Here is a 67,682-nt window from a genome sequence, read left to right as displayed (position 1 = left end):
GTGATTTTCACAAAATTGCATTAGTGAATATTAATGAGAGTCTATATATTGGGTCTGTGATTCCGTTATTATTTTCATCTTATTACTGCCATTTGTTACTTCGACTCATTAGTATGCATTTTGTTACACTCATATTACTTCCCAGTACTACATTACTTCGACTCTTGGTGGTTGTAGCATGTATTACACCTTCAAAATGCCCAAAATGTGTTGAAGATATAGGTACACGTAGATCTGTAGAACTTTATGTAGGAACTAATCAATTGTTTATCTCTGATGTACATTCCTGATTTTCTATTCCTGACATATGATTTACCCAAAGCTATAAACATTCCTGGACTATAAAGACCTGGCACTGTCATCCATGAGAATGGTGCAGCTGATGATACTAGCCTAACCTCCAACTGATTCTAAAAAAAAGTTTCGGAGTACATGAGAGGTGGCTAGGTGGCACTGGACAGTGGACACGTCTGGATATATAATTTTTAAGCCTATCCTCATAAGTGGTATTCATGTCATTTTACAAAAAGTATTCTACGGATTTAGGAGAGAGAGAGAGTGGGAGAGAGAGAGGCGAGAGACTTCCATTGTTTCAGTTGGTGTTCCGAATAAGAAGAAGAAAGCAAAGGCAACAATCAGGTAAGATCGGAGCTCTCTTTCTACCTCCTTGACTTCTCCTTGATTTTTAGCATTTAACAGTTTAAAGGATCTAAAACCTACTAAAAATTTGTAGTGTGTTTTCTTTTACTTTTTTGTCAAGAATAATAAGTGCAAAATACATTAGAGGTTTTCATTCTTTTCACTTATCCTGCTCATTAGAGTCCGAACCCTCATGACTTTTGTATCTTAATCGGGGAGTAGTAATTGTTGAATATTCTTCTTAGTTCAACCTTTGTGTTTTTGGTCATCCCATTACGTGTAGGTTGTTGCATTGATGTTTAGGGATATCTTTTCTAATAAATCTGAGTTTGCATTCTTTTCTTTGGACATGTGAGAAATATTTTAGTTCACGGACTCCACAGAGTTCTAAACTCCACAAAGTTCTAGACTCCATAGAGTTCTTCAATCCGCACTAAAAAGGAACCCATCATCTCTCACGCCCGCCTATTCTCATGGCTTCCGCTTGGGTAATGGCATAGCACACTCAAAGAGTCTTGATCACCTAAGTCTTACAAACAACTAGGTACATTGTTTTCTCTTATCTATTTTTTATGAGTATTACAACCTTTTGAATTACGAATATAGGACTTTGATTTCATGTTATTTGATCTAATTCCACGTCTCTGATTGTTAGAAATTTTTTGGAGGTGAAAATATTGAAAACTAGAATATATCAAATTATGAAAAATTGTTTTGTGGTAGTAATAGTATATGTAAATGAGGAAGAAAAGAAAGAGCAATCACTTTATACTGACGGTGAGCTTACTTTTTATATATATATATATATATATATATAACTTCTTTGTTATTTTCTGTCTGTTTTGTTGTGGAATGTTCAATCACGAGCTTACTTTATATAGAAACAATGTGTATTGGCAGAATTCCATGTGGGGGGAAACCTAGAAACCACACACTATGTTTGTGTATTTTTTTCATCTCAAAGTTAGACAAACAATGTTTTTAACCTGCAGGTCGATTGTCGTACTATTTTCTTTTTATCATCTATTCATTGCCATTTCTTTTCTTTATTTGTAGGCTCAAAATGGTTTATTCTTGCTGTAGTCAGGCTGTTGATGATCCTGCTATTATACATTTGCGAAAGTGGGACTCAACCAAACTTGACCTTTCTAAATTCTGTGAAGCTTTTATTTCTCCAACAAGGGAACTGCTGTTGTTGCTTTCACATCAGTGTGAAGTGTCATTGCTCCATCTCACTGGTGCGACTTCTTACCTTTCGCTTGCTTCTTTTTTCTTGAACTTTAACCCTCTGCTTCATTGCCAATTTATCTTTTCAATCTGCAGCCACAGATGACCTTGGTAGGTGTTTTGATTCAAACTCTTTTTCCTCATCAAAATAGACAACCCTTAGATGGCTAAGCTCATTAGACAATATCCCGAGTACTTCCGGATCAGTAGAAGATGTTCCTTCACTTGAAAGTACCTCTCCGAGATATGAGGATTGTTCACTTATTTTTGATGTTAAATCGTTGGCATGGGGCCATTATGGGGATGCATACGATCAGCACAAGGATGTTTCTTTTAGAGAATTTCTATTTGTTTCTGGAGACCGTGGCATCACAGTCCATGCCTTTTGTCATATAGATGGAACTCATAAACGTCATCAGAATGTTAAGTCTTTGCCTGAGGACGAGGTTGGACAAGGGAGATGGGTAGAGTGGGGTACTTAAACACTTCACAAGACACATGCAAATAGAAGGGCCAACCTTTATGGAAATGATTATGAGAATTTCTTGAAAGGGAAAACAATTCCTAAAAGTGAGGGAAGGTCTCATGACGTTGGCAGAGGGCAGAACGGTGAATTATCTATGATGGATTATACATTAAAGAAGTGGTTGAAGACATTTTATACCGAAGTTGAAATTGTAGAATTAGAGGGAGACTTTTGCACTAGGTTCCCTGTGAAGCCATCATATCCTTCATCTGTAGAGATTGTATCATTTAGCATGTTTGAAAACACTTCAATATTGGTGGACTTTCTTACTCGGTCTAATGTATAACATATAGCGAAAAGTTGTAATGCAGGTGCATGACATGTTTCTTCTTGAAGGAGTCACCTTGGGAATTTACGTTAAGGCTAAATTAATTATTTACTTAAAACTTCGGTTTATAAACAATCTGTCTAGGTCCAATATTGAGTATAGTTATGTAATTGGTTCCAACCGAAGGAGGAAAAGTAATAACAACAAAGAACAACAAAATCAATCAATAGCTAAGTCTACCCAGAACATCATTTGCCTATATATCAACAAAAGTCATAGATATCTCTGCATTTTTCTGTTTTTCACCATAAAAAATATTTTAATGAGAAATATATATATAAAAGCTCGCGCACATTCTCTCTCCTCACCATATCGCTCCATTTTGCACTTCCAACAATATGATTGGCTCCTAAAAAATCGGATGGAATAATAATTAGTGACACCTCCCCAGATTTGTTTAAATCTCCCTAATCTATGCTTAATTTTCTATAGACTCCTCAAATTGATAAAAAAAAAAATAATAATAAATAAACCTTATCCAAATTCTATCGAAATCCTAACTTTTCTCCTCAAAATTAGGATTGTCTATTTATCTTTTTCCTTTTCCCTACCAACTAAACACTAATGAATGAGAAAAAAAAAAAAAAAAAAAAAAAGAAGCCTTCCGATGATGAAGTAAAGGCTTCTATTGCGATAAAAATCACCGAGAGAATCGGTCATGAAGTATGTTTACACTCTTCCAGATGTTTAATATTGGCATGGAATGCATCGCCTATTGCTTTAAATTAAACTCCTATTGCCATTTCTGTATGTGTCATCAATAGACATTAGTTTAATTTCTTTAATTCTGTATTCTTGGCCTCTTTGCAGATCGATCTCATGATCTCTGGAAACGAACCAGTTAAAGCGATTGCTTACATTTGTGAGTTGCAGTTAATTTGGGTTGTATTTAGTCTTCCATGTCTTCCTCATGAATCTGGGTCTCCAAATTTTGAAGACAGGTTTTTCTTTCCTCGCGTCGTGAGACAACCTCTATAGTAGTACAGAAAGAATAATCTCCTGCTGGCAAACAATTTCAGATTTCTGAATTCCTGGAAAAGCTCAATTTAAAGGTAAAGGAATGATGAGAGTCATCCAAACCAAAATATTTAGGATAAGATTACATAGTTGCTGATGTCTACACTTTAGAAGTCCTCTATATATGTTTTATTTTCATAACAGAGTAGTATGCTTTGATCAATGAAATCCCAACTTTATTAGTTCCAGTTCATTGTTAAGCATGACCTGAAAATTTGTTAGCATTGAGCATACTTTCCTGGTGCTGTGAGTGATGCTCAATTTCATGGAGTATGAATTGCGCTCAATTTCATGGAGTATGAATTGCATCTTCGTAAGAATTGATTCAGTAAAATAGATCTAATTTTTGTAATGAGTAGTATCTATCTATAAACCATATCGAAAAAGATGCCCATTGGTTTTTGTATTGTGTTGTTTAGTAAACTTCAATCTCATATTTCCTCTGTTTTCTAGCATGAACTGAAATGTATGTTGGCATTGAGCATGCTAACATGAAGTTGTGAGTTGTGGTCGATGTCATTGTCTTAACATAATGTTTATAGAATAGATACAGGATATTAAAAGATGATACTGACATGGTGTAGTGAAAAGAATGTGATGCCACTATTAGTACTACTAAATATCTATGGTACTTAGAACTACTAAAACTTAGAACATATATTTCTTCTGTAGTACTTCGGATTCGTCTTCGGAAGATAAACTTGGTTATTCATTTACTAATATCTATGGTGTATGTGTATCCGTCACTATTTTCAGGAAAAAAACTGCAACGTAAGTTCTGCTCTATTTATATACTCTTTGTATATGTACTTGGCAGTTGGTAATTTTTAGTTCTTGGGTTCTCAGTTATACTTGAAATGTATTAACAGGGATCTTTCTGAATATGCTAAACCTGAAGGCATAATTCAGCAACGCAAAAGGGAAAAAACTGCAACATAAGTTATGCTCAGGCAGTGAACAGCCAAGACGGTCTGTGAAAATAGTAGCCACTGAACAACCTGAAACTAAGGGAAAGAAGTTTGGGTTTGGATCAAGAAAGGCATGCAATCCTGCATTTGCCGGGCCGTCCGATCAAAATTTGAATAGCCGAGTTCATTTGCCACCTCGTAGGTCGAAACAATTCTTCTCAAATTGTGGGAGTAGAATCAAAGTTAGACAGTGTTTCATCTACCGCAGATTCGGAACATGGAAAAAGAGATTAGCCCAAAGGGAAAATTTAGTTTCTCATGAACCAAGATTCCATATTGGGGGTTCATTATTGGGCACTCTCTATCACTTCCACACTTATTCACCGGATAGATCTAAAATGGTGTGGTATGGGCCTGAAACTATAGTTGCAGAAAACTTTGGTTCTAAACCACATAAAACAACTGATAATCGTATCGTGGATTCTTTTTTTATAGTAGTGATTGATTGATTGAGCCAAGACTGCATCTCTTAGTCGATTTCATGAGAGCTTATTATTTAATAGCAGTCCCATTAAATTAACATGCGACCTTTTTCCCGCTTATTGTCTATTCGGTGATCGGGTTCATAGGATTGCAAGGCAACCGGCTAAATCCCCTTTATTGTAAGTTGCGATGGTGATAGTATTAAGAAAACCTGGCATTAAAAGGTTGATGTTATTTCGAGATTGGTGTGAGGATCTTAGGAAGACCAATTTCCCTAAAGGAAGAATTTTCTTATCCAAATTGATGCTTTCACAACTCTGCTTGACTCTTTCGAGATCCCTTGAAACGTTACGCTTTTGTTCCTACCATTGTTTGTTTCTTCACCGATTTGAGGAACTCAATTAGCTTGGAGCGATCCTATTCTACTAAGTTTAAGAAGTCCGAGAAGAAAACAAAGGGTGGTGAAAGAAGTCTTAAAACTGAAAAACCATCCAACGCCAAGGTCACTCAACCGAGACGGATGACTATGTTGTTGGGAATGACTATTATTGGACTGACCGGACGTAATCCAAAGTAGTCCTGAAGAACAGCTTATCACACAAGAGCCGGAAGAGAAAAGTGAATACCGCTCGCCAAGGATTGATGATGCCGAGGGAAGTAGAGGTGACATTCAGGATTCGAGTCGGAACAAATATGGTTGGGAACTGTGGTTCCTCATTTTGGAAAGATTGTCAACCTATGTACAACTCACTTGAAATGGCGGTGAATCAATCAGTCGGAATCAAGAATTTGGATTCTGATTATAAAAGTGATGAAGGGTCTGAAGAAAATAACTCTTTGGATGACATGAATGGTAGGTTAGAATTGGGAGATTGTGAGAAAGATGGTGATGATGTACAAAGTAGTCCGGCTGATGTGCCTGTTGAGGACATGTTGTTTGATGATTATTATGAGCAAGATGGTGATGGCCAGAGTGATTCTTTTCATCACAGAGAAATTAATTAGCCTATCACTTCCAATTCGAAGAAGCTATCGAGGCCAGTTTCATTTAAAAAGAATGTTCTGAAGAAATCAAAGAGTGGAAATGCTGATGGTGATTATTATGACAACGATGAGGAAGACGGTACATTTTTTTTGGAAGTTATTTTCCTTTTTAATAGGTTAACATATTTATATGCACACATGTTATAATAGAAAGTGCTGAATGTGGAGCTATTCACGCCATTTATGCTGGCACCATTTCTTTTTACTAAGTTACAATCATCACCATTCATTATATTATGTAGAACTCAACTACTGATATATCAACCCACTTTATATTTTTATATTCTTTGATTTTTTTAACGAGAACGAAGAATTACCATGATTGTGTGAACTATTATCATTTTGTTTTTCTATCTAGGATTCGGTGGATGAAACCATCACAGGAAAAGGGGAGGGGGGAAGTGTGGATCGAGTGCAATATTTTAAAATGCAGACTCACCCACACACATTGAGATATATTTTCTACACGTACACACACAGTTACACACAAACTAAGAGTTGTATATGTACACACACAATACAATAACTTCTAGCTAATTGGAAAAAAAAAAAAAAAAAAAAAAAAAAATCTAATTTAAGATATATACAAATCACGTAGTAATTGAGTCTCCTACAAAATCATGCTTTATCTCCTATATATATACAAATCAAGTAGTAATTGAAGCAACTCCTAAAAAAAAAGAATGCTAAATAATTATAAATATGTAAAATACATACATATTTAGAAGACTTTGTCCTTTTGATGTTTAGTAAAAAAATTTGGCTGGATACACTATTCATACATACAAAATACACTCTAACGCTTTGTTCAAACAATGTCACAACATATTCAAACAACATTATGGAAAGTTGCATAGATGTTTGTAATATTTTAACTATAAATTCCACATACGTTGATAAATAGTAGCAGATAAATAATAGTTTGGTTAATACGAATTTTATCGTTCCAATTATTTGATTCTTCTTCCATCAAAACTTAACAATTCAGTAAGTGCAAGTTTATACATAAACAAAAATGTCTTAATAAATAAACCAATAACACATTTTCATTAAAAAATTAAACTCAATCACAATTAAATGGGTTAATAGACTTTATTATGGGCTATGTCTAAGATGCACTATAGCCCTAACAAGTGCACTATGGGCCTAAGCGATAAAATTGGATTGTATGCGTCAATTTAGTTCGTATTACAGATTACCAAATGGGTTTATCATTTAACTCTACATTTGTATGCAACCCACATTTTAAATATAGTTTGGAAGTAATATTTTTTATATATAAAAATCATATAAAAATGGGCCCCGTTCGTTGAACGGGTCCAAAAATCTAGTTCTTATCAAGAAAAGTAAACAAGTTACACACATAACCACAAGTTAAACACCTGTAAACTTCAACGCAATTGAACGAGGCCTACACTTCGCTTCCAAGGGTTGAAACTTGGGCAAGGTAAGTCCAGGCCCTTCGCTCATGTCAACCATTTCTTCTCCAACTGTCTCCCAATCAAAACATTGAATTAAGGCCCCCAAAGTCAATCCAACCACACGCATGGCTAATCCCTCACCAGGACAACCTCTTCGCCCTGACCCAAATGGCATAAGTTTAAAGCCATCTCTTGTCCCTTCGAGACCATCAAACCGCTCTGGTATAAACTTTCTGGGCTCAACCCACAAGTTAGGATCATTTTGAATGGCCCATAAGTTTACTAATAGTCTTGTGCCTCGTGGAACAGTGTGACCTGCTACAATGCACTCTTCAGATGATTCGTGAGGAATTAGTAGTGGAGCAGGTGGGTACATTCGAAGTGTTTCACTGATGATGCTTTGGAGGTATGGGAGTTTGTTGACATCGGATTCATCCATAAGTACACCTTGTTTCAACTTGACGTCAATCTCTGCTTGGGCCTTCTTGAGTACTTGTGGATTGTTAAGCAAAAGTGCCATTGCCCATTCCATGGTGCCTGCTGAAGTGTCTGGTCCCGCTGCAAACAATGTCTACACGAAAATATAGCACTCAGTCAATACTCAATAGTGAAAAAAAAAAAAAAAAACTCGCTGTGGGCACGGGCGCACAGCCCATTTTGTGTTGGGTGGACCCAAAAAAAAAAAATTATTTTATAAATTTACTATTGACAAAAAAAAAAGGGTGCTGTATTGGGCGCCACTCAAATTAGATCGGGCAGCCTCCAGCCCAAGCCCAAACAACAAAGCCCAATACACCCCCCCCCCCCACCAAATCGAAACCGGAAAAACCTACCTTACCGGTCATCTCTTTCGCCCAAACCCTAACAAAAAAACTCCAAATTGAATTCGTGTGCAAACCTTCGAGTGCCCGATTGAATTACCACAAATCTCCAACAATTCAAGTTTCTCACCGTTAAAAAACCCCAAATTGAAAGTTGAAAGTTGCCATTGAAAACTAGATTCGATTCACATACAGGATCGGTTTTCAATCTAACCAAATTAGATCGGTTTTTAATCTAATCAATCTAATCGAAAAATTGGGTAGACACATCACAGGACACATACAAGCCCAGATGCCATTGAAAAATTGGGTAGACACATATTGAAAATTGGGTAGACGAATTGGTCATCAATGGAGTATTGAATTTCTGAGCATCTACAACATTGGCGATTGTCGGGGCTTGTTTTGACTTGGTTCCCCTAACTCTCCGCTATTGTTAGCCCTCGAGGTAGCCTTTTTGAATTTTGATCACAATATTTTAGTGGTTTTGAATTTCTGAGCATCTACAACAGACTTCGAAATCATGTTTGTTTTTGTGTTTTGTATGTTTCTTTTTTAGATTAGTATGTTTGGAACTATAAAAAAATCTTGAGTTCTTAGTCTGTTAAGTTCTTGGTATATATTTTGAGTTGTTCATGTTCATGTTCTTAGTTGAAAATGCACTTGTGAGTATGTATTATGAAGTTGTGGGTGTGTATGCAAGTTCTTGAAGTCTTGAGTATGTATTATGAGTGCATGAATACATATCGTTTGAGTGTATTGCGAGTTGCGAGTATGTATGCAGGTTGTGGGTGTGTTTGGGATCTGCCGCGTTTTTTCGATTTTTACATTCAAACGAAATCAAACATTCTGTCCGAGAATAATAGTCACATTTGCATTGGGCAGCCTCACCTTGCTTTTCACCGAAACGGTAGAAAATAGGAAAAATAGAACTAACGTGGAGGTGAATAAGAGTGGCTTGCATTGAGAATGCTTTTATGTATTTTGATAAGTTATTATTTAGCATAAATCTAAGTAGGGTTAACTAGTATTAATATTACCCCCTCTAGATGAGCCAATTAGAATTTCCCTCTTACTAGATGGGGAAATTAGGGTCTTCCCCCTAAATACACACAAAAAAAAAGTCAATTTGGATTGACCGTATTTATTTTGTGTGTATTTGGGGGAGGAGACCCTAATTTTCCATCTATTAGGGGAAATCCTAATTGGTTCATCTAGTTGGGGGTAATATTTGTTAACACATCAAAGTATTCTATAAATTCATCTATTACAACCGCTGAACCGTAAGACAATTAGACAAAGACATGCTATCATCAAAATATGTGATGATAGTAAACTAATCTGCATGATTAATGCAGAAGTACCAAAATAGCTGCTTTTAACATTAAGTACTGACTTGGGTCTATTTGTTAAGTAGCTTTATCAGAGTCTATTCAGGAGACCCTATTCAGCTGATGGATCGAGCCTTCTACATTTTGCTATGCCAAAAACGCAATGCCATTCAAAACGGAGCCATAATATTTTTCTTGGTTAGACGTGGCCTACACATTGCAACCAAGGGCTTGGCCCTAGGTAAGTTAAGTCCAGCCCCTTCACTCATGTCCACCAGTTCGTCTCCAAACCTTTCCCATTCAAAACATTGAATCAAGGATCCCAAAGTCAATCCAACCATACGCATTGCCAAAGCCTCACCAGGACATCTCCTCCTTCCGAAACCAAATGGGATCAATTTGAATCCTTCTTTTTCACCTTCAACTCCTTGAAACCTCTCTGGATTAAACTTCATGGGCTCTTTCCATACATTTGGATCCCTATGAACGGCCCAAAAGTTCATTAGGAGTATCGTGCCACTAGGCACATGGAAACCTCCCACATTGCAATCTTCAGAGGACTCATGGATCACTACTGGACCTGTGGGATATAGTCGAAGTGTTTCGTTGATGATGTTTTGAAGATACGGAAGATTAGGAAGATCCGATTCTTCTAATAGACGTTCCATCCCAACTTGTTGGTCGATTTCGTCCCTCGCCTTCTGTAAGAACTCAGGATTGTTGAGTAAAAGCGACATTGCCCATTCCATGGTCCCAGACGATGTTTCCGTACCTGCTGTTAGCATAACCTGCACACAACATTTATGTAAAAGTACAAATCAAATTTTGCTAACCCAAATCCATTGGACCATTTGACAGTTTGACTGTCTGTCTGTTGTCTACTTGTATCAGCGAAATCACACTTGGTCGGTTAGCCCAAGTCCACTATGATTAGATGATACATAAGACCCAACCATTTAAGAACAAGTCCACTTTAATTGATGTCAATTAACAAAGTAAATTTGGTTACTTCATGCAACCAAAAGCCACATAAGAATGTTTTCCTAGATTTTCAGATTTTGAAAGGAGACATACCGGACATTTTTTGTCACTGAGATTTGTGGTTGAGACTTGAGACCTTTAAAATTTTAGTCCATTAATGATTTTGCACGATAGTTGAAAGTACGTTTAATCATAAAATGTTTGAAATCTTATGTAGTTTATGAAAATAACATATAAGAGAACTAGCCATGCAGCCCGACCTGTGGCCGGGCCTGTTATTTTTAAACCCATCATGTCTGGGCCTATATTTAAGGGAAGCCCATCATGTCTGAGCCTATATTTAAGGGAAGCACTTGGAAATTTAACTAATCGATTGTTTTTTAAATTTTTTTTTTTTTTATCCCATGCGTACATTTGAAATAATAAAATAATGCGTAGCTTTGTTTTTTGTTTTAGCATAACACATGAAAGGACAATTTTAATTTATATTAAATTAGATAGCAGGCCAAATTCAGGATTAGTTTGGTAAGAAGGCAAGTAATTATTTTTCAAATAGAGACTATTTTAAAAACTTTGCTGATGTGGCTCACTATGAGCATCTTAGGAGAAACGGATATTAATATAGGTAGGATTATAGAAATTTACCCCTATAATTCCTTTGACGATTTCGTCCGTGTAGTATTCTGGATCAAGCTTTTGCTGAGAGAGCAGCACATCAATTAAAATATTATTTTCTTCTCCATCCCCTGTTGTAAAACGATTTTTCTCTCGACGTTCATTTATTAGACTTTGCCAGAAAGTATCTCTTTGTTTACCTGCTTTCACCATTCTCTTCTCAAGTCCTTGCAGGTCAAACCACCGCAAAAATGGCAAAAAATCACTGGCATTCAGCGCCCCCATTAAATAAAATGTCTCAATAACAGTGTGTCGAAACCGTTTCGCCTCATCTATATCGACTACGTTTTCTCCATAGAATTTCTTGCCAGCAATCATTTGCATCAAAATATTAAGCATCAGCTCGAAAAACATGGTCTTAAATTCCACCTTACGAAAGTTTTTGTTATCTAGATTACCAAACAGTTGTTGGAGTAGAGAGCGGATTTCTTTGGCTCGAACACTAGAAAGTAACTGAAGTCTGTATGAAGAAAAAATCTCTAGTGCAGTTACACGACGGAGGTTGCGCCAATGATCACCATATGAGGCCCAAACGAGGCTAGTATAATTATAACCAAGGTATTCACCAACAATGAAACGCGGTCTATTTGCAAAGGCAATGTCGTTCTTTGCTAAACATGCCTCGATGGCTGATGGAGATGAGACGAGGACGACTTTGCGAAATCCGTATTGCAGAAATAGAATTGGACCGTATTTTTTAGCTAGTTTTCCGAGTGTTCTATGGAGGGGCTTTTTTAGGATAAGGTGTAAATGACCAATTACGGGAAGTGGAAAAGGTACTGATGGTTTGTTATCCTTGCTTCGATGAAGGACTTTCTTGGATACAAGGATAAACAAAATCAAGAATGCAACAATATACAAGATTTCCATGCTTGGCGTATCTAGTTAATTCTGCTTGGAATGAAGTTCAAATTCTCGATACTGTATATATAGAGCCTTAGAGGCAGAAGTCAAATCGAAGTGATATGCCATAGAAAGTGAGAACTACTGAAAGAGGGAAGAAGTTCAAGTCAAGAGTAAGTCAAATTTTCTTTATGAGGTGCCAGTCTTACCAAGGCAATGTACAGGGCCGGCTCAAGCCAAAATGTGGCCTTAGGTGAAGCCTTTATTTCCCAGGCCATCTATAATCACAAAAAAAAAAAATCACTATATATTCACAATTTTATTATAAAAAGAGCGAAAATCTAGTATCATGACTCAAAATCGAACGAAAAAACGACAAGAACGTAACCAAATAAACGTCAAAACTATAAATAAATAAAATAATAGATTCATATTGAAATTAAAAAAAAAAAAAAAAAATCAAATTTCACAAAAACTGTGAATATTAGATGATGAATTGATGATTAACCATTTAAAACTCAAAAATAAAATTGACAAATGGTTAAACTTGAAATTGGTGAAATAGAACAAGTGAGAGAGAAAGATTTAATGAGAGAAGTGTAATGACAATTTCTTTAATTAAGACAGTTTAATTAAGAGATGAAGAAAATGCATAGAATGTAGAGATTCTTTCACTAAACGTGGGATTTTCCATTTGTTTTTATTTTTCTAATGAAACAATTTGATTAAATGAGCACACTCTGACAAAAACTGAAATTACTACGCGCTTGTAACTATTGGATTCATATTAATACATCGAGATGTCATTTGTGTTGTGGACTATTGGATTGTATACACTCCACATTAATTCACTCCGAAATTTAGTGCGTGGATAGAAAACCCATTTGTAAACAAATTGACTATCATATTCTTTTTTGGTGTTTTTTTTTTATAAAATTAGATAATAATAAACAAATATGTGGATAAATTAGGAAATATGAGGCCTTCCAAATTTGAGGCCTTAGGCGGCCGCCTAACTCGCCTAAGGGTTGAGCCGGCACTGCCCAATGTACCGTGTCAAAAATGGTGTAACATAATGCCAATTCATTGTCAACCACCTTAAAAATCAATCAAGTTGATCATGTATTGTGCAAACCCTACTGTATTCTTTGCTCACGAAACTATTTTATAAGATATCCTTGCACACTTCCTTGCACCATGTATATATTAGCATATGACTAATTGATAATTGTGGTGTACGCAGAAATTCAGAAAGTCTTCAAGTTTTTATTCAATCGGTTCCAGATCTGTTTAGTCGGTAGTTGCCAAATAAAAACATATCAGTTTAGTCGGTATAGACTATGGAGTACTCCAAGTTAAAGACCTCTTAAATGCAGCTACAACCGGCCAATCGACCTACCGTGCAGGGTGTTTGTCTTTGAATCTGCTGATAGAGATAGAGGATACCCTCATAACAAGCTAGCTACAATCAGTCGAGTCTTTAGAAATTTGGAAATGCATCACGTGAGAACTGAAAATAAGAATAAAAAAACAAAAATAAACCGGACTATGTAGTAGGTTAGTCAAATGAGCGGAGCGAACGTTCTGGGCTTTTCCTCTCCCATCTCTCTCAATTACTCAGATTTGCTTTGTAAACACCCCAACATCACAGTTCTTTGCATTTAATTGTTTAACTTTTTGTATAGATGTTTGAAAAGTTTGCTGAGGGTTAAATTGGTTGTTTCTGTGTTTGGTGCACCAAGTTATCAATTCACGGATTCTTAGAGAAGTTGCCAGCACCTTTATTGAAGAAAATCTCACATGAATGTTTTTTTTTTCCGATTGATTCTGTTATGTTGGGTAATTTGAGTTTTTGTTCTTTCATGATATTGTTGCTTGTACATGGAATGAAATTGGTTGGTTTTTAAGAGATGTTTTTTTTTTTTTTTTTTTTTTTTATGTTGGAATTTTTATATGAGTTCTTAGTGTGATTCATATTTCTGTTACGTTAACTCATTGTTATTGATTAGTTTGGAAATGGTTTTGGTTTGATAGTTTGATTAGTTTATCTGTAATTGTGACTTAAGTTATCAGCATTTCACGATCTAACGATCCAATTATTTATGGAGAGACAAATGTCTGGTTTTTGTGTGATTAAATACACTATTTACGTTGAGACCATTGGTTGCATTTGTCAGCCATGTTTGATCGTGAGTCGGATTGAAATTGGTAGTATAATTACATTTGTCAATTTTCATTTGCATTTGAGATTGTGTTTGTCATTTTTTTGTTGGGTGATATTGAGATTGAGAATTTTAAATTATGACAAATTGAACACGAGCTGAGTGACATTCAATTGAACAACCATGGCATGTTAAGGGCCTCCTCACTTCAATGCAGTATACTTAGTTAAGATGGCGACTTCTATATTAAATGAAAAAAAAACGGCGACTTAATTAATGTATATATACATCGAGGGTCAGGTAGATTTAGACACAATTGCTTCTTAGAAAGCCGGATTTGTAGAATATATACACACATGATCTCTACCCCGACATGTGGTCAGATGCGCACCAAGAACACTCCCTTATATCTAGTTGATGCAACTGTGGCCGGACTCAATGTTTCATTTAGGAGACTTCTAGCTCAATTGCTTGTTTGACCCGTTTAAAAATTGACCATGAGTTAAGCTGTACAAGAATTGTCTCAGTTAGTGAAACGGTTTCGTTTGAGTGTGTGAGAATGGCTAAACTCCATCACAGTGAGTGTCTTTGATCACTTCTTCTAACTTAATAAAACTAGATAACTGCTAAGCAGTGTGGGCCTGAGCAGAGTGGAAAAGAGAGAGAGAGATGGGTTTGTGGGTGGAGAGAGAGAGATTAGAATTTGGTTGAGAGAGAGGAAAGAAAGGAAAGAGAGAGAGAAAAAGAGAGCGATAGGTGAGGACAGAGAGAAACCTACCAAACTATTTTTTGTCCCACATACCTACACCCCTCCCAAAAACGTTTCCGCTCACTGGTTGGATTTATCTGCATTTCCATTGGTTCATCGATTTTTCCACATTCTTATCAAGAAAAGTAAACAAGTTACACATAAAACCACAAGTTAAACACCTGTCACTTTACGCTCTTACATCTACGATCTACCAACCCTAAAATTGGGAAATAAACTTCAACGCAACTGAACGAGGCCTACACTTCGCTTCCAAGGGTTGAAGCTTGTGCAAAGTAAGTCCAGGCCCTTCGCTCATGTCAACCATTTCTTCTCCAACTCTCTCCCAATCAAAACATTGAATTAAGGCCCCCAAAGTCAACCCAACCACACGCATGGCTAATCCCTCACCAGGACAACCTCTTCGCCCTGACCCAAATGGCATCAGTTTAAAGCCATCTCTTGTCCCTTCGAGACCATCAAACCGCTCTGGTATAAACTTTCTGGGATCAACCCACAAGTTAGGATCATTTTGAATGGCCCATAAGTTTACTAATAGTGTTGTGCCTCGTGGAACAGTGTGACCTGCTACAATGCACTCTTCAGATGATTCGTGAGGAATTAGTACTGGACCAGGTGGGTACATTCGAAGTGTTTCACTGATGATGCTTTGGAGGTATGGGAGTTTGTTGACATCGGATTCATCCATAAGTACACCTTTGTTTCAACTTGACGTCAATCTCTGCTTGGGCCTTCTTGAGTACTTGTGGATTGTTAAGCAAAAGTGCCATTGCCCATTCCATGGTGTCTGCTGAAGTGTCTGTTCCCGCTGCAAACAATGTCTACACGAAAAATATAGCACTCAGTCAATACTCAATAGTGAAAAGAAAAAAAAAATGGTACTCGCTGTGGGCACAGGCGCACAGCCCATTTTGTGTTGGGTAGACCCAAAAAAAAAAAAAAATTATTTTATAAATTTACCATTGACAAAAAAAATCTTAATTTGTATTGGGCACCCCCCACCTACATCAAAATTAACTTGTTGCAACCTCCTATTGCCTTTACCCTAAAAGACTCTACTTCCCAAAAAAAAAAAAAATCCAAAAAACAATTCTCAGTCTAAGAATTTCCAAAAACAAACATATCTAGACGCCCATAAATACCACTATGTAGTTCGCTCAATCGACCTAATGAAGTCGTCCAGGAGAAACTAGAGCGACACTGTTAAATCGTTGGGACACCGTCAAGTATTGCTAAATCGTTGGGACATCTAATTCCCAAACAACCCGGCCGGGTCGTAAAAGCTAAGCCCAAACTACTTCACCACATCACTCGAAGCAATTCCCACCAACTTCCCAATAACAGTTTATTTCTACAAACTTCTTTTCTTCTCAAAGATATGTTTGTTTCCAGCGACTATGGAATCATTAGATGTACTGACAAAAAATGAATGGTCGTATGAGATGGCAATATCATTGACCGCAAACTGACAAGAAAGTACTGACGAGGCTTGAATTTATGAGAGAATGAGGACGAGGCTTGAGTTTAGAAACAAGAGAAGGGGAAATTATAAATCTTTGTCTTCACTCGTGTGGTGGACAATTAACTGGTCAGTCACTTCAAAAGTTCTAACACTTTTGGCTGATTTCTTTACCCTCTGCATCCTATATGACTTTGTACAACTGCTTGGAGCCGCTACTGATGTTGAAGGATCATGGAACCATCTTAGGTGCAGAAAAAAATGAATGGTCATATGAGATGGCAATATCATTGACCGCAGACTGACAAGAAAGTACTGACGAGGCTTGAGTTTAGAACAGTAGAAGGGGAAATTATAAATCTTTGTCTTCACTTTCGTGTGGTGGACAATTAACTGGTCGATCACTTCAAAAAGTTCTAACACTTTTGGCTGATTTCTTTACCCTCTGCATCCTATATGACTTTGTACAACCGCTTGGAGCCGCTAATGATGTTGAAGGATCATGGAACCATCTTAGGTGCAGAAAAAAATGATGGTCGTATGAGATGGCAATATCATTGACCATAGACTGACAAGAAAGTACTGACGAGGCTTGAATTTATGAGAGAATGAGGACGAGGCTTGAGTTTAGAACAGTAGAAGGGGAAATTATAAATCTTTGTCTTCACTCGTGTGGTGGACAATTAATTGGTCAGTCACTTGAAAAGTTCTAACACTTTTGGCTGGTTTCTTTACCCTCTACATCTTATATGACTTTGTACAACTGCTTGGAGCCGCTACTGATGTTGAAGGATCATGGAACCATCTTAGGTGTAGAAAAAAATGAATGGTTGTATGAGATGGCAATATCATTGACCGCAGACTGACAAGAAAGTACTGACGAGGCTTGAATTTATGAGAGAATGAGGACGAGGCTTGAGTTTAGAACAGTAGAAGGGGAAATTATAAATCTTTGTCTTCACTCGTGTGGTGGACAATTAACTGGTCAGTCACTTCAAAAGTTCTAACACTTTTGGCTGATTTCTTTACCCTCTGCATCCTATATGACTTTGTACAACTGCTTGGAGCCGCTAATGATGTTGAAGGATCATGGAACCATCTTAGGTGCAGAAAAAAATGAATGGTCGTATGAGATGGCAATATCATTGACCGTAGACTGACAAGAAAGTATTGACGAGGCTTGAATTTATGAGAGAATGAGGACGAGGCTTGAGTTTAGAACAGTAGAAGGGGAAATTATAAATCTTTGTCTTCACTCGTGTGGTGGACAATTAACTGGTCAGTCACTTCAAAAGTTCTAACACTTTTGGCTGATTTCTTTACCCTCTACATCCTATATGACTTTGTACAACTGCTTGGAGCCGCTACTGATGTTGAAGGATCATGGAACCATCTTAGGACTAGCCAAACCAAATGATTTGTTAGGACTGATTCATTTAAAGCATTGACGGCGAACCAATTCTAATAGAATTCCCCTGTGATGAAGAATCAGTTCCAACAAAAGTAGGATAATAGGAGATGAATCTTTAATTTGGCGGGAGACCGAATCAATTTTTGGTTTTTGGTTTTGGTAAGTTTTTGGTGAATTCGACGAAAGGTGGTGACTAGTTATCTCGGGGTTTTTTTTTTTGTTTGGGTTTGGTCACGGGGTTTGCCTAAAACTCTCGGTTGGGCCCAACATAAATACAAACCCCAAATTGGGCCGGGGTTTGCCCAACACAAAATGGAGTCTGTCAATAACAAGAGCCAAAAAAACTTGGACCAAATTAAAGTCTAATAGGTTTGAGGAACACATTTATATTGGTTTGTTTGGTTGTTTCTAGTAAACTACTACATATATATATTTTTTTTTCAAAATGATGTCGGGATTTTGTAGAACCCCATCTGAATTATAACTTCTTATAAATTTCAGTTACATTTTTCTTTACTATAAAACTTAATCTATTACATAAAGAAGGTGTAAATACATGAGGTTGCAAAGGTTCTCCTAATGAAAGTTTTGCCAGATGATCTGCTGCTTGGTTTTCCTCTCTGTAAACATGAATTAAATTCACTTCATGAAGCCTTAGTAAGAGACTTTTAATTGTAGTTACAAGGTTCCAACATACCTTACTTTATCTAAATATCTATCGTTCGGAAAAACATTTGTCTATATGTTTTGCTTGCCTACACATTTGTCTGGCAAACGAAAGACCATGTACAAAATTCAAACACTGCACGTACATGTAAGTGTTTTTCATTTTTCATTTTTTTTCTTTTTTTGACAACGTCTTTTATATTTGGAAGATAATAAATCTTGTCTTAGTCGTGTAACTCAAGTGACCCGAACCCAATGTCTCAAGTAGCTATCACAGAAAATTATATAAGTGGATGACAGGAGTGAGTGAGGTTAAGAACTCTTTGCCCATATCATGCCAAGGATCATTTCATCAGTGTAGTATTCGGGCTCATTCTCCTGAAGCTTTAACAACACATCAATCAACGTTGCATTATTTTCTTTCCTCTGTAAACCACCACTACTCACTACCTTATGTTCTTCAATCAATTCTTGCAAGAGTATGTCTCTTTTATCCCTTAAACTCAACACTTTCTTCTCAATCCCCTTCACACCAATCCAACTCATAATAGGCAAAAAATCACCAATATTTGAAGCACCACCAATAGAAAGTGTGCCCTGAACAATATCTTGAAACCGTTTGGCTTGCTCTAATTCCTCCACTTGGTCGCCATAATATCTTTTCCCAGCAATCATTCTCATCATATTATTTAAAGTCAACTCAAAAAACATTGACTTCATCTCTACCGTTCGATACTCATATCGTTGACCAATAAGTCGTCGAACCATTGATTTGACTTCATCGAATCGAATGTCGGAATGTGACTGGAGTCGATTAGCCGATAAAATTTCAAGAGCACTGATTTTTCGAAGTTTTCTCCATTTAGGCCCATAAGGCGCCCAGAGCATACTAGTATTATTATGGCCCAATGCTTTACGTATTAACAGATGAGGGCGATTTGCGAAAATGAGGTCGTTCCTAGTTAAACAATCTTCCACAGCTGATGGAGAAGAGACAACTAAAGTTGGTCGGGATCCCAACTGAAGGTAAAGAACACGACCATATTTTTCTGATAACTTGGCTATGGTTACATGCAATGGTTTCTTGATTAGATGAAGATGGCCTATTAGAGGGAGAGAAGGTGGACTAGGTGGGAGGTTTTTGTTCTTGTTTGGGACAAGAAACTTGATAAGCAAAATGGAAAATAAGAAGAGAAGGAGGTAGAAGATAATCTCCATTTCTCTGTTATGTTCTGAGATGTTTCCAGATTGCTTTTATATGTAATTCGTTATTTGAAGGAGTGGAGAAGTTGTATTTTTTTCATTTTTTATTATTGTCAATTGCCATATTTTCAGCTCAAAGGGATCAAATATCAATTTTTTTCTTTCGATAATCAAGGAATCAAATGTATATGTAAATGCGTGATTCAGCTTTCCTTTACATATAAAGTTGAATGGGAATTAGAAAGGGTTATTATTGGGACTGAGTTCGGCTTAGGAGTGAACTGCCTACGTATCTTGCTCTCGATTCGGAGGGGAGAGAAGAATCAGGTCTGGCGTAGTTCATAGGAGGGGTATTTATAGATGTTGAGACTTGAGAGTGAATCCTCGCCCACCACGTGTAAATTGTATCACAAACGTGGGGTCTAGATTGAGGAAGCGTGCGGGACCTGTCTTTATAGGTCTGCTGTGATGATGATTATTATTAGTCTAGATAAGTAGCTTGCGGCAGTGGTCAGTAGCTGGTGGCAGTGATTTGTACATGTGCATCTCTTGTTCATGATTGCTTCTAGAAGATAAGATGAGTCACGCTATAGCCTGGTTCACGTGCTGGCGCGAACCGTTCTGGAACGTTCAGTTATCTTGGGGACGCGATCTGATTCCACAGGTCGGTGAGGTATTTCCATCATGTTGAGTCGCGCCTGATATTCTTGAAGGAGGATATCACTCCCTTACACAGCCCCCTCTCAGTAGGGCGTGCTAGTCATGAAAGCGGCTTGCTGAGAGAAAATGGTAGCGCGTGCGGAGCATGTTTAGAGTAGGAAATACCTGACGAGTTAATGAGAACGACCTGTGTTATCCTGTGAGCTGGTGGGCGTGGATGTTTGACATGTGTTCATCACGTGAGAGGATCCGGCGATTCGCGAGAGAAACGTCGCCCGTTTTCGGATTTGAAAAGACGGGGCGCGGCTTGTTGGAAGTCGTGTGCGATTAGGGCTAGGGTGTAATCATGGTGCCTTGGAAACTGGAGGGGCGGTTGTTCAAAGATTACGCTTGCGATTTTTGAAACATCACTTTGCTGCTTCGCCTTGTAGAAACTAAGTCAGTACCGCAACAACCTTCAGGTTAGTTTTCTGCCATTGTTGAACTTCTGCTTCTTGCTTCGTGCTTAATCTTTGCTCTAGAGTTGTTAGGACGTTTGCTTATTTACTAGTGGCTAGAATCGTTAGGGCGAGAGAGAAATGTCTGACTTAGATGATACGCGATCTCATGAGGTTTGCGAAGTTTCTCTTGGTTGGACTGATGAGGAGGAAGAGAAAGATGAGTCGGTGTGTGGGGTGAGTGAGGCTGGTGATGAAGGTGAAGCAGTTGAGGAGGCTGGAAGTGGGGAAGATGAGGCCCGACCATCGTGGGTGCTGGTGTGAGCGAGCAACTTCAGTCGCCGTGAGGGTTCGATTCATCCACCGGTACCCGCCTAGAAATTAGACGGACACGCTTTGAGGGCGTTCCCCTATTTACTGAAAAAATATGGGATAACCGTAAGCGGTCTGGAGATCCATGAGCCCGACAAAGACGCCTCGGTTTTAGCAATAGGTATACCCAATCAACTATGAGGTTATCGTCTGTGAGGGGCAGCTGAGGGCGCATATGACGATACTGTTCTCTAAGCTGGTTTGTGAGTTCTTGAACCGCTGTGGCAAAACGCTTGTTCAGTTTGTGGGTAACACGTGGCGGTTGTTCAAGGTATTTGACCTGCTGAATACCAGTGGTGAATACCGGATAGATGTCGCTGATATTATTGAGCATTTCTCCCTAAAGCGATCTCGGTCGCTTAACTTTAGCTTGCAAACCCGAGCTAATCTGTCGAGCGTCCTGGATGGTGTGAGTAACGAGTCTTGGGATAAAAGACTGTTTCTGCTTGTGGGAAACTACTGTGCGAGCGAGTTCAGTGTGGAGAATAAAATATGCGACTTTACTGGTGGGTACCGATACGCTCTTTGAAGATACTAACCTTACATTAATTGAGTTTTGTTGTCTTTGCAGATATCCCCCTAGAAAAGGAGACGAGCCGAAAGGTGATTGAGAAGTTCGCTAGGTTGACTCTAGCTGAGAAACAAGTGAAGCTTCCAGAAGTCGCACACTTCTTTAAAGAACGGGGCAGACCTGCGATTAGGGAGAAGAGGGAGGTGCAAAAGAGCAGGGCGCGGGGTAAGATGAGCGGGAGAACGTCGAAGAAGTCTGTGATGGAAAAACGTCGGAGTGATCTGATATTCTTTTCTCTGTTATGTTCTGAGATGTTTTAGATTGCTTTTATATGTAATTCGGTATTTGAAAGAGTGGGGAAGTTGTATTTTTTTTTTCATTTTTTATTATTGTCAATTGCCATATTTTCAGCTCAAAGGGATCAAATATCAATTTTTTTTCTTTCGATAATCAAGGAATCAAATGTATATATAAAAGTTTTAAAATGAATTAATGAACCAAGTTGAAGGAAGCAAAGTGGAAGTGGATTTCCATAATTTATGTGGCTTTGTGGTGGTGTTCATTCAAGTTTGAAGAATACTGTGTACTTGGACAGTTAGGTAGTTGATTGTGTTTATTTGTGTTTTTAATTTGATCTATAAAATGGATGTTCTAATATGAAAAGTCTTTGGAGTAAAGAGTTATATTAGTCACTATCTTCAGCTTACGAGCGATGAACAGAGATGGTAAAGTCGGTCAAAATGGAAATTTGATCATTACTCAATACGTCCTTCAGTTGCAAGTCTTTGGAGTAGAAGAGTTATATTGCGCATTGGACATATTCTACTGAGAGTCCGACATATTCAGGCCAATGTAAAAATTGGGAAAAAAAACGACATGACCAAAGACCGAAGATATCAGCACGCATAGCAAATATTATATACTGTCAGTCATGAGTCCATGTCCAAGAGTTCAAAACTGCTCAAGGCATGACCATGGGTTCGTTATCGTGGAAGGATCAAAATCCTAGTGTTGGTGCCAGGACTCTCTGTTCCAGTCTAGGAGGCTATTCTTCGATTGGCCTGAACTCCAATCAACAATTCCCCTATTGTGCATTTGATGATGCTGTTTTAAGTCTTTATTGAATGCTATTCTTTCTAGTTTCTATTCAATTAGATATGTCATATGTAACATAATTGAAGATATAACTTTTTATTTTCGGTAACTTGAAGATCAAACTATCAAACGCATTCGTCTTGTAACATGGCCCATCGAGTTCTAACTCGTAATATTTCAGTCTTATTGCTATAGATAAAACATACTAAACGCGCAACCACAGTCCTCACTAACTTAAAGATGCAAATGAATCCAGCACACGCCTATCTCTTATGCTGTTGAATCTAGGAACCCTTACTAAAATTGTGAAATGAAGTTCAACGCAGTGGAACGTGGCCTACATTTAGCTTTCAAGGGGTGAACCTTGGGCAAGGTGAGTCCGGGACCTTCGCTCATGTCGATCATTTCTTCCCCAACTCTCTCCCAATCAAAACATTGAATTAAGGCCCCTAAAGCCAATCCAACAACACGCATTGCCAGTCCCTCACCAGGACATCCTCTTCGCCCTGACCCAAATGGCATCAGCTTAAATCCATCTCTTGTCCCTTCAAAACCATCAAATCTCTCTGGTTTAAACTTAGTGGGTTCAACCCATATGTTAGGATCTTGTTGAATAGCCCACACATTCACTAATAGCATTGTCCCACTTGGGACATTGTAACCCCCTACAATGCACTCTTCAGATGATTCATGAGGAACTAGTAATGGACCAGCTGGGTAGATTCGAAGTGTTTCATTGATGATGCTATGAAGGTATGGAAGTTTGTTGACATCAGATTCATTGATAAGTCGGCCTTGTTCCAAAGTGTTGTCAATCTCTGCTTGTGCCTTCTTGATTACTTGTGGATTGTTAAGCAAAAGCGACATTGCCCATTCCATTGTAACTGCTGAAGTGTCTGTTCCAGCTGCAAGCAAAACCTACACAAAAGTATTGTATTTATTAATAAATAAATAAATTTTACCATACACCTTACTTAATATTTCAACTAACTGAGAAACATCCTTAAAAACTTAGAAGAGGGCGACTCCGATATATGGCCCAGCACAAAAAAAAACACTTCCGAAGTCGGCTGTGAATCCTGTGATTGACTGGTTGAGTGTTGTAGATTTATCCAAGTCAGCAAGTTTTTTTTTGTGCTGGGCATGTGTTGTAGATTTATCCAAAAACTTTTAAGGAGGTAATTGAGTGTGCATTGATTTGTTTCATACCTTATTGTTCATTTTACAAAAACTAAAGTTTAATCAAAGTTTGAAAGTTGTGACAATTGACTCATGACTTGCACTTTTAGGCATGCACTAGCTTCAATTATTCAATTATTAAATAGTCAAGAACGTATGAAATGTGCTGGACATTTTGACTAAGCTGAACCAGTACTAAGTTAAATAATATCTTAGATAATCTAATCCTGTCTTTGCGTGTAAAGTAAGATGGATTAAGAAATCTTACCCATATTATGCCAAGGATCATTTCATCAGTATAATATTCGGGCTCAGTCTCTTGAAGCGACAACAAAACGTCAATTAACGTTGCATTTTTTTCCTTGGTTTGCGTACCACCATTCCTTGATATTCTGTGTTCCTCTATCAATTCTTGCAAAAATTTGTCTCTTTTCTCCTTCAAATTCCATACTTTTTTCTCAATCCCCTTAACACCAATCCAACTCAAAATAGGCAAAAAATCACCTATATTTGAAGCACCACTAATAGAAAGTGTGACTTGAACAATTTCTTGAAACCGTTTGGCTTGCTCTAATTCCTCCACTTGGCCGCCAAAATATCTTTTCCCAGCAATCATTGTCATCATAACATTTAAAGTCAGCTCAAAAATCATTGTCTTCATCTCTACCGTCCGATACTCATGCCCTTGGCCACTGAGTCGTTGAACCATTGACTTGACTTCAGCATGTCGGATGTCGGAATACGATTGGAGTCGATTAGCTGATAAAAGTTCAATGGAACTGATTTTTCGAAGATTTCTCCAATTGGGGCCATAAGGGGCCCACAAGAGGGTAGTATAATCATGGCCCAATATCTTACCCATTAGAAGATGAGGACGGTTAGCGAAAATGATGTCGTTTTTAGCTAAACAATCTTCCACAGCTGATGGAGAAGAGACAACTAAAACGGGACGGGCCCCGAATTGTAAATAAAGGACATGACCATATTTGTCTGATAACTTGGCTAAGGTTCTATGCAATGGTTTCTTGAAAAGATGAAGGTGGCCTATTAGAGGGAGAGAAGGAGGACCTGGTGGGAGGTTTTTGTACCTTTTTGGGACAAGAAACTTGATGACCAGAATTGAAGATATGAAGAGAAGGAAGTAGAGTAATATCTCCATTTTTTTCTGTGGTGTCAGTGTGTATTGAAGTGTGTCAAGAAGACAGGGTCGTTGGGTGTTATTTATTTATGTTTGTAGGTTGCTCTAGAAGGTGAGATGATCTAGTATGAAATGAACTATTAGTCAAATGAAGAAAATAAGGTAGAGTGAGATGAACAAAAAGTGTGTAAAAGTCAGTCAATGGATGCATAGATATGATAACAGAAGCTTCCGCCAAGTGCATCACAGTCTAGAATTTCAAATGCATCTTACTCAAGTCTTTGAAGAATTTTACGAATCATATTCACGAGCTGCACCGTCCAATACTCCCACATAAAATCCAGAAACTTTAAAATCATGGACCTATCAGTCTATTACCGAGTTTTAAGAAGACCATTTTCTTATTTTTCAGGCCTTTCTTTTATAAGATAACGAAAATACAAAAGAACTACGTGAAAAATGGGTAAGAAAAATGTAGCCACAAGAACAACAATTTTGTGCGACGTTTCACGTTTGAATCTATTTGATTTCAGACTGGCCAAGGGAACAAGTGGACGACCGTGACTTGAGGCGTGAGTGTTTGAAAAACTGACACATGGCAAACATACTAAGTCAAGCAAGTGTGCAACTCTTTAAAGAGTTGAATCGTAGTTGCACGATAGTCCCAATTCTATGCGTTAGGCGGGTCATTGGTTAAGCTAATAAAAGCCCAACTCAAGCTTACAATATTTTAATTTTTAAACCCAAGCCCAAGTTGGGTTGGTAAGGATGTGATGACGTTTTTGCTTTTGATTCAATTTTGCACTTCAAACGTCGTAAGAACATAGTTCGAGATTTTGAAATTCTCGGAATTTCAAATTGTTAAAAAACTGGAATTCCGCACAAAATCCATTTGGAATTCTGATATATTTCGACCAGATTTTGAAATATAACACTTTTCGGCCTATACTTATATTTCGATTTCAATTCGTTTTTTTCAAAAATCGAAATATCTATTGGAATTTCGAAATTTCGTTCAAAATCATGAACACTGTATAAAACACATAACAAATTTCTCTGAATACTAAGACTATATGACAGACTGTATATTAAACTACTAATTTTATGTTTTTATTTTTTTTATTTTTTAAGTGAAAATTTTATTGGTATTGATAACGAGTTTTACATATAATTAGAACAATCATGCAACAAGTTGTACCGCAAGTCCTTTCCGAATAACAAATCCTATCATTCTAAAAATAAACTCGTTAGAAGTAGTTGTCATAACGTTATTATCCATAACTTTCTAAAATCTCTTGAGGAGCTCAATATATTGTTGTTCCAATAACCCAAAAATGTCTAAACTGAACGGAATAGAAACAATAATGTTGGTTAGCCATACAATTCATATTTCTCTATATTTTCTGTCGTTGCTCTCTTAGCTGTTTCTCCCACCTCAAAGTCACCATTCCCCATCCCTACTAACGGAGAGACTCCAGTTACATCAACACATGCATGTTTTCCCTCATACCAACTGTAAATCAAGACATCAGCAGGGTAAAATGTCGATCTACTCTCATTCGGATCTGTGAGAAAGTTAACAGGAGCCTCTTTCTCCACTTGTACCTCAACCTTCCAAAATATATCACATAAAATGTCTCTAACATGATCATATCGGTATTTAAACCCGGAAAAATATCTACAATGTGTTGCATGGTCCTCAAAGGTATCTAGTCTACTCTTTTGCATACAGGGCAAAGACGACCACCATCAGAGTACAGATAAATCATAAAATAGTACCGGTCCGATTGCAAGCACCCGATGACTGCTGTCACACCCTAAATTTCCAGACAATATTTAAAACAATTATATTCAATTATCCGAAAACCCGGTGAAACAAAACCCAAAACCCCGTTATCAAAACACGATATATATACAAACCGAAATCAAAAGAAACCTAAAAGGAACAATCTTTAAATCACATTATTAAATTACAAAGAAACTAACCAACTCTATTACATCTGTCTCAAAACAAAACCGTACCCTTCAGAAAATCTTAAACCAGAAGACTCCATCATCTATGTTCCCAAGAACACACCCACGTTGCAAAACAAAGCAAACATGGGTCAGCAAATTGAATTTGCTGGTATGAGTAGACTAACAACAAAATATATATAAAAGTCCTTCAAATTAATAAATATAACATTACCAACCATTTCAACTTGAAAGACAATATAGTTCCGTTTTCCAAAACGGCGTGTAGTTTCTTCCCAAGTAAGATTTCACCCCAATATACAAATTCCAAGAATCTCATATAACAGTACTCATCATTCCCACTTTCTAAAATAACTCACAACATAAATACCATTTACATTCCACTTATTAAATGCACATATGATAACCTAATTAAATATGAGTTTGGTATACCTTACCTTTAAGCCAACACGTCGTCTTAGGGTAGGATATTTACGTCCCTACAGAAAAGATTAATCGATCCTACCCTCCTGCAAAACAGAGTTAGACATCACAATAAAATGTTTTATCTCAACTAGTCAAGTTTCCATTCATAACGAAACCTCATTTAAGACATTTAAGTCTAATTGATATAACCTAATTCGTCCCGCATATTCGAGGAATACCACTTATCATAATACATATATCAAGGGTAGTCATTCATATGACATCATTACATCATAAAGTTTCTACGTGCATAACCATAGATCTCAGACTATCACAATTCATTAATATTTTCAGAATAATATATCACGTTATAGTCATTTTGCAGTCACATAGAAATCACAATCATTTACTAATATTATTCACAGTCACACTTCACATCCATAATATCACACACTTCATATATTTTTACTTAAAAACCACTCGTCTACTTATGAGAACGGGGAAAATATCACACCCAAGGAGTACATTCATCCCGTGTGAGTATCAACTCATACAAACCACGTATATATTTCTCATAAGAAAACATATACATCATATGCAATAACTCCATCACACGAAAAATCAATATTTTTACTTTGCTTATTAATTATCTTGTTGACTCATTTATTCAAAGACACATTGACCTTTAGTTCCTACTCCATGATTTGCACTACACACATTTGCCAAATCACACATATCCGTGTGCCTCACTCACACCGTACCACTACAAGACATATGTCCTAAAGCGGGATATCGCCTCCAAGAAACATACTTTCATCTTGTAAACTTCGTAACTTGTGAGTCCAACCATCTCTCGGGCTTTCCATACACATAATCACAAAGTCTCCTTTGGGCATAACAAAATATCAGGTTATTCATGGCACATTCAATAAATACCTCGGGTCATTCCCGCCACATTCAAGGAATACCCATCATAACACTAACGGGCCATTCATGGCACATTCAATGAATGCCCTGAGTCATTCCCGCCACATTCAAGGAATACCCAAACCTACATTCCCGTACATTCAAGGAATACGACCAACCCAAAGGCTAATACCTTAGTTCCTCTAGGGCAGTCCAAACTATTGGGTCATTCATGGCACATTCAATGAATACCCATCTATCACATGACATCACAAGTCATAATATCTCATTACCAAATCCTGAGGCATGGATAGTTCTAAAGATGTGGGCGACACATTAAAACATTATTATCACTTATAATTATACTAGCATTACTCATGTCAAAATAGACCACACATGCAGAGAGTCATTTTCGCGCGTCAAGGCAAATCAAACACTTAAATATCATTGAATGTAAACAGACTTATAATCAAACAAATACAATTTATCTAACCACACTCATATATATAATATCGTAAACAAATAATTCATTAGCCCAAATTCAAGTCCACACACACTAATGTCCAAAACATATCTACATATACTAAAGTCTATATTCATATACAACTTCTATCTCACACATATATATTTATGTAGTCTCAAAACAACAGTAATTTCTAACACAATCACACAGTTATCACACAAACTAATATATATTATAGATATAGTGACTGCACCTGTACATAAGGCTGCCTACGTATCCAATCTTTTAAGATTAGAATCAAGCCTTACGTAGCTCTTAACCAATTCTCCAAATATTTTAATAATCACGATAAAATAAAACATATAGATATATTTTCATTCCACACCAATATTTTCACAATAGTAAGAATATATCGAAAGTATAATAACCACTGACCATCTAATGCCATCATGTAACCACCTAACTATATCTAATTTAAACTTTAGCTAATTCTAACAACCTTGTTAATCCGTGCCTTGACAGACAACCCACCATTGGATTTGCCTAAAATTTGTATATGTCATTTAACTGGATATCAAGAATCTATGGATTAAATTTGAGGTCAATCCGATAATAGGTTGACCTCCCTCTAAACAGAAACAAAGGACTGCACCCATCAGTTTTCTGGTGTAGTTTCTACTACGACTAGTCCCACTAATGGAAGCCTCGACAGATATCAAGTCATTGGATAAATCTAAAAATCTAATATGGAAGACTAAAATGTGTCAGGAAACTATAGATTAAATTTCATACAAATCCGAGTACGGAAAGGTCACCATCTAAGAAGAAACAAAAGACTGCACACTGCAGTTTTTCTGGTGTAGAAACACTACAACCTATCACGCTTATGCACACCTCGACAAAAATCCAACCGTTGGATCTGTCTAAAATTTTAATATATTAGACTACAATGTGTCAGGAAACTATGGATTAAATTTCATAGAAATCTGAGTATGGAAACGACACCATCTAAGCAGAAACAAAAGACTGAATACTGCAGTTTTTCTGGTGTAGAAACACTACGACCTGTCACGCTTATGCGCGCCTCGACAGAAATCCAACCGTTGGATCTGTCTAAAATTTTAATATGTCAGACTACAGTGTGTCAGGAAACTATGGAGTACATTTGAGAGACATCCGTGTACGGAAAGATCTCCATCTGAACAGAATTAAAAGACTGCGCAGACAACTTTTCTAGAATGGTGTTTATTGTTAACTGTTCATCTTCTTCACAAAACTCTATACAGTTTATTAATGACTTTATCCTCCCAATATACAATCCATATGATCACACATAACAAACAACATATCCTATTTCTATGGAAACAATAAAAGAAAGAAATATAACTCACCTTATTAAGTCTACAAGATGTAAACAACTATGAATATCAATAGTGCGGTGAGCCCAATACTTTGCATTCCCTTTTTCTCTTTTCTTCCTATTCCCCTTCTTTTTATTGGAGGCTAGGGTTTTGATTTTGAATAATCATATTTTTACAGGGAAAATTCGCAAGTCCTCTTTATTCCATGTTTTAAGTCTGTTTTAAGTTAACCTATGGGCCTCCGATGGGTCTAAAAACACCCAAGGTCCATACCTATATGAATGGGTACATTTTAACAATGTTTTCAAGCCCAAAATGATTATAAAATACCCACATAAGTTCTAACAAACAATTCAAGTAAAGACATGAACTTTTTTTAAAAATCAACAATAGCTAAACAAATCTAGAATAAGCTAGACTTCATAATATAATAGTTATTTTCAATCAAATAATTTAATTTATGTTGTTTAAAAATTGGGGTTGTTATAACTGCTTTCTGTTGAGCAGATAACTCAAACTTTCTCTCAAGACCAGCAATAATCTTACCATATACAACTTCTGCCAAAACTTTTTGGGGTTTTGAAGGGACGTTAGCGTTCATAGCTAGAGAATTGAGGTCAAAATTGCAGGTGCCGACTAGCAAAGTCGGTAAATCCTTTGGGTGACGATATTAGAGGTCTAGGGCTCAAACCCCGCCAGCATCAAAGAGTTACTTATCTCATTTAAAACAGGTTTGCCAATAAAATAATAATAATAATAATAATAATAATAATAAATAAAAATTGAGGTCAAAATTAGGTTGGCAGAGATGCAATGCATTGTCAGTATCATCAAGAATCTCACCCATAGGCACCGGGCCACAACTCCTAAGAATGTACGTGGTTCTTAAGCTTTAAAGCCTGAAAACGAGAGGCAAAAAAAGCAAATGCCAAGACATTAGTAGTACAATAAATACCTAACCCACCAAGACGTAATGGAAGTGTCGCTAAACGCCATTGTAGATCACCGAAGCTAGGACCATCAGAAACTACAATACCCTGAAGAACACTGCGGAGATGCCGATCAAAAGTCTTGGTTGCCTCTCTAAAAAGAATGGTGGACAAATATGAATCTCAAATATCAACTTAGAGAGCTCAACATAAGCTCGTAAGAGCGCTAATTTAACTCACACTGTGGATCCTCCAATACGGCTAAACAGTTCATCAAAGTCATAACATTTTCAACACGCTTGCAAGCAAGGCCCATGAAAAATGATTAATCAATGTTGACTGCCCATCCAAGCAATTTGACCCCATGTTGGGGACAAGATAAATCTGAAGGAAAGAGACCAGGAGTGGATCCAGTGATGGCCAAAATATATATCAGTTTTAGCCACATTAATATTAAGAACCAACTCGTAAGAATGCCCTTCTTCCTAAATCATACGCAAAGGTGTTGCCACCTGTTCTGTATCCCCAATAAGAATATCATATTCTAAATACCAAACCTGTGACAATAACTGACAACTTGACTGGATCTACAGAATCAGAGGATGCAATACCAGTGCAAAGAGAAGGGAATCCAAAGGGTTGCCTTGTTGGACCCCAGCAGCAGACCATATGTAGTCATCCCCCAAGTATAACATCACAGGTTGACAATGCAAATACTCGACCCAAAGAGCAATAACTGGGCAACGGATACGAACATCTCTCAATATGGTAGTCCGATCAACCATGTTAAAATCATTATGAAAATCTACAAACAACATAGAAAGCAAGGTGTTGTCACTGTTAACATATGCCATGCGATTGATAGCGTGCAAAATCATCTCTGCTCCACCAGGGACACCGACCTCATACTGAAAATCTTGTAAGTACCCTTCCATATTTTTGGAAACTCTTTTCATGACAATCTTGGAGACAAGACGGCGCCAAACCATGCCCACATTTTTATTTTATTTTATTTTTTCCAATCAAAAATATATTTATTGATATAAAAAATAAATAAAACAAATGATTTAGAGGTCAAGCGTTTTACAAATTGCGCCGCTAGCTCTTTTTGAATAGCAAAACCAGTATTCTTAAACACATACTCGTGAGAACCATTTGTCATCATATTGTTGGATAACACTTTCTGCAATCCTTCTAAACAATTATATATCAAACGCAAACGGAATGTAACAAACACAACTCAACAACATCTAGAGCCAAAAAACCAAATGTATCAAACGCAAACGGAACGAAGTAGTGTTGATTAGTCATGTATGATTCTTTATGTTTCTCCAATCTCCACCTTCGCTGTATCTACACTAATAGCTGCTTACCCTACTAAAAAAAACTCTATTACCAAAACCAACTAAAGGAGATATCTATGTGACATTGACACATGCATGTTTTCAATCAGACCAATTATATATCAATATATCTGTCGGGCGAAACGTCAATCTATCTTGTCTGAGATTAATAAAGAAGTTGAAAAGAGCATCCTTCTTCTTCTTATTATTATTATTATTATTATTATTTATTTATTTTTTGGTAAAAATGTTTGAGTAAGAAAAATATTTGTCAATCTAAATTCGTAATATATGATATATAAAAATTCGTTTTTGCAAGGAAATTAAAAATAAAAAAAATTGTCGCAACACGATGAACTACTGGTGGTTCATAGTTCATACTTTGTTGATACATGATACTATATAAAGCATCTATTTGACGCTTTGAACCATCTATATAGGGTTTTGCTAAAAAAATAAGCTTAAATTTGATAAATAATGCCGATGGTACATGATAAATAATGCCGATAAAATAAGGCACCCTTGAACGAACTTGCACATGGCATTTGTGGCCGACAATTGGCTTGGGCCAAGCCGCCAAGGTAAGGTCATGTCCAGTCCATACACATACATTATTTTTTTTTAAAGGAAATATGAAACACTTGAAATTTAGCATTGAATAAGATCATTATTGATGAAATAGGATACACATTATACATTACCGGAGAAAAAAGGATACACCTTTTATCGATTTTTAACTCAACCTGATTGCGCCACTTACACCCCATGATAGGTAGAACAACAACAACGTACACAAGTTAAATCATAGTTTGTCAATGAAGTTCAATGCGTTTTTTCGAGGTCTGCACTTTGCCTCCAAGGGTAGAGCCTTGTGCATGGTGGCCCCTAGCTTTTGTTGGCTCATGTCCACCATTTGTTCTCCAACTCTCTCCCAGTCAAAACAATGAATCAAGGCTGCCAAAGTTAACGTTATTACCCGAGTTGCTAGTCCCTCGCCGGGACATTTTCTTCTTCCTACCCCAAAAGGCATCAATTTAAACCCCACTCTTGTCCCTTCAAGCCCAAGAAACCTCTCTGGTACGAACTTAGTGGGCTCATTCCATAGATTAGGATCATTTTCAATTTCCCACAAGTTTACAAGTAACATTGTGCCTCGTGGAACGTTGTAACCTCCTACAATGCACTCTTCTGATGCCTCATGTGGTATCATCAATGGCCCAGGTGGGTACATTCGAAGTGTTTCCATGACGATGCTATGGACGTATGGGAGTTTTTCGACATCTGATTCATCAAGAAGTCGGCCTGGTTCCACATGGAGGTCTATCTCTTCTTGGGCTTTCTTCAATACATGCGGATTGTTAAGCAAAAGTGACATGGCCCATTCCATTGTGCTCTTTGAAGTGTCTGTTCCTGCAGCAAACAAGTCCTACAAACAACGTGTATGTTTTAGTACCAGAAACGCTGGAAAACACAATAATTCAAGGTTTCAAAGCACACAATTTTTTTGGGGAAAACACACATGGTTAGGCTTTCTTGGCTAACTTATAGCAATCTATAGTTGCACGTCCTGTTCTTTGTACTAGCATCATTTATAATATTGTAGCTTTCCAGTATCGTGTGTGAAAATCCTTATAGTTTCAAAGCTAGCTAATTTGGACATCTACAAATTTGTAAGCAAACCATAGTCCGACTTGTGAGTTGCATATGTACCCCACTAACCACTCCCTGAAAGATATGTTGGGGATTATACCAATACCAATCGATTCCCCACTACACAGATAATTTGTATTTGAACACAATTCAACTCCGGACAAAATCTAAATATCAACTACAACCTATACTAACATGCCCAACTCGCTAAACAACTATTAACAACAGATAATAATGTAAAGCAGTAAAAGCAAACCACAACACAAAGATTTACCGTGGTTCGGCCAATGATGCCTACTTCCACAAGAGCTAGTTCTTTATAAAGTGGGAAGGAAGATTACAATCTCTCCTTTTTCTCTCTCACCTTTACTAGATCACTCTTATCTCTTTTTACGAGGGTTGTATATCTCAGAAAGGTTATCTCTCTTTTGTTTTAGTCCGGATTCCAATCCTTCCTCGACTTGTTAGGTTAGGTTTTCCAAAACCTTGATTTTGGTTTTATCTCCAAAACCAAATTTCGCGTAATCTTGAAGAAAGCCCACGAAAATTAGACTCGAAGGCTGAAGCCAGCGCCTCTTTTGAGCGCCGAAAGGCCAATGTATCTTGGAAGCTGGTCGCCTCTATGAAGCCCCTCGCCTTCTAGTTCATCGGAACCCCGAAGCGCCGAAGTCGCTATCCGAAGTGGCGGCCTCGACATTTCAACGCCGAATTAAGCCCGTTTCTCTCCGGCTCTGTTTTTTCTCCTCATGTGAGGGATAACTCCAACAATCTCCCCCCCGAACGGTGAGGGGGATACCTCCATGCAATTGCCAAATCAACGGAGGAGCCGTCCGCCATTCCGCAATAGCCAACAAACATCAAACTTACCTTTCGGTAAGACTTTGGTCATCATATCCCACCCGTTCTTGTCGGTATGGATCTTCTCGATACACAAATGCTTGTCTTCGAAAGTACTTCTCTAATCCAATGATAACGCGACGTATGTGCTTGGATCTAGAATGAAAACTTCGGATTCTTGCTCGCTGGATGGCGCCTCGACCGTCACATGTACTACAAACCGTTTACGCTTTAGCCCTAGTTCGTCGAAGAACCTCTTCATCCATAGCAACTCTTTTGCAACACTCGGCCTGCAATATACCGGCTTCAGTGGTGGAGAGGGCAACACACTTTTGCAACTTAGATTGCCAAGAAACCGCTCCCCGCAAAAGTAACCCGGATAACCGGAGGTGGACTTCATCGAAATCAACATCACCGCCATGTTCCGCATCGGTGTAGCGCTTCAAGTAAGGGCTTACTTCCACCAAAACACAAACACGATTTGGAAGTGCCTTTGAGATATCTCAATATCCACTTAACACCTTCCCAATGCTCTTTACCCGGATTTGATGTAAATCGCTTACCACCCCAACGGCGAAAAGCAATATCCGGTCTAGTACACACCATGGCATACATCAAACCGCCCATTCGGGATGCATAAGGAATCTTTTCCATCCGACTCGCTCATGCTCACCCTTAGGACACATCTCTTTGGTCATGCGAACCGCCACCAAGCGGACAAACGACCGGCAGCTTTTGATCCATGTTGAATCTCTTCAACACCTTCTCAATGTAGCTTTCTTGAGAAAGCCACAACTTTCCACTCTTTCTGTCACGAGTGATCCGCATCCCAAGTATCTGCTTTGCTTGACCCAAATCCTTCATCTCAAAGGATTTACTCAAGTCTTTCTTTAGCTTTGATATCTTGTTGATGTTTGGGCCAACTATCAACATATCATCCACATACAAAGAATAAAGACAATGAAAATCCCCATCCGAAATCTCTGAACAAACACACAATGATCGGAAGCAGACTTCTTGTATCCTTGCTTCGCCATAAAGGAATCAAACTTTATGTACCACTGTCTCGGTGCTTGCTTCAACCCATACAAGCTCTTTATCAGCTTGCATACTAGGTGCTCCTTGCCTTTGACCTCAAACCCTCCGGCCGGTCCATGTAGACATCTTCTTCAAGGTCTCCATGAAGAAAAGCCGCCTTAACATCTAGTCGCCAACCTCTAGGTTCATACTTGCGCCATACCCAATACCACCCTGATAGAAGTCATCTTTACTACGGGAGAGAAAATCTCATCAAAGTCAATCCCTTTTCTTTGACCGAATCCCTTCACAACAAGGCGAGCTTTATGCCTTGGGTGAGGATTGTTCTCCCATGTTTGACTTTGTATATCCACTTATTCTTGAGAACTTTTCTCCCCTCGTGGGTTTCTCAACTAACTTCATAAGTGTGATTCTTATGCAAAGAATCCATCTCGTCATGCATGGCCTTCAACCACTTTTCTTTGTCCGTACCTTCAAGTGCCTCTTGATAGTACATAGGTTCTCCACCATCCGATGGTAGCACGCGTGTATGTGGTGGATACCGTTGAAGCTATTCTCCCTCTGGCCGGACTTCCTTGCCCCATCTCTGGCCGGTGCCTCGGGGAGGTTGCACTTCGCTTTGCTTTCGGTGGTGGTTCATGCATCTCATCTCAGATCTTCTATACCAATAGGTTCTATCCCATCATGAGCAATAGGATTCTCATCATGGGCTTCAAACTCATGGTTCTCTCGCATTCTCAATGCCTTCGCGACGCGTTCCACGGTAGAACTTCGGTTCAATCAACAAGATCATTGGTGAAAGCCTCGTAGCTTCTCACCCCTCCTCAAAGTCCGCTATGGTTTGGTCTTCTAAGAACACAACATCTCGACTTCGATTACCTTCTTGTTAATCGGATCATAGAGTTTGTAACCAAACTTTTCATCTCCATAACCCGAAAAATGCAATCGCTTGGCTTTGTCATCAAGCTTGGATCTCTCATCCTTCGAAATATGCACAAATGCCCCGCACCCAAATACCACTCAAGTATCCGTAATCAACATCTCTTTGACCATACTCTCTCGGATAATCACTATTCGGAGGCTTTTGCGGCGACATGTTGATCACATGCACCTGCAGATGCGCGTTGCTTTCTACCCAAAGAGTTTCTAGGTAGCTTAGAGTGAGATAGCATGCATCTCATCCTCTCTACAATGGTAATGCGGTTCATTCTCTCGCTATTCCATTCTCATTGCGGTGTCTTGGGAACGGTCCGCTCATGACGAATCCCATGACTCTGGCAATACTCTTCAAATGGCCCAATATACTCACCCCCATTATCTGAGCGAATACACTTCAACAACTTCCCAGTCTCTCTTTCCACCATGCTATGGAATTTCTCAAACACGCCAAGTACTTCATCCTTGGTCTTCAGACTATAGGCCCATATCTTTCTTGGACGATCATCAATGAATGTCAAAAGTACGGCTCCCTGGTGGGACTTCACTCTCATAGACCACATAAGTCGTATTGCACTAGCTCAAGGACGGTGTCCTTTTCCGTGAGGAGATCGAATCTTTGGAAAGACACCCTGTGTTGCTTTCCTACCAAACAAACAATGAGTACATGTATCTAAATATGTACCTTTAATGTCCGGCGCGACCTTTTGCTTAGCAAGAACTTCCATCCCTTTTATGCCCATGCGGACCGCGGTTTCTTGTGCCACGCTCGGATGAAGCTTCTTCTTTTCGCGCGATTCGCCGCTTTACACAAACTAGCCTGTGTTTTGTAAAGAGAGCAAGTTTTCTTTCCTCGGTCGCTTTCTGATGGAACCTTTGCTTTCGGTTTCCATACCCCGCTACCAAACGAGTTTACAAAACCGTCATCATCTAATTTCCCCCGAAATTAGGCTTAACCGTATGTCGGGACATGTCTTACATCCTTGAGTGTCAAGGTGTAGCCAACATTGGTTTCTACATGAACATCTCCAATGCCTATAATCTTCGAGACTCCATCATTACCCATCCTCACTTCACCATATTCACCACATACCGGTAGTAGGTAGTGAAGAATCCCCTGCGGCGGTGTGGCGTGATAGGATGCTCCTCAGTATCTATCACCCACTCGTATCCGACATGAGGTACTAAGAGGCAGACACATCACGACCGACATTCCCCACTAGGTCGCCGACTAGTGCGGTAGTATCTCTGCACGTGTTTCCGTTCCTCCTCGCACCATGTCTTCATGTACCGCGCTTATTCTTCTCATCCCTATTCGGTCTCGCTTTCATATCCGAAGTGGCCTTTTGTGGCACAATAGTAACATTGCCTCTCTCGCTTTAGGAGTTCTAGCTTCACCCCTAGATTTACTTCGTCATCACCTCTAGAACGAGATGGTTTTCTCGTTTCACCTCTCCCCGTTTCTCTGTGAAAAGGATCTCTCGAGTGAGAAGAGCCGCTTCTTTGCACTCCTTCTAGTCTCCTCATTCAACAAAGACGTGGTAGCCATCTCCATGGTAACAATTCCATCCTTGGGCCGCTCCATGTAGAAACCGCTAATGTCTCCCAACTTTCGGTTAGAGCCTAATAGAAACAAAGCCTCAACTTCGTCTCCCAAATTGATCTTCATCAAATGCATCGATTGATGATATTCTCAGACTTCATTAAGATGCTCGGGACATTGAAGAACCTTCTTGGTACCGTGGTTCCGCAAACTTCTTAACGACTAGCACTTTGTTTCCACCCGACTTCCTCTCATAAAGGTCTTCGAAGTTTCTTCCATGGTCGGGCGTCGTAATCTCTTAGCCACATGGTGAAAGACACCGCGTCAATCCAATCCACCGTCGAATGTATCCAATCGCTTTTAAAGCAAGCTTTTTCCACTTTCGACCATCAATCGATTTTTTTTGGTTTTACTCCCTCATTCTCAATGGGAAGTGCCAAGTCCTTGCAAAGATATAGTAAGTCTTCCATCTTGGCTTTCCGGATGGTGTAGTTCTTCTTCCTATTCGGACTCATCATACGAAAGTGTTCACTTTAATGGTCCATCTCTACAAGTTATTTTAACCTCAAATCTTCTCTCGGAATTTTACAAACACCTTCCCGACCAAGATTCGGATAACACCCTAGCTATTCTAACCAAGGCTCGATACCACTTGTTGGGGATTATACCAATACCAATCGATTCCCCACTACACGGATAACTTGTATTTGAACACAATTCAACTCCCACAAAATCTAAATATCAACTACAACCTATACTAACATGCCCAACTCGCTAAACAACTATTAACAATGGATAATAATGTAAAGCAAAGAAAAGCAAAACCACAACACAAAGATTTACCGTGGTTCGGCCAATGATGCCTACTTCCACAAGAGCTAGTTCTTTATAAAAGTGGGAAGGAAGATTACAATCTCTCTTTTCGGTCTCTCACCTTTACTAGATCACTCTTATCTCTTTTACGGGGGTTGTATCTCTCAAAAGGTTATCTCTCTTTGTTTTAGTGCGGATTCCAATCCTTCTCGACTTGTTAGGTTAGGTTTTCCAAAAACCTTGATTTTGGTTTTATCTCCAAAACCAAATTTCACCAATCAGAAGAAAGCCCACGAAAATTAGACTCGAAGCTTGGAAGGCTTTCTTTTCGAGCGCCCAATGTATCTTGAGATCGAAGGCCGGTCGCCTAGTCTATCGAACCCCGAACGAAGTCGCCATCATCCGAGCTGCGCCGCCTCGACATTTCCAACGCCGAATTAAGCCGTTTCTCTCCAAATTTCTTTCTCTCCTCATGTGAGGGATAACTCCAACAAGATATGGGTTGTGTTATGTTGTATTTGCTTACAACCAAGTACTAAACAACCGATAAAAACATCCCATACTAAAATACTTACCCACATAATGCCTTTTACTACATCATCAGTGTAGTGTTCGGGTTCAGCCTCTTGAAGCGACAACAGTACTTGAATCAACGGTGTTTGCTTCTCTTCTCTATCAAATTTAAGATCACTTCTCAATCTTCGATGTTCTTCTAACAAATCTTCTAAAAACTTATCTCGTTTTGCCTTCAACCCAAGCATTTCATTTTGAAATCCTTTGTCCCCACCAATCCATCTCCAAATTGGCAGAAAATCTCCAACATTTGAAAAATCACTTAATCTTAGAGTCTCCCTAACAAGCTCTTGAAATCGCTTCACTTCTTCCGAATCACCCACTTGTTCACCATAGTATCTCTTTCCAGCCATCATCCTCATAATCACATTGTATGTCAACGCAAAAAATTTGGATGATAGTTCCACATTCTGATGTTTGCATCCTTGATCACTTAGTCGTTTAATGATTGATTTGACTTCATCGAATCGCATGGCAGATAACATTTGTAGACGACTAGGTGATAGGAGCTCAACAGCGCTGATACGTCGAAGATTTTTCCAATTTGGCCCATAATCAGCCCACACCATGGTAGTGTAATCATGGCCTAATAACTTCCCAATCAAAAAACGCGGGCGATTAGCGAAAATAATGTCATTTTTACTACTAAGACATTCTTCCACAGCTGATGGAGAAGAGACCACTATAACTGGTCGGGACCCAAATTTGAGATACATAACTTGACCGTATTTTTTAGATAATTTCGCTAAGGATTTATAGAGTGGTTGCTGTAATAGAGGAAGATGACCAAGTATAGGGAGTGAAGGAGGACTTGGTGGAAGGTTTTTGTTCTTGTTTGGGACAAGAAACTTGATGTGCAGAATGGAACATAAGAAGAGAAGGAAGTAGAAGATGAACTCCATTTCTATATAATGTTCTAAGGTGTATGAGATTGTTTATGTAAGTTTGATAATTGAAGACATCTGAATCTCTAAGACAGATGAATGAACTTTATGTCAAGAGAGACCACAAATCGCAACAATGACCCGTGGTGCGGTGAACTTAAAATAATTGAACTTTCTGTCACTCGTAGTCCAAAACGTGAATCCTTTCTGAGATTACATTATTGGTCTCAGGCCTCAGGGTACCATTGTTTTAATTGTCAATTGCCGCTACCAAGCCATAAGCTATACTAGCTTTTGAACCCGTACTACGAACAGGTCGGTGCCATTATATGAAAATGTTTTTTTTCTTATGATTTAAAAAAAAAACATATATTTTTATTTTTGCTTTAATGCATAAGTTAAAAAAAAGATATTAATATTATATTTATCTATTAACTTTTATTTCTGATAAATCAGAGATCATACTAAAAACTATTTTATTTTCAATAACTTAGTGATAGTGAAAAGACAAACTATATACTCGTAGTTGTCTATCAGCTCAAACACTTGTCTATATATATGTGCTTTTATATTAAGGGTGTGTTTGGAAGTTTTCCTGTGGAATTGGAATTGAAAATATAATTCCAAGACTTACAATTTCAAGTAGTTAAAATTCCTCAAATTGGAATTCCTATGTTTGGTTGCTGCTTGAATTCATTTCCAAATTCCACGAATCTCAAATCAACTGTTTGGCCACTCAAAATTTCCAAACCAAAGTTGATATATTCAAAAAAAAAATGTACTCTAAACCAACAGGTCTACAGACCAAATTATTATACACTTTATTTTTGAATGTTTAAACCTCCTCTTATTCTAAACATTGAGATGCATCATCAGCCATTCTTTCTTAAAATCATTCAAAGCCCATAAAAGGCGTGTTCCTTAGTCTTATCACCGCAAGCAAATCAACAACTCGTAGTGTTAGAGAACGATCAAAATCCGAACTTTATTAACTTCTTGGCATAACTTGTTCACATCAATTGGGAAGACGTGCACGTGAGTTGGTCTCTACCATAGACTTCAATGTATCAGTCATGGAAGTCACAGCTGCGGCAATGGCATCTCCTGTGCGAACTTTTTTATTTGCAGATTGTTTCTCATCCGAACCTCTTTTCAATTGCTTGTCACTTCCTTCATTTTCGCCATTAATGTCCTCATGGCCATCATTCTCATTGCTGCCATTGTTTTCAACTTCTTCTCTTGCTTTATCAAGTTCTCCTCCTGTGTTAGCGCCAACTCCTTTTGCATTATTCTTCCCAACAATAATTGCTAACTCATCATAGTTTGTGAGAGGCTTATACCTAAACCCTTTGGCATCGGGATGTGACTGCAAATTATTTAACAAATATTTAAGAGAAAACACCTTGACAATAAAAGGCAAATTTATATTACTAAAAAAATTACCTTAACATAGTTCTCCCAAACATCATCCCTCACCACAATCATCTTGCGATTGTCATCCCACCCGAATCCTGATTGGTCTCGAAGCTCAGTCATGATATTAAAATTCTTAGTCCAAGTCTTTAAGCGAGCTTGAACATTATCCTTTGTCACTGCTTTTCCACATTTTTCTTTGATGGCATCAACGATTCTGATCCAAACAACAGGCTTCCAACCTTGTTCAGATTTGTTTCCCTTTTGAACTTGGTCAAGAAATGTCTCAGTTAATACACGATCCATCTCAATTGTCCAAACCACATAGTTTCCTTTTGCTTTGGTGCTTTTTGGTTGTTCAGGTGATTGATTGTTCTCCATTTCTAACATTCGAAGTTACATACAAAAATTATCATTGAGTTCCCATGCAACATGATATAAATGCTTATTAATTAGAAATATAAAGAATAACATAAATTCAATCCAAGAAACATTGCAACAGACCAAACATAGACTAGAAAATAAAACATTCTCAAGTAGAAAAACTATAAGACTAAGTCATTTAACGATTTCAATTCTCAAGTAGAAAAGCTATAAGACCAAGTCATCTAACGATTTCTCGACGCCATATAGTCAGCAAACATTTGTTGTGCCATCTGGTCCCTCATTACATTCCAATCATCATTGCCATAACTAATTTCAGTTGATCAACTCATTTGTCTCGCCCTAAGATTTCCAACTCAATATCAACCTCAGCTAATAAAGGATCATCTGGATCTATGGCCATTATATAATTGTGAACAGCACAACAAGCAAGCACAATCTTCACTTGCATCTCAAAACTATAAAATGGATCACTTCTTAGTATCGCCCATCGTTTTTTTATCAATCCAAATGTCCTTTCGATCACATTGCGTAGCGATGAATGCCTATGATTGAATAGTTCCTTAAAATTTTGTGGTCTTCTGCCTCCCCTCCATTCATTGAGATGGTAGCGAACACCACGATACGGGGCAAGAAATCCAAAGGCATTGGCATATCCCGCATCCACAAGGTAATAGTTACCTATTTAAAATGACAACACTTCATTAGTCGATCTATTTCTAATGAATATGTATATCGTCCTTTAATAGCAATTGGTAAAGAACATACCAATTGGAACAGGGAGTGGATCTTGCCTCCGTAATGCAGATTGTAGTACTCTACTATCTGCTGCAGATCCTTCCCAACCGGCTAAAACGTATGTGAACTTCATGTCCATTGTACATGCACCTAAGACATTTTGTGAAATTTGTTTCTTCCTATTACGATAAGCTCCTTGTTCTGCAAGTGGGACTTTTGCAGGGACATAAGTTCCATCTAGTGCTCCCATGCAATCCTAATACCTCGTGTTGAAAAGTTTTAGATGAATAAGAACAAAACTTTTTGTTCCCACAAACAACACATATTTAAAAAATATAAATTTACCTTAAAATATGTAAATCTTGGATTCTCGGCAATTTGTGGATATGGAAGTCCCCTGTGTCGCCTAACAAGATACTTATACACACGTGATATTGCATTCAAAACTTCGCTTAAAATGACGATGAACAGGTTTCCCAACGATTACAACCAAATTTCACTACTCGATTTCTTACATCATGTGCAATGGTATGTAAAAAATATGCAATCTGTTCCTCTAGAGAGACAAACTTTGAATCTTGTATTCCTCCTTTTCGACGCAAAAAATCACACAAACTAAGAAATTGGATTTTATTCATCCGTAACATGTTGCGACAATCGTTATCATTCCCATTAGTCAGCCTATTCATAAACTTCTCTCTTTCAATATCAAGATTGGATGTATGAAATTTATCTATATATGTATCGTGGTACCATCCTACAACACACAACGTTGTAGCCACACATGTAGCTACAACAACATCCATACTCTCATCGTCAGTATCGTATGTATGATCTTCCATCTATATTATAAGCATCAAATTATTCATCAATACATGCATGCAAAGAAAATGCATAATATTTACTGCTGGGTACTAAAATACTTATTCCTATAAGACAGTCTCGTTGTTGACACACTAAAATACCAAAATGATATGTAAAAAAGAGAGAATGTTACAAGTGGGTGGAACGTATATTAAATTTTTACTGAAAATATTCTTCACATATACTAGGAGCTGGTTTTGTATTTCAAAATTGATTATGATGATTAAGATTTATTTGTCATTCATGCGATGTATTTTGCTAGTGCATGTAATGGGTTTGTTCCTGAAAATGATATAGTTTCTGAGTCGCTCTTTTCCATCTTGCCTTCAGTTGCCAAGGGATTTTGCCTTCCTTGAAAGCCAATACCGCAGCTATAAATAGTGCATTCGTCAACTACAAATGCCAAAGGTCGAATTGTGGCCCTATTGAAAGCCGTTCATGCTATAAACAAGGTTTTAAACTAACTATGTTCTCTATCGGTTTCAAATACCAGTACTAGTATACCAATCAGAATCCATTGTCATCCTTACTTCCTTAGCAAACAGCTTGCATGCATGCTCAAATAATGACACACGAAGAAGCAAAGTAATAATGATGTACTCAAATAGGAAACAACCATCAATATGAATTATTTCAAAGCACACTGTCCTTAAAATGATTCATGCACAGTCTCCCCAGTCTCAGTAAAGAGCCAATAATTGGAAGGAATAGAGTTCAATGATTTATCCCCCAAGCTAGGGATTCGAACAGTGGCAAGGTAGGTGGCTAGGCAGGTATTAAAGCCTACACACTAGAATTAAACACTGTTAATTATTTTGCTCAGTAATCTGAAATTCTATGGTGTCTAAATTATATTTTAAATCATAACTATTAATCTAAATGGTTACCTATGAAATTATATGGTCCACCTCTTTTAACTTTTCTTAATATGCCTTGATCATGTCATTTTTTATCTTATTTTGTTGCGCACCTTCTCATTTCAGCCACCGTATAGTTGAACTCTTTTTTTCTTTCTCGCTAGCAGATGAGAATAAAGATACCACTGAACTGCTATTCAAATAAATGTAACCTGAGACTGCCGAACCATGGAAGGTTATACTTCGATATCCCAATCAGCTATTCGAAAGGAAATCCTATAGCTATAAAAAAAATATGGGCTTTATAGAAACTAAGAGACACCCTGCAGGTGGTTTACAGTATTGAAGCGGTGACAGACTCAAGTGGAGCACATAAAGTTTCTATTGCAGATGACCATGATGATCAGCTGTGTGAATCAGTGCTTATCAGCAGCCTTCAGAAAGACTGTGCATTAGCCATGCCTGGACGTGAGAGGGCTCGTGTGATTTTTACAAACAACAATGGGATCAACTCAAACAATCGTTTTGCCAACAACTTGGGATTCATCAAGGATGAGCCTTTGGCAGCATGTGCCCAAGTTCTCAAGTTATACGAGGGCGACGAGGTGTAGAATAAATTGGTTTTGTTCGGCAGGCAGTACTTGTTGGCGTTGAACATGTCTGGATTCTCAACTTTATTGTTATGAGATTCTAATATTTGTTGTTTTCGTGACTCACAAGTCGCCATTTACATGTCAAGAATTTCAATGAAGTCACTTTTACTTGTTTATTGGTCATGTTCATTTAAGATGATTCCAGATTAAACCTTGTGTTCAAAACAGTAAGCCATTGATACATAATCAAGAGAACTAGAAATTTAATATAAAGCATAAAAAGTAGAAAGAAAAAAGATAAGAATTATAGAACTGTGCAAACAACAACAAGAATAATGAGGGATGAGAGATGAGGTGAGAGAGTGTGCACCTTGGACGAGTTGCAGAGAAAAAATGGTCGAGTTTTCGACTAGTGTTGGTAGAGAGATCGAGTGGGATATACGAGAGGTTTTAAAGAAGTAGAAAATATATCTTACCCGATAATTTTTCACCCGCAAGGAATTGTGGAATACGGAAATCTCAAGTTTCTGCCCCCCATAGAAACTTGCAATTCCTTTATTTTGGGGTTTTGGAGTTTCCATTCTAGCGCACAAAATGTTGCCAAACGAGATAAATCCTAATTCTTGGAAATATATTCTGAATTCTCCCCTCAAATCCAGCATTCCAAACACACCCTAAGTTGTTCTGAAAATTATTTGCAACTATGTAGAACTATGAGATATGATCGAATATTATAATGATCACTCATCTAAATTTCTTGCAACATGAAAAACTCACTCTCAATAAAATAATAAATAAATAAATAAATCACATTTAATAATAAAACCCTTCTACTTCATTTTGTTGTTCAACAATAGAATTTTGATTGAAGTTTTGTGAGAATGCCCGATGAGGCGAAGATCAAATTCAAGGTACTGGAATAGCAAAACATTCCCAATCATACGAAAATAGATATGACACACAATATTTTAAATGCAAAAATATATTTGTCGAGGCATTCCCACTACATATCCAACACATTATACTTTAAGGTTATATCAAATGAATTTGCATACAATTTTCGATTTCTTGTTAATTATTCTTTGAGCTTAATTCAATGCATTTGTATACAATTTTCGATTTTCCATTAATTATTCTTTGAGGTTAATTCAATGCATTTGCATCCAATTTCCAATTAATTATTCTTTGAGGTTAGTTCAACGCATTTTCATCCAATTTTTTGATTTATTGTTAATTATTCTTTGAGATTAATTCAATGTATTTATATCCAATTTTCCGTTACTTATTCTTTGAGGTTAGTTCAACACATTTTCATCCAGTTTTATGATTTCTTGTTAATTATTCTTTGAGGTTAGTTAAATGCAATTTCATCAAGTTTCCAATTTCATATTAATTATTCTTTGAGGTTAGTTCCATGCAGTTGCAACCAATTTTCGATTTATTGTTAATTATTTTTTAGATTAATTCCTTACATTTGCATCCAGTTTCCCGTTAATTCGATGTATATGCATCCTGTTTTTTATTTTATTTTAATTATTGTTTGAGCTTAATTCGATGTAGTTGCATCTAGCTTTCGATTCCTATTAATTATTCTATGAGGTCAGTTCAATGCATTTGTATCCTGTTTTTGATTTTTCGTTAGTTCGTTGTATTTGCGATTATGCATCTAGTTTCTGATTTCATGTTAGTTAATGATTCTTTGAGGCTAGCTCGATGTCGTTACATCCAATTTTTAATTTTTCGTTAATTATTATTTGAGGTTAGTTCGATGTATTTGCATCCAGTTTTCGATTTCCCGTTAATAATTTATTGAGGTTAGTTTGATGCATTTGCATCCAATTTCCAATTTCCCATTAATTGCTCTTTGAGGTTAGTTCGATGCATTTTTATCCAGTTTTCGATTTTTCATTAATTATTCTTTGAGGTTAGTTCGATGTATTGGCATCCAGTTTCTAATTTACCATTAATTATTCTCTGAGGCTAGTTCAATGTGTTTTCATCCATTTTTCTATTTCTCGTTAATTATTCTTTGAAGTTAGTTCCATGCATTTGCATTCAATTTCTGATTTTTCGTTAATTATTCATTGTGTTTAGGTCAATGCATTTGCATTCATGTTCTAATTTCTCATTAATTATTCTTTGAGGTTAGTTCGTTACATTTGCATCAAGTTTCTCGATTTCTCTTTAATACTTCTTTGAGGTTAGTTCGATAAATTTGTTTCAGTATCCGATTTCCCGCGATTTTTCGTTAGTTATTCTTTGAGGTTGGTTCAATGCAGTTGCATCTAGTTTCCGATTTTATGTTAATTATTATTTGATGTTAGCTCAATGCATTTGCATCAAGTTTCCGTTTCCTTGTTAGTTATTAATTAGAGGGTAGTTTAATGCATTTGCATCCGGTTTTTGATTTCCCGTTAATTATCCAATGTGGTGTGTAATACCTACACACCAACTTCTATTGATCCTTATGTAGTATCTTTGCAAACATGACATTCAAAAAATTATACATGATTCACTTTATGGGATCATCAAAGTTTATTTAGTTTCCGATTTCTCGTTAATTATTCTTCGAGGTTTATTTTCAATGCATTTGCATCCAATTTCCGATTCCCCGTGAATTATTCTTTGAAGTTAGTTAAATACATTTGCATACAGTTATTTGTTATGGTGAAATTTATTGGAATTGGTGAAATTTATTAACGATATGATTGGATAAAATCCGAACTAAATTGAAGACTCAATATTTGAGAGATATGTATAATTAGTTGCTTTCTCTTCTATCTCCCATCTATCCATTTTCTTGATTCCAATCTATATGATATGAAATGGTTGAATAAGCGACGCATTTTGCTTGACCAAGTAAGTTAATTTAAAAATTGAGTTGGTTGGAAGCTTCTGTCAAATAAATAATGCATCTAACCTCTTTCAATAATATATTGTTTGCTTTGTGTTGCTCTGAATTAAAAAATATTTTTGATTAGAAGTTGGTTTCTACGTATTAATGTTTTGGATTAAAAGTTGGTTTATGTCCTTTTGTCTACTATAATATTGTTTAGCCTATTTACCATAATATTGTTTAGCCTATTTTTTTTTATATAGATTACATTTTGTTTTGTATATCTATTATAATAAAACAAAATGGGTAGACAAAGAGTGATCGGAATTGTGTGGGGATCTGAATTAGGTGTGCATGGGGATTCGTGTGGATCTCTTTGGAGCTTTAATCGTTGATTTAATGCACATTTATGGCTATTCCATACTAAATATATCAAATTAATAAATAATAAAGCAATGGTATAACCCGTCGATATTCTAATTAAGGATTTAATGTATATATCAATATTCATGCTATTACTTAATGGTATATTCATAGTATAATAGATATTTTAATGTATTATTCAAATACGTTAGTCTAATTATTGTGTTACATACTTACATTAATGTGAGTTTGACATGGACTTAGGGCCTGAATAACTCAATCAATAACCCAGCTTATTGCGTGGGGCCGTGGGGGCATAAGTTTTGTGGTTAAACTTTTCCTTTTTTTCATCTATTTCCTAAATAACCCACGACTCATTGAATCCACCCGGTATTACCTCGGCCAATTTCATTTTCCTTCACCGAAAAATTAATCGGATTATTGAAGACACCATTAGTACAACCGTTACTCCCTCCCCCATACTTATTAAAGAGAGTTAGAGCACCAGTGATTGTTTCCTTCCGTTACTAATTAAGAGTTTAATACATTCAATTAAAACCCCAACTCTCTATGGGTAGAAATTGGCTCTCTCAACTCTTGCAGTATAAAACCCCGACTCGGCAATCTCGATCTCTCTCCAACACTTTGCACAAAGCTTCTTGCTGTAGCCATCCCCAGAAGGTATAACTTTTGCATTTGTTTTTTAATGATGTTTCTGTCTTCATTTTGTTATTATAATTATTTTTTTCCGCCCCAAGCACTCAATTTTTCATACTATTTTATTTCTAAAACCATCCTTAACTTTTGATGTATCTTTGTAGTGTCTATCTACAATGTTGGGATTGATTTGAAATGGGAAGAAGCAATAGAATTGGTTGATTGTCAAGTACAAGTTGGACGGAACTTAGCACAAGACTTCCTTCTAAACCAGGTTAGATTCTTTTCTATCCCTTAATAGATTGGTGACTAGGCCACTTTAGTTTTCATGTCGTATCTATGCCATTTATATCTTAGGTTGCTTTGCCACTTGAGTTGAAATTTTAGTTTTGTCCTTTTATTATTATTATTTATTTATTATTTTCCTTTTCCTTTTCCTTTTAACAAGCATTTGCACTATCAAAATACCAAACGTAATTACGATAATTCTCCAATTGTAATTTGCACTATTGTAATTCTGAAGCATCATGAACTGCAAAGCACACACACTGACACACCATATAGGAACACCGTATCTAGACTACAAGCTTATCTACTATAGCTCCCAAAAGTACTATGGTTCACTGTTGCACTATTAGGTTCAATTTAGGCAATATGATAGTGAGAACTAGTGAGAACCGAGAGAACAACAAGACGTTGGGCATGAAAGAAACTTGGTCAATATGCTAACACGACGTCGGTGTTCTTTTCGATTTGTTTAGTTTCCTTTTTTGACATCTAATGTTGAGATTTGGTTAACTGTTTTGTTGTTATGGTAAGGGTGAATGATCCTTGACGCCACATAATAATTGTTCTCACGGTGGGTTCAGTTGACACTAGCTTTAGCCCTTATGGTAGAGGCTACACATTCCATAACAATCAATTCTATCAATCATATGGTCGGTCTTCTCAAACTTAATTATATATCAAATCATTTTTGGTATCTTTCAAAGGCCATATAGACAACATAAGCGCTAGGGCAGGGAATCGGGTCTGGTAGACCCGAATCCGACCCGACCCGAGATTACCGAATACATCGGGTTCGGGTGCATTTTCATATCCATTTATTTATTCGTGTCGGGTTCAGGTTCGGATATAATTTTTGGGGTTTTTTTTTGAATTTGTAGTGTTAACCTATCGGGTCGGTCAGGTTCGAATATTAAATTTTGGTTTTATTCGAGTTGGGGTTGGGGTTCGGATATTGCGAAACTATTCGGATTCGGATATAGCCATATCCGACCCGAACCCGACCCGATTCCTGCCCTAATAAGCGCTGTCAGAAATTTTGATATGTTCTTAGTCATGTATAATAATTCATTAGTTTCCACGTGTCAAGAACCTTGTTTTGAACCCTCTGAACAATCGTTGTATGGATCATCACGTGGCATACCCTCAGACCAAGATTTATTTGATAGGGACTTTTTCTTCCTCATGCATTGTGGGTTTGTCAATATGCCTTGAAGCTAGATTTTGCTATCACAATATTTTGCCAATGTGGAGCATGGCAGGGTTTTGATAGTGGAATAATAAATTCAAGAAGATATTTGATTGGATTCCTAGAGCTGATTTGCATTTCCAAAAAATGTGGAGGGAGCAAGTTCAAATGCTATTATGGATATGATGGCACGGAAACGGAACTTGTAAGGCGGAACACGAAACCGCGCTTATGACTTTTGCAAAAGCTTTATGTGAAGATTGTGTGTGTGTGTGTGTTTTAATTTTGTTTATGGTTAAAGTGGAAATACAAGTATAGTCGAAGCTTTTGTCTTGCGTTTGTCATGAATTTACTAAGACGAAATTGAGGATATAGTATGGTCACTATATGGCATGGTCGTATTTAGAAGAAGTTTATGGCCTGGGTAGAATATGATTCCTTAGTACATGTACTTGCGTCTTTGTTTCATCTCCTCACGGTGGTTTAGGGAGACTTAGTTCCAGAAATATTTATCTTTGGAAACTACTTGGTTGATTCAGGTAACCATATTAAACTCAACACATTACTAATGATTCATTATCATATTGAACTTATAATAAAACTTAACACATTTAAAATGTTTTATCGTGTATAGAATGCACTATATGGTATGATTATGTCGTGGTTGGTGTTTGAGTTGCAGGTATGCTACCTTCTCGCTGGTGAAGAAAAGGTGAGTGAGACATTATGCGACAACTGTAGCATGTTACATGGTTATATGAGTCTTAGGATGAATGTTTTCTAGAGAAATACTACTCTTTATTGAGCACTAGGGGTGTCTCGGTGTTGTCTATAGTACAAAAAATATTGTCAAGGAGTTATAAATCGCTTGATGAGACTTTGCTATGGGGTGCTTTCCATAGAGAATGGAAGTTCACTTTGTGGAAGTTGTTGTAACGAGGAGTCCAAGTTACATAAACGAAGATCATCCTTGGATGCTTGAATGTATGAATGTCTTATGTCTTTGTTTGTTTTGGAAAAAATATTTATGTAAATTACTAGGTGTTGAAGTTGGTTTTAAAGAAAAGGTGCATTGACTTCCTTAGTTGATTTCCTCTTTTCCAGACATTTCTTTCTTGGACGTTTAAGAAACAAGAAGATGACCATGGCCTGGTAGTTGAATACATAAAATATAGCACATTCCGTTTGCAGATGAGAACGAGTGGTAGTTGAGGTGATGCTAACTAATTCTGGCACAGAAGCATCATCCAAGTATATTTGTTTTCGGCGGGAGATGGTAAATTGGCTACTAACGTAGTCAAAAAAATTTAAGGACCGTTGGATTACAAGAGCGTTCTTCTATTGGCTTCTAACGTAGTCAAAAGTTTCAAGGACCATTGGAATACAAGAGCTTTCTTCTACTTGTAGTTGATGCTCGCATGCTGCACTTCTTATCTCAAATTTAAAGGTGAAGGTGGGGGTTTCATACATGCTTTCATGCACCCATGTTTGGTTCTTTGAATAGTTTAAGTGCTCTACTCAATCTGTATTTTCATAAGTTCGGTTCTTTGTATTCTTTTGCAACCTGTTGTAGTGGTAAGTAGTACCCTGAAAAAGTTGTTTGGTCAGAAAGTGGTACTTGCTAAGGTTTTCATTAGGTGGCATGCAAATGCCAGATTTGCTTTGTAATATAGCATGGCTTTGTAAATGGGGAGAATCGATGACACAAATAGGCATTCGGTAAACCCATATTTCTATGAAGTTATTGTTGTCTGCCTGCTATTTTAATGAAAAGTATCGTCTGTTTGAATAACCAATATATTTTTGTTATTTTTTATTATGCAACGAAATCATTTTGTTCATTCGGAGGATTTCGTGTTAAGGAGGTATTCCTTTTTCCTTTTAAGAAAAATATTACAAATTGATGAACCACTTGCAAAAACTAGATTGAATGAGTGGATTGACAAAGGGGTGGGTTAAGCTACTGTTTGAGAAGATACAATGAATGCAATGACACGTGGCTCGAGAATTAATTTAGAATGGCTATTAATTTTGGGTTAAGGAAGTAAAGTAATGTGGCATAAGTAGTTAATGTGCAAACAAGGAATGCCTAAATAATCCAAGGCGAATCAGGCACTACAACGGTCTCAAGGCTTTTATGCCACCGTTCAGGCCTCATTAGAACTTGGTCATTATCTTGAGGTTGTGGAATTTTATTCTATGTGTGTAGTAGGATATGGATTTCTAATTTTACTCCAACATTTAGAGGTTTTGGGGGTAGTCAATGCAAACATATGAAAATTTACAAGTGCTTGATACTTTGGGCGGGTGTGGGGCATGTCAGTTGTCAAATTGAGGAATAGCACTTATCCCATGGTGCATACATAAATATGTCTTTTTAGTGTATGTGTCTGTTGTGTCATTTGGATTGAGTACCATATCTACATAACCCTTTTGTGGTTTACATGTTTCAGCTAAGTTTATAAAGGGTCTTCAATTTATGAAAGTCACCAACTGTTTCGTGGTGGTTGTGAATCAACTGTTATGATGATGTTAGTCGTCTAAGGCGAAGGACTGGCCAGAGAGAGCACCAAAGCAATGGGCAAATTTGAATGAAAAGGCAACCAAGGAGGTGTAGGGAAAAGTTAGAAAGAAAGAATATATGTTCCTTGGGTTGTACAAATGCAGCGCTCACCTTCTCATGTAGGTTCTGTTGTTCAAGGATACCAATATATCCATTAAAGAATCAAGCTTGATCGGTCAGTGGTGTCTCTCAATGACAGGGAGTGCGGTTCAACCAGTACTCACAAGCACCACCTACTACAGATATCTGGCAAGAAGCGAGTACTCAAACAATATGAACAAGAACCAAGTTAAACTTGCAATTTGTTTTTGGAAATCAAGATCTCAACAAAAAAAAACAGCCCGTGTGAAATTTTTCAGCTTATAAAAATACCTACAATTATCTATGGACTTGCATTTTACATATTTAATGTTGTGTTTTGGTTTTTGTGACAACAACCCTTTGCAATCGATGAAGTATTTTCACATTTTATTATCGCAATTATTTGTTTCTAGGTCTTAATGGATTAAATTAAAGTCTCGGGGAGTGAAAACATTGAGGAATTGCAATGGGCAGGTGATAAGGTGTTTTGTAAAAAAAAACTTTCTTTGGGTATTGCTTATGAAGGGATCAAAACTTTGCTTTGAACCATTCTGGAGAGTAGACTCATATTGGGTGTTAGTGGTTGCTAAATGTAAGAAACATGCAGTTAAGAATGGATGATAGAGAGAGGGTTACTGTACTTCTAAATTCTAATAGGGAGAGTTGCTGAAAAATTTATGCATAAGAAGTGGTTGTTCATCTTTTGCACCTTAATTGCAGATACTTGCACAAGTGCTCTAATTTTCCATCACATGCCATAAATTCTATTATTATTTATTTATTTATTATTATTATATAACTACAGTAGTTAATTAAAGTTTTCAAGTGCTTTAATTTCAAATATTCTTGAAAGAGTTTTTCATTGTATTGCCTATTTTTGTTTCATTCCTCTTAATTGAATGGTTAGTAATAGATGAATTTTATGATGATCTTATTTAATGTTAAATTTGAGAACCTTTCATGAATGCAATTTCATTTTAATTGAGTGCACAACCTTAAACTTTTTGCAGGGTTCACTCAATTCTTGAGAAAGACATCTCTCACCCTCTGTATTTTCTTCTAAGTTTCTCCCATGTATATCTCTTCAAATACTATGTTATCCTTTCCATAACACTTTTTTTTCCCGCACGTTACATTGTTGCGTTTTTCGTTAATCATCAAGGATTTTCTTCAATTGCACACTCTAAAGCACGGACGCACCTACCAATGGGCTGTGTCCACGTCAGATGCGGACGCGGCATGGATGTGCGTCAAACGCGGTCAACACAGTTAACTAAACTGGACACGGTCAACATGGTCAGGACGCGGATTTTGACCCAAATAAATCAAAACATAAATCAAAATAATATTAAAAAAACTCAATTTTTTCATTTTTTGTTTTGTTAAGACTTATGACATGTTTTTAAAGTTTGATTAGGAAATATTAAAATTAATTTTATGGATATTTATCTTTAATAGTTTTGAATTTATGAATGTTGATACATTTAATTTAGTTTTTAATGTTCAATTTATATAAAATAAAATTATAAATATTAATTAAGTTTCGTGTCCTTTGCCGCGTCCATGTCCTACCTTTTAAAGATATAACCGAGTCGCCGCGTCTGTGTTCGTGCAACATGGATTTCACATGTAGACTATTTTTTCCTATCCTCCGTGTTACTTGGTATTCAGTGATATTCATGTATTAGATTCAATTGACACTCTACCAGTCCCATTTTAGTTGGTAGGGTGGTTTTGTGAGTTCAGAGGAAATTGTGGTAAACCCAGTATTTGATCTTTGTAGATTTCTATCTATGACCTGATGTTGAGGTTGATGGGGAATGGCTGCATTCTTTCTTGGGATAAGAGCTGACTACGTATCACGTTTCTTGGGTGAACTTGAATCAAGCCTTACGTATTTCATCTCTTTCTCTACTTATAGGTGTTTCATCTGACTTTCCTTATTTGCTTTAAGTCGTTGTCAAGTGTAGATCCATATTTTGTGCTCTCTTGATGATTCGTCATTACTTCTACTGTTACAAAGTAAATGTCTCCTTCATTAGTGTGTTGTTGAGAAGCTTCGGGATCGCGGTAGATCATTTGTTTTCATGTATGGATGTATTTGATAGTTAGGGCGATCTGAGTTTGGGTCGAGGTTACGTCCCGTGATGTGAAATACGACACTGGTGATATCTGAGCTGTGAAGATATGACGATGTGTGGACCGTGTCTTTGTAGTGATTGGTTTGAGAACGGAGGGTACTTACAATCTTTGATGTTGTTATTCCAAGTAATTGTAGGACAACTATCTCAGAAAATGCGTGATTGAGTTGGTTGCTTGAAATCATGCTTTTTGTGTGGTTTTCTTGAGTAGTGTTGTGTTAATGAGGCATATAAAAAAGATTAGTTCTATAGTTAGCAAGGGTTAAACAAAATTTTACTATTAAACACAGGTAAGTAAAGTAGAAAGTAGATCAAACAAATGGCGTTTTAATAGCTCATCAGGTAAGTAGATTACTTTAAGTGTTTAGCAGATGGAGAAGTCCAAATTTTTTGTTCTTAATGAATTGTTATTTCCAAAACTAATCCCAGCATATAGTTCATTTGTTGTTGAGCAGATCATCACACACATGTTGCCCTGCTTGGAATCTTTTGCACTTCATCTAACCTGCCACGGTTTCAAAGGTCAAAGCCCTTGACTAGCTAATTTATTTCGTTGCTGCACTTCGGTGAGTTTCTTTTATTGTTGTGCTTACATTGTTGTAATGGCTTTGATATTTTCGCCTAAACTTTCCATGATTATTTTACTACTTATTTGCTTACATTGTTGTCTCAAATAGGAATTTAGGTCACTCTTTGTTACATAGAAGTTTTACAAAAAAACAATTTCTCGAGAAACCTTTTGGCAAATGGATACACAATAAAATAGTTGCGCAACCAAAGAGATAACATTGTAAAGCTTACAATTGAAAGCTATGATGGCATTGGTATTTGTTTGAAGTAAGTGATTGGTTTTACTGCTTAAATTCATTCTAAGCTTGGAAGACTAATATTGTCTAAACTCTAAATCTCTTATTCTTATTCTTTTTCTGCATGAATACCAAGTTGTATGTAGGCTATCATTTATGCACATTTTGTTATCGTTATAAAATGTTTTGTTTTGAATATTAGGCTATTAATTATGCTTACATGTCTATTGTTTAAAATTCTATTCTTTCAAATTATAGTCGCCATGGACCAACAGAGAACTGTGAAAATGCATCGACCAAGGTGCTTGGGAATAATTGCGCACGAATGATTGACATATCTTAGGTATGTTGACTCTTTGACGTCATTTTGTTCCTACTATAAACAACCACTTCAAAATAAAATGACTAGAAATTCCCACATAGGTCACACATTTGAAAATACTTGAGTATGTATGTATACTAGATGAATGCCACAAACAACATAATAAGCACCTCATAACAAAATGTGCCGTAGGCACGGGTGATATCTAGTCTATTATAATAAAACAAAATGGGTAGACAAAGGGTGGCCGGGATTTCGTGGGGATCTGAGTTTGATGAGGGCAGATGTGCGGTGGGGATCGCTTTAGATGTTGGCTTGAATTTCTCAATTAATTTCCCATGAGTTACTACTCAATCTTCATGTAATTAAAACACTAATTATACTTAATTACTTTAGTAATGAATTCATTCATAAAAATAACCAGAACTTTCCCAACAAAAAAAAAAATGAATGCCAATTAATTTATTTAATTTCTCTCCTAAAATTTTAAAAAAGGTGGGCTTCGGGCATGGGCTTTAGTGTAAAGTAAATGATAAATGGCGTAACATTATGCCTCCTTAAACATTTGTCGTGAACTAACCGTTAACTTCTTCAACTTTAATGCCATTAACGCCTACCCCCCTTTCTTCCTCCCCCTTTCCCATCCGTTACTCCCTCATTCTCTCCTATATGAAGTTTCATGTTCCCAATTAAAAAGTTTTAATAAAAGAGACTCTTTTATTTATTAATGAAAATAGTTCCCTTCACCCATCACCTTGAGTCCATTTGTCATCTGCCTCTGGTTGCCTCTGGCCACAACTTTTGGATCTCTCTCTCTCTCTCTCTCTCTCTCTCATTAGTTGTATTTCACTCGGTGGAACCATGCAGAAAAATTCTTCACAAGGTACAAACTAACATGCCTCCTCTGGCCATACCTGTATTTTTGTAAGGAATAATATGCAAATTTTGATTCAAATTTAGGGTATTAAGATTCAAATTTTGATTCGTGGGTAGCTTTGTGATTTGATCACTAATCCCTCACCTATTGGTTTCAACCAGCAAGCTTGCGCCTCCTTAACGATGCCCTTCCACTACTTCTTGATTGTACATGTTATAGACGTGTATCAAAACAGTTGCTCCAAATTGTTATGTGCTTAATGGCAATTCCCAAAGACATGCATGATGGAACTTGGTTGGTACACTTTCGCCAATTCTTTTATAAGTTATATTTTGTATTCTTTTAATTCTAATTGGGTGTTCTGCTGTAAAGGGATTTTCTCAATTTTATTATTATTTGTCTTGAGTTATCCGCTTAGGTATTTCTAAATGATTGAGTTCTATGAGATTGAATCTACATTCATTTTGACCATGAAAACACAGTTGCAAATAACAGTTAAATCAATGACTTGATACAAACTCTTGCATCTTTGTAAATTTGTTATGTTACGAATTACAATGAAGGTGAGCGAGCGGGAGACATCAATTAGATATGTATTGCTCTAGATAATGCAACCATGTGTAGAACTATGACCATGTAGATATGGCGAATGGAGGACGTGGGTTTTCTATTCCACAGAATACATTGTAGAGTCCTTAACAAGAAGAACTTCACCAAATTTTTGATGATTCATTACCAAAATATACTATTTTCAGTAGTTCCTGAATGAGCAAAGCAACTGTCTGTATATTTTCAGTAGTTCCAAAACGAGCAAAGCCAATGTCTGTATATTACGAGTATGTTCAGCTTAGCCAAGTTTTGTCTTTTGATCTTGGCACTTTAACTTGTAGGTTAACCACAAGATCAATTATGGGTTCTGGGGAATCGAGGGTTCAAATGCGAAATCAATTCCTTAGATATGATCTGTCTCATTTAAGGTTGGTAAACTTTCATATATATTAAAACAATTTCTTCCATTCATTATATCCATTTTGCCTTTTGTGGCGCTCCCTTTAATGTTTTCCCCATTTTTTACTCGATGGAGAGTGTCAATGTTGAGCTTTATTACAAATATGCAAAATGCATTGGATGACATTCAAAGTAGGTTCGAGGTATAACCAAAGTAGGAAAATTTAAAAATTGTAGTTTATTTTTCTTCTTCTTCTACATTATTTTCCAACCTCGAAAATTGAAAAGCCAATAAAAAATTTAATTGTATTTTTTGGAAGTGGTTCTTTCATAAGTTTCATTCAAAGTTAGCTAGGGCTATTTATATAATATAGTTTTGGTGTGTAGTAACATCTGGATTATTTTTTCATTATTTTTTAGGACACATCGCTTAATTAGGATTAGTGTTTCATAGTTTACTTTTGATAATGAGTGTTGGTCTCACTTTGCATAGTGTATGATTTCAAATACCAAATATGTTATATATGTAATTGTAAAAGTTATGTTGGAAAGATCCCAACCAATGAGCGAGTTAGAAGCTTTGTTGATGCTGAAATTGCCATTGCTATTGCCACTATACGTACCTATAGGGGTAGACTGCAACCTTATTGAGCTATACACCTTATCGTAGGTTACCTCCAAGGTTTAGAATACACACTGAGGCCTAAGAGTTATATTAGTTTAGCGCCTTGAGGCTTATATATTTGTATATATTTTCTTACTTTTTATTTAATACTTTTTTTGTTACTAATTAACCACATATAACTTTTTAAAAAGATTAAAAGCTCCTTATAATGTCATGTTTTGTGCATCAAAACACCTCATTCTCTTAGAAACCAAAATATTCCATCAACAATCCCATTTTTTTCTTTAAGCCTCAAGCACCTTTGAGGTTCGACTCAAGCTTCACAGAGGCAGCTGGCCTTGAGGCTTTCATGTGCTCCTAATGAAATGTTTCGAACTTAGGCCTTTGCATACGTAGATGGTATTGCTTACTGTATATTCAAGGTACATACCCAACACACCAAAAACCTTATCTTCTTTTACTGATTTTGCGCTATTTTGAGTATTGTTAGTATTGTTGTTAATATATATATTAATTAATTCTATCTTTAACGTTTTTCTTATAGAGATGCAGTACAATAGTGTTATGATATATAGATATCAAACAGGCCATGTGTCTATTACACCAAAGATTTGATTGCCTCCCTCTCACTTTAGTTTAAATATGTTTTTTTTCCTTCTTCAAACAAATTTCCCTTGCTCTATTTTGTCATCTTTCTTTCCTTCGAAAGCTACGGGAAGGACATCTAGGTTGAATTCTTCGATAAGTATTATATTCATTTTAGGATTTGGTTTTTGGTTGGAGACGAGTATGCTAGGTGTGGCGACACCATATGGCACATGCTAACTTTTTCATTTTGAATGTCAATTGAGGTATGCCTTATAATTAATGCACATTTCCTATCAAAAAGATGTTGCATAAGTGATGGCATTGCATGTTAGGATTTGGATTGTCATCTATATCTATGTAGGATTCTATTTCAAAATTGTCAATTGGAAGCCCATATCAGGTCTATAACTGAGTATCCGGCTATCACATTAGATAGTCCCATTACTTGATCTTCCTCGAAAGGATGTGCATGCATGATTCAGTGAAAAGCATATGTATAAGGGGTGTCAATGTTGCCTAAACCCTATATATATTTTAAAATTTTATTGTCCTTACATTTTCAGAGAAAGGAAAATAGAAATACAGTTTCACTCAAGTATACACTTATGATGTAAATTAAATAATTTTATTTTTGATATGTGCATAATGTACTGAGGTATTATTGGTTTTTGGGGTCTAAATTCAGTTTTCAAATCGATAAATAGTCGGAGAAATGAAACCAAAAAATACATTAGGTAGTGCAGTGTTGTAGTTACGACCAAGAAATATGTCTAGGATATGGAGCTAATATTCATATCTCAAATTAGCTAAAATAGACATGACCGTTACAAAAAAGAAAATGGAGGAGGCAATGGTGGAATCCTAAACTCACAAGTTGATGCCCAACTCATTATGGTATATTTTTCGTGATGAATGTTAGGAACAAATTTTTGATTCCCATGGATGAACAAAACCTCATTTCCCATGTAGAAGTATGAAGGAGCTGCTATTTGTATACATTTAAATGTGCACAACACTTCTGATATGATCCTTGAGATGTTTCTTAAGCCATCACCATGGTTAGTAAGCTTGGTTTTTGGGTGAACTTAGAATTTCAGTTTATGGGCATGTGTTACTAATTGCTTATTTTTTTTATATTTGCATGAATAAATTTCTGTTTGGCTTATTATCTTTGGTAAATTATTGGTTTTTATATCTTTAATATATGTCTACAAGGTATTGACATTTGATACACACTATTTAACTATAATGTACTAAAGTGCTAAAGTACTGGATGGGAGTTCTCCAGATTTGACTTATGAAAGAAAATGGTCAATTATATGTGTACAATGAGCGTAATCGATGTTTCTTTGTCCGATGGTTTTATAACTTATTGTGTTCACACAATATTCACGGAAACTTACTTGCGGAAATGGAGGATTTACCTTCCAATACTACCCTTCCTTGGTTGAATATCCAAATATCTTTCTCATAGTGTTCAACCTAACAAGTACACATTTTTTTGTTGTATATTATGTTTTATTTTTGCAGTTGGTAGGGCACTCTGTGTATTCCATTTTTAACTTAAATTTGTTTTTGTTATAGGTAAATGAGTATTAGTACTACAAAACTTCAAGACTCATGGTTCTCTTTTCGTATGTGCACGTGCAACTATACTTATATTTGGTTAATGGAAGTTGCTATTGAAGAGTAGTACTTTAAGACAAATGATAAGGATGCAGCAGACATCATGGACATAAAGCTTAAGGAGAGGCAAAGAACAAGGAAATGGTTAGTCATTGTAATAACAAACTTTCCTTGAGAAAAACACAATGGAAAATACAATTGAACTGCCAGATTAGGCTGCTAGCTTGCACAACAAGGTGTCTAGTGTTTATTATCTCTTTCTAATGAACTGGGAAAGATGGTATGTGGGTGCTTGGTGCCTGGTGCCTGGTGTTTGCAGTCATTCTTGATTGAAGGCAGATATGAAATGAAAGTAGTCGGGTCAAACACTTATTATTTACACAGGTACAAAGGTTTGTATGTACTTATCCAATCATTTAAGCGAAGAGAGGATTTTCATTACTCCTTTTTATTTACTGTCATTATTTTTATTTTTAAAATATTATCTCTTTTTCTTCATTAATTTTTGTTTGAATAAATTATGTAATACAATAATTTTCTTGGGTGGAGAGTTGGAGACAATTAACACAATTTCATAAAATGGATGATTTAGACAAAATTGTGAACGGCAACGACTTGCTTACTAGGCACAAATTGGGTTGTAAAAAAATCGGTAAGTACAACCGTGCCTTCAGCACGGGTAATACCTAGTATTATTATATAGCCTATTGTCTGTTTAAAATTATTTGTTCATTCGTTGTACTATTGTCGTTGTATCTTCACTCTTTTATTGTGCAGTGATAAATCCTTAGATATATATTATAGCTATACCCTCTTGGCTCTATTTTTTAAGGCTTCACATAGTCTCCAATTTGTTGTAAACTCTAATACTAATTACGATACTAAAAAAAAAAAAAAAAAAAAAAAAAATCCAAATCCTTAGATATATATTATAGTTATACTCTCACCAATCTATTTTTTGGAGCACTCACATAGACTCCAGTTTTTTTTTTCTAAACTCTATTACTAATTACGAACAAGTAGGATATAAATAAAGAATCAATCATATCTAGAGTTTCATAGAGTCTCCAATTTTTCCTAAACAATATAGCTAATTACGGAAAAAAAAAAGAGACAAAAAACTAAATTGCTAAAAACAATAGTTTTATCCAAAAACAATTTTCTTAAAACTCTTAAGCCACAACGAATAGTTTTCACACTAATCTCATGTGAAGTTTAACATAATAAAATTTCTTTCTAGAAAATAACAATGAAACTAAGAAAGGACAAAGGAAAAAATAAATAGAGTTGCTTGAACATTTACTTTATGCATTTGTTAACCACACATGTGAATGAGAAAAAAGGAAAAAAAAAAAAACTAATCATAAAATAAGTAACAGTACGGGTGTACACCCAAAACAAATAAAATTATATTATATGCACTATATATATGGGCCTAACAAATAAAGTTGGATCAATTTGATGTATCATCTACGATGGGATTTAGACATTTAGTCATAGTTAAGAATTTCAAAAATTACAATTCCAATAACAATAATTATGACATATTCCAATTAAATTTATGAATTTAATAATTTCCAATTTTAGCATAATAACGAGATTCAATTAAAGCGGACGTTGACTTAAATAAATTATATAACTATTGATTTAGTTAAAGTGGACGTTGGGCTTAAATAAATTATATACCAAACCAAACTAAAACAAATTACATGTGGAAAACTAAATTATACAAAAAATAACATCACAAAATATATAATAGAAAATGAAAAAAAAAAATAACGGCAAACCAATAATGACAAATATTTTAAAATATATATAATACTGTATGAAACTAACTTCAAAGAACAATTAACGAGAAATATAAAACTAGATATAAATGTATCGAACTAACCTCAAATAATATTTAACGGAAAATCATAAATTGAATGCACATGCAAGTATTAAACTAATCTTAAAAAATAATTAATGGACAATCAGAATATGGATACAACTGTATTAAACTAACCTCAAAGAATAATTAACGGGAAATCAAAACTTGGATGTAAATACATCGAACTAACATCAAAAAATAATTGTCAGGAAATCGGAAACTGGATGCAAATGCATTGAACTAACCCTCAGAGATTAAATTAATGGAAAATTGGAAAATGGATGCAACTGTATTGAACTAACGTAAAAAAAATTAACTATAAATTGGAAACAGGATGCAAATGCATGAAACTAATCTTAAAAAATAATTAACGGGAAATCGGAAACCGGATGCAACTACACTTAACTAATTTTTAAAAATAAACTGGATGCAAATGCATTGAACTAACCTCAAGAAATAATTAACGACAAATCAGAAACTGAATATGATGCAAATTCATTGAACTAACCTCAAACAATAATTAAAGGAAATCAGAAAGTAGATGCAAATGCAACCTCATCAAATAATAAGCGAAAATCGAAACCGGATGCAAATGTATTAAACTAATCTCAAAGAATGATTAACGGAAATCGAAACTGGATGCAAATGCATTGAACCCGACCTCAAAGAACAATTAACAGGAAATTGGAAATTGGATGTAAATGCATTGAACTAACTGCAAAGAATAATTAACAAGAAATCAGAAACTGGATTCAACTGCATTGAACTAGCTAACTTCAAAAAATAAATAACATAAAATTAGAAACTGGATGCAAATACATTGAACTAACCTCAAAATATAGTTGTGTTATATGTTGTGGGAATGTCTCGATAAGTATATATAGTTTTGCATTTAAAACGGTGTTTATCTTATCTTTTTTCTTATGATTGAGAATACCTTGCTATTCGAGTAGTTTCAATATGAACTTCGTCTTATTAGACAATCTCACAAACCTTCAATCAAACTTCTATTATTAAATAACAAAATGAAGTTGAAAGGTTTTATCAATGGCGAGTTATTTTTTTTTACTAGAGAGTATGTGGGGTTTCATGTTATAAGAAATTTGGATGAGTGATCAATACAATATTTGTATATAATAGTTCTGCATATATAGTTGCATATATTTTTCAAAATAATTAATGTGACAGGACCCGTTTGTAGATAATCTTTGAAGATCCCACATAGTGAGTCAGGTGTAATTAAAAAAATAATTAACGAGAAATCGAGAACTGAATAATCTTTGATGATGTTTGCAAAGACACTACAGATGTAAATCAGTAGAATCAGTAGTAAATCAAGCATAATTTATTTTTATGTCATGTTTGCAAAGACACTACAGATGAATCAGTAGAAAGTTGATATTATACACCACATTGGATAGTTAAAAGGAAATTGAAAATTGGATTCAAATACATTGAACTGAGCTCAAAGAGTAATTAACGGAAAATCGGAAACTTTATGCAAATACAATAAACTAAACTTAAAAAGTAATTAATTAGAAACCGAAAAATTTGCAATTAAACTAACGTCAGAGAATAACTAACGGGAAATTAGAAATTGGATGCAAATTCTTGAAAAATATTTAACGGGAAATCAGAAACAGTATGTAAAAATGCATCAAACAAACCTCAAATAATAATTAACAGGGAATCGGAAACTGGATGCAAATTCATTGAATTAACCTCAAAAACTAATTAACAGGAAATAAAAAACCGAATGCAACTGCATTGAACTAACCTCATAAAATAATTGGCGGGAAATCAAAAACTAGATACAAATACATTGAAATAACATCACATAATAGTTAACGGGAAATCAGAAATCAGGATGAAATTACATCGAACTAACCTCAAAGCATAAATAATAAGAAATTATAAACTAGATGCAGATGTATTGAACTAACCTCAAAGAGTTATTAATGAGAAATTGGAAACTAGATGCAAATATAATAAACTAATCTAAAGACTAATTAACGAATCATCGAAAAATGGATGCAACTACACTGAACTAACCTCAATGAATAATTAACGAGAAATCATAAATTTGATACAACTGCATTGAACAAATAAACCTCAAAAAACTAATTAACGGGAGATCGAAAACTTGCTGCAAATGCATTGAACTAACCTCAAAGAATAATTAACGGGAAATCAAAAATTGGATGCAACTGCATTGAATTAACCTCAAAGAATAATTAACGAAAAATCGGAAACTGGATGCAACTGCATTAAACTAAAATCATAGATTAACTAATAAGCCGAGAAATCAGAAATTGGATACAATATCCTTGATGAATATTTAACGAAAAATCGGGAACTGGATGCAAATGTATTGAAATAACCTCAAAGAATAGTTAATTGGAAATCGGACATCGGATATAACTACATCGAACTACCCTCAAAGCATAAATAACCAGAAATTGGAAGCTAGATGCGAACTAACCTCGAGAAATAATTAATGGGAAATCAGAAACTGGTTGCAGATGTATTGAACTAACCTCAAAGAGTAATTAACGGAAAATTGAAACTTGGATGGAAATGCAATGAACTAATCTCAAAGAGTAATTAATAAAACATTGAAAACTAGATGCAACTGCACTGAATTAACCTTAATGAATAATTAACGGAAAATCAGAAACTTGATACAACTACATTAAATTAACCTCAAAAAGTGATTAACGAAACAATGAAAACTAGATGCAACTGCACTGAATTAACCTTAATTAATAATTAACGGGAAATAAAAAACTTGATACAATTACATTGAATTAACCTCAAAGAATAATTAATGGGAAATCGAAAACTAGATGCAACTACATTGAACTAGCATCAAAGAATAATTAACGTAAAATAAAAAACTTGATGCAAATGTATTGAACTAACCCCGAAACATAGTTGTATTATATGTAGGGAGAATATAATGTCTCGATAAGTATAGTTTTGCATTTTAAGTAGTGTTTATTACAATTCTTTTATTATGATTGGGAATGTCTTGTTATTCAAGTAGCTTCAATATCATCTTCGCCACATTGAGCATTCTCACAAAATTTCAATAAAACTTCTATTATTAAATAACCTAATAACAAAAATATATCGATGAGTTTTATCAAGGTTTGATACTTTCTTTTTATAGAGAGTGGCACAAGAAAATTAAATGAGTGATTAATATAATTTCCATATCTCATAGCTGTGCATAGTTGCTAATATTATTTAGAATAATTTAATATAACGACAGCTGTTCGTAGGACGGGTTCGAAAGCTAGTTATGTGTTATAGAGATACACCATGGGGGATTAATACCCCATTACAAATCAATTGGTTAGTCAAATTATATGTGCTTTTTCCGAAGACGATGCGTTGAATCTCTTGACTGCTGATTTTGGAAGCATTTCTCGATCATTTTTAGCAACAACTCCTTCAGCTCTGGCCACTAAATTAGTGATATGATTACTTAATACATACTATATATGGATATCCAATTGGAACCCCAAATGTGTGTGCATTTTTTGCTGCAAGAAGACAGGCCAATAATTTGACTAAATGTGTTGGTGAGTTTTCTAAGGGTGATTATGGGGTCTAGGATACAGGACAAAACTATTGCTTTTATAGGGGATTCTTTGGGAAGGCACAATTTCAATCACTTATAGTACGTATGGTTATGGTTGGGGCTAAAGAGATCCCAGATGTTCATAATATTAAAAGCAATTATGGCATAGCCTTGTCAAAGCTCGTGGTGCTATTCGTCCTGATGGTTGGGCTTATTGGTTCCCGAGTAGCAAGACGGACATTCTTTATTACTAGTCAGTTTTTTCGCCGCTTACTGGTGGAAGTAAGTAATACTGCGGTTAGTGAGTTGAAAACATTTGTCTGATATATTTACAATCTAGTTGGTCTCCAAGGATAGTTGATATTGTCAAATACGATTCACACCAAAACAAAGTCAAATACATTTGACACCATGTTGATCGTTATATAATCAGGGAGAAAACAATGCTGAGGTGAAAACACCAGTAAAATTCAAAGTCTCTTCCGAGTTGTCAGGTTAAAAAGCGCTCA

The 67,682-nt window shown here is 36.3% G+C and overlaps 4 protein-coding genes, 2 long non-coding RNA genes and 2 pseudogenes across 7 annotated transcripts; 2 read left to right on the top strand and 6 right to left on the bottom strand.

The window, feature by feature from the left end:
• The first annotated feature begins 1,154 nt into the window (after positions 1–1,154).
• On the top strand, positions 1,155–2,727 carry LOC147520664 (uncharacterized). Its single transcript, XR_015212757.1, has 2 exons — positions 1,155–1,877; positions 1,963–2,727. It is a non-coding gene; the product is annotated as an uncharacterized LOC147520664 (long non-coding RNA).
• A 4,819-nt stretch (positions 2,728–7,546) lies between these two features.
• LOC147520663 (cytochrome P450 81Q32 pseudogene) lies at positions 7,547–8,438 on the bottom strand (annotated as a pseudogene).
• A 1,224-nt stretch (positions 8,439–9,662) lies between these two features.
• LOC147520662 (cytochrome P450 81Q32-like) lies at positions 9,663–12,315 on the bottom strand. Its single transcript, XM_086592183.1, has 2 exons — positions 11,372–12,315; positions 9,663–10,533 (listed from the first exon to the last, which is right to left on the bottom strand). Exons 1-2 carry the CDS (start codon positions 12,269–12,271, stop codon positions 9,916–9,918), a joined length of 1,518 nt encoding a protein of 505 aa, XP_086448309.1. The 5' UTR covers positions 12,272–12,315; the 3' UTR covers positions 9,663–9,915.
• A 2,948-nt stretch (positions 12,316–15,263) lies between these two features.
• On the bottom strand, positions 15,264–20,077 carry LOC147520661 (cytochrome P450 81Q32-like; annotated as a pseudogene). Its single transcript, XR_015212756.1, has 2 exons — positions 19,039–20,077; positions 15,264–15,996 (listed from the first exon to the last, which is right to left on the bottom strand). The product of XR_015212756.1 is annotated as a cytochrome P450 81Q32-like (transcript).
• A 2,989-nt stretch (positions 20,078–23,066) lies between these two features.
• On the bottom strand, positions 23,067–25,827 carry LOC147520660 (cytochrome P450 81Q32-like). Its single transcript, XM_086592182.1, has 2 exons — positions 24,437–25,827; positions 23,067–23,907 (listed from the first exon to the last, which is right to left on the bottom strand). The coding sequence occupies exons 1-2, from the start codon at positions 25,325–25,327 to the stop codon at positions 23,287–23,289; spliced, it is 1,512 nt and encodes a 503-aa protein (XP_086448308.1). The 5' UTR covers positions 25,328–25,827; the 3' UTR covers positions 23,067–23,286.
• Positions 25,828–33,389: 7,562 nt separating this feature from the next.
• LOC147520659 (cytochrome P450 81Q32-like) lies at positions 33,390–41,165 on the bottom strand. The gene is made up of 2 exons (XM_086592185.1): positions 40,080–41,165; positions 33,390–34,113 (listed from the first exon to the last, which is right to left on the bottom strand). Exons 1-2 carry the CDS (start codon positions 40,977–40,979, stop codon positions 33,490–33,492), a joined length of 1,524 nt encoding a protein of 507 aa, XP_086448311.1. The 5' UTR covers positions 40,980–41,165; the 3' UTR covers positions 33,390–33,489.
• Positions 41,166–41,962: 797 nt separating this feature from the next.
• LOC147520658 (uncharacterized) lies at positions 41,963–46,478 on the bottom strand. Its single transcript, XM_086594970.1, has 3 exons — positions 46,181–46,478; positions 42,405–42,757; positions 41,963–42,327 (listed from the first exon to the last, which is right to left on the bottom strand). The coding sequence occupies exons 1-3, from the start codon at positions 46,470–46,472 to the stop codon at positions 41,977–41,979; spliced, it is 996 nt and encodes a 331-aa protein (XP_086451096.1). The 5' UTR covers positions 46,473–46,478; the 3' UTR covers positions 41,963–41,976.
• Positions 46,479–48,967: 2,489 nt separating this feature from the next.
• Positions 48,968–52,901, top strand: LOC147520657 (uncharacterized). Its single transcript, XR_015212755.1, has 3 exons — positions 48,968–49,690; positions 49,831–49,940; positions 51,823–52,901. It is a non-coding gene; the product is annotated as an uncharacterized LOC147520657 (long non-coding RNA).
• The last annotated feature ends 14,781 nt before the right edge of the window (positions 52,902–67,682 follow it).

Source organism: Coptis chinensis, chromosome 2 (assembly GCF_015680905.1).
Source record: "Coptis chinensis isolate HL-2020 chromosome 2, ASM1568090v1, whole genome shotgun sequence".
Taxonomy (NCBI): Eukaryota; Viridiplantae; Streptophyta; class Magnoliopsida; order Ranunculales; family Ranunculaceae; genus Coptis; species Coptis chinensis.
This window is presented reverse-complemented; position numbering and strand designations above follow the sequence as displayed.

Bases quoted from the DNA above. Each gene is read 5' to 3' on its own strand.
- LOC147520662 (XM_086592183.1), bottom strand. From the start codon at position 12,271: ATGGAAATCTTGTATATTGTTGCATTCTTGATTTTGTTTATCCTTGTA. The intron at 10,534-11,371 runs GTAAATTTCTAT...TGTTGTGTGCAG, and splicing joins TCGTCAAAGGAATTATAGGG to GTTATGCTAACAGCAGGTAC.
- LOC147520660 (XM_086592182.1), bottom strand. From the start codon at position 25,327: ATGGAGATATTACTCTACTTCCTTCTCTTCATATCTTCAATTCTGGTC. The intron at 23,908-24,436 runs GTAAGATTTCTT...ACTTTTGTGTAG, and splicing joins TGATCCTTGGCATAATATGG to GTTTTGCTTGCAGCTGGAAC.
- LOC147520659 (XM_086592185.1), bottom strand. From the start codon at position 40,979: ATGGAGTTCATCTTCTACTTCCTTCTCTTCTTATGTTCCATTCTGCAC. The intron at 34,114-40,079 runs GTAAGTATTTTA...CGTTGTTTGTAG, and splicing joins TAGTAAAAGGCATTATGTGG to GACTTGTTTGCTGCAGGAAC.
- LOC147520658 (XM_086594970.1), bottom strand. From the start codon at position 46,472: ATGCTGGATTTGAGGGGAGAATTCAGAATATATTTCCAAGAATTAGGA. The intron at 42,758-46,180 runs GTGCACACTCTC...TTCGAATGTTAG, and splicing joins TTCTCTGCAACTCGTCCAAG to AAATGGAGAACAATCAATCA. The intron at 42,328-42,404 runs GTAATTTTTTTA...AATAATTTGCAG, and splicing joins TTTGGGAGAACTATGTTAAG to TCACATCCCGATGCCAAAGG.